The sequence below is a fragment of the Peromyscus leucopus genome, chromosome 6, assembly GCF_004664715.2.
Source record: "Peromyscus leucopus breed LL Stock chromosome 6, UCI_PerLeu_2.1, whole genome shotgun sequence".
In the NCBI taxonomy this organism is placed as follows: Eukaryota; Metazoa; Chordata; class Mammalia; order Rodentia; family Cricetidae; genus Peromyscus; species Peromyscus leucopus.
Window position 1 is genome coordinate 67,090,081 of NC_051068.1, and position 63,329 is coordinate 67,153,409.

The following is a 63,329-nucleotide window of genomic DNA, read 5'->3' on the forward strand; positions in this document are numbered from 1 at the left end:
CGAGACAAGGTTTCTCTGTGTAGCTTTGCGCCTTTCCTGGAACTCACTTGGTAGCCCAGACTGGCCTCGAACTCACAGAGATCCGCCTGGCTCTGCATCCCGAGTGCTGGGATTAAAGGCGTGCGCCACCACCGCCCGGCTCTTTCTTTTTTTAAAATTACCTTATTCCCAACCCCTTCTCTTGTGTGTGTGTGTGTGTGTGTGTGTGTGTGTGTGTGTGTGTTTACCACAATCATGTCTATGTGGAGGTCAGAGGACAATTTACACTAGTCTTTTCTCATCTTCCATCACTAAAGGTCAGTAGGCTTGGCCATCTTGACCCTCTGAACCATCTCCTGGGGATGTGACTCAGTGGTGACAGGTTTAAAAGATCTGGAGTTGGCCAGACGGTGGTGTGTAACACGAATTCCAATAGGTCAGAGAGACAAAGAAACAGACCACAGCCACGTCTTACCTCTAGGACTCCTCAGCCTGAAAAAGCTTCAGTTCTTGTCTCCTCATGCCTTTTATATCTTTCTCTGCCCAGCCATCACTTCCTTCTTAGTGCTAGGATTAAAGGTGTGTGCCACCACTGCCTGACCTCTATGCTTGATCTAGTGGCTTGTTCTGTCCTCTGATCTTCAGGCAGATTTTATTAGGGTACACAATATATCACCACAGTGGTGTCACATGTCTTTAATCCCAGCACTCGGGACGCAGAGGCAGGCGGACCTCTGTGTGTTTGAGGACAGCCAGAGCTATACAAAGAAATCCTTTCTGGGAAAAAAAACCCAAAAAAAAAAAACAACAACAACAAAAACCTGAATAAATAAATAACTCTGGAGTTGGAGAATTTGATTAGTGGTTAAGAACTCTAGTTGCTCTTCCAGAGGATCTGAGTTCAATTCCAGCACTCACAAGGCAGCTCACAACTGTCAGTAACTCCAGCTCCAGGAGATCTGATGCCCTTTTCTGGTCTTTGCAGGCTCCTGCGTGTTCGTGGTGCACACACATAAATACAGGCAAACACACACACAATAAATCCTTTTTTTTAAATTATTTTAAGCCTAGGGATGTAGTTCAGTGTTGGAGTGTCTGTCAAGCATTTGAGGCCCCAGGTCAATCCCTCGTGAAGCAAATAAAAACCACTCCCATCTTTTTTTTTAAACTATTATTATTATTATTATTATTGTTATTATATTGACAGAGACTCTCTACATAGGCATGACTGTCCTAGAACTCACTGTGTAGACCAGACTGGGCTCAAACATACAGAGATCTGTCTATTTCTGCCTCACTAGTGCTGAGATTCAAAGTGCGAGCCACCATACCCAGCTTTAAGATGTTTTTGTTTTGTTTTTTTTTTTGAGACAGGGTTTCTTGTTTGGCCTTGCTGTCGTGGACTGGACTCTCTCTCTGCAGACCAGGCTGGCCTTGAAGTCTCAGAGATCTGCTTGCCTCTACCTCCCGGTGTGGGTGGGTTGGGATTAAAGTTGTGCACCACCAACACCCAGCTAAGATGTATTTTTATTATGTGTATATTCACTTGAGTCCTGGTATCCCCTGGAGTCAGAGTTATAGGTGGTTGTGAGACACTGAATGTCGATAATACAAACTCTACCAGGTCCTCTAGAAGAGCAAGGAGTACTCTCAACCACTGAACCATCTCTCCCGAACTAGCTTTTTTTTTAAATACAGTGTCTCATACCATAGAACATAAGCTCCAGATCAGGGATTTGCTCACTGAACCTAACACAGTGTATCTATCTTCAACTAACGCTAGTATACCCGTCATGGTGGCTCACACCTGTAATCTCACAGCACCTGAGAGGCTGAAGCAGGAGGACTGACGCGGGTTCAAGGCTAGGATAGGTACCCCCCACCCACCCACCCCCAAAAAACCCGTTCATTATCAAAGTGCCAGCGAAAGGACAATGTAAACAGTTTTAGGCTCCTACCACTGTAGGAGCAACGAGATGCCCTCCAGGAATGGGGAAAGGAAGCGGCTCTGCCCAGAGATGGCGTCAGGCTGCAAGGCCTCTTGAATAATTCACTATCATAACAGTGTAGCCTCAGGAAGGGTTGGGATGCAGCCAGGACAACAAAAAGAAGTGGGAGGTGAAGCGTGCCCCACAGGGCAGTTTTTGGAGACTAGATATTTCCTATGCCAAGGCTCTTTAAGGAGTAGATTCAGGAATCTTGATCCGCTTCCCTGGGATGCGCTCAATGACCCAATCGCCCCCCCCCCCGACGGCCCACTGCAACGTATTAGCAGTTTGCGGCCATGCAGACACGGCGGCGCATGCGCCACCCTCGCCTCACCGCACGATCCTTGCTGCAGTGCACAGAGTCTACACGGTAGACCAAGATCATATTTAGGCTTCACGTGGGCTACGCACGTCAGACAGACAACTCTGCCCTAGGAGGACCAATGAAAACGAAGAGAGAGCCTGGGACCCCACCTTCGGACAAACCTCAACCTCCTGCTCCAGACCGAAGCCATCGCCTTGAGTCTGGCGCCTGCGCATTTTGGCACTGCAGCTCTTCCCGCGCAGGCTCTGCGGGGCACACCCCTCGCGCCCCGCCCCGCCCACGCCCTGCCCCCTCCTGAGGCTCCGGCCTGGCTCCGCCTCCGGTCTCCTGACTGTCCCCGCCCCACCCGTCCGTTCCCCGCCTCCTGGACGCAGGCCCTTCCCCCTGATGCCACCCCGTCCGAGTCTCGCCCCGCCCACCTCCCGCCCCGCCCCTGCCTCCCTTGCCACGCCACGCCCACTCGCCTTTTGGCTGCTGGAATTTCCTTTAGCCTCCGGTTGGGGCTGCTGTTTCTCCGATTAGACCTCCGGCCGAACTGATACCGGGTTTGGTGTCTTGACTTTTCCCTTCCCTGCATTTGCACTGAACCAACCCATTATCGTTATTAGTTGCTGTGCTGGTTAGTTTTCGTCACCTTGACGCAACCTAGACACCTAGGAGAAGACACCTCCTTGAAGGACCCGTCTCCATCTGACTAGCCTGTGGAGCATTTTTTAATTGCTGGTTGATATGAGAGGGCCCAGCCCACTGGGTGGTGCTGCCCTGGACAGGTGGTCCTAGGTATATGAAAGCAGGCAGAGCAAGCTCTGGGGAACAGCCATCATTCCTCCACGGCCTCTGATTAGGTTTCTGCCTTAAGCTCCTGTCCTGACTCCCCTCGGTGATGGATGGTGTCTGGGAGTTGTAAAATGAAATGAACCCTTCCTTCCCCAAGTTGTTTTAGTTCTGGTGTGTGTTACAGAAGCAAAGTAGAACAGTTGCAAAGATACTCGTGTTTTACTAATAGAGAAAAGATAAGATCTCAGTGAGTACACTGTTGTAGAGTAGCCAGACAACTTGTCTGGTCCCTGGAGTCCATAGGATGGAAAGGAGAGAACCTACTCCCTCATGTTCTCCGAAATCCACACGGTGCACCCTGGCAATGGCACACACATATATAATAAATGAGTAAGTACAACAAAGTAAGTTTAATTTTTAAAAAAGGAGGTAGAAGATGGGCCAGATGGGTCAACCATTGCTGGAACCCATGTAACCGTGTAAACAAAACAAAACAAAAGAGCACTGGCTGCTCTTCAGGAGGGATTGGGTTCAATTCCCAGCACCCACATGGCAGCTCACAATCATCTGTAACTCTAGTTGCAGGGAATCTGACACCCTCACACAGACATACATAAAGCAAAACACCAACATACATAATTTAAAAATAAATTTTGTTTTGTTTTCCGAGACAGGGTTTCTCTGTGTAGCTTTGGAGCCTGTCCTGGATCTCGCTCTGTAGACCAGGCTGGCCTCGAACTCACAGAGCTCCGCCTGCCTCTGATTCCCGAGTGCTGGGATTATAGGCGTGCACCACTATTGTCTGGGCAATAATCAAGTTCTTATTCAAACAAAATTAAGCCCCTGGCAGAGGAAGCACACAGCTTTAATGCCAGCATTTGGGACTCAGAGCCAGGCAGATTGCTGTGAGTTTGAGGCCAGCCTGGTCGACAGATCCAGTTCCAGGACAGAAAAAAAAAGAAAAGAAAAGAAATCAGTTCTGGCTGGAGATGATAGAGTGCTTGCTTGCTGAGGCCACAAGCACAAAACTATGGAACTGTGGATGAATGAACTAGGGGGAGTCAGGCCCCAAGGAGAACAACAGGTCCTGACAACACTTTCTGGAATTCAGGGAGTCTAAAAAGGGTGGGTACAGACAGCCATAGCCATACGGTAGTTCAGGAAATATGACAATTTGCCACCTATCCCTGTGACATGGTAGAAACCACAAAGGCTATGAGGCCGTGTAGAGCAAGTAAAAACATCCTTAATCATCAGAGAAATGCAAATCAAAACGACTCTGAGATACCACCTTACACCTGTTAGAATGGCTAAGATCAAAAACACCAATGACAGTCAATGTTGGAGAGGATGTGGAGCAAAGGGAACACTCCTCCACTGTTGGTGGGAATGTAAACTTGTACAACCACTGTGGAAATCAGTATGGCGGTTTCTCAGAAAATTAGGAATCGAACTACCTCAAGACCCAGCCATCCCACTCTTGGGCATATACCCAAAGAATGCTGATTCATACCATAAAGATACATGCTCAACTATATTCATAGCAGCACTATTTGTAATAGCCAGAACCTGGAAACAGCCTAGATGCTCATCAACGGAAGAATGGATGAAAAAAATGTGGTACATATACACAATGGAGTACTACTCAGCAGAGAAAAACAATGATAGCATGAAATTTGCAGGCAAAGGATGGAACTAGAAAAAATCATCCTGAGTGAGGTAACCCAAACCCAGAAAGACAGTTATGGTATGTACTCACTCATTGGTGGATTCTAGATATAAAATGAACAATCAGACCACAACCCATAGAACCATAGAGGCTATATATATAGCATGGAGGTCCCTAGGACGACTGTGGCATATAATAAATTTCAGTTTTACTCAATTATTGAAAAAAAATAGCCAAATGAATGGAAACACATGAACTATGAACCAAAGGCTGAGGGCTCCCAGCTGGATCAGGCCCTCTGAATAGGTGAGACAGTTGATTGGCTTGATCTGCTTGGGAGGCATCTAGGCAGTGGGACCAAGTCCTGTGCTCATTGCATGAGTTGGCTGTTTGAAACCCGGGGCTTATGCAGGGACACTTGGCTTAGTCTGGGAGGAAGGGACTGGACCTCCCTGGACTGAGTCTACCAAGTTGATCACAGTCCTCGGGGGAGGACTTGTCCTGGAGGAGGTGGGAATGGAGGGTGGGCTGGGGGTAAGGGGAGGGCGTGGGAGGGGGGAGAATAGGGGAACCCATGGCTGATATGTAGAACTGAATGGTATTGTAAAATAAAAATATATATCACAAAAAAAAAAAAAAAAAACATTTCCTTGAAGGTTCTCCACATACACACAGGCCTGATTAGTTGCAACATCCAGTGTGAAGCACTGTTCTCCACATACTCATCTCAAAATAGCCCCAGGAGGTGGCATAGATAAGAAGCAAGTTTAGAGGAATTTATTTACTGATCTTAGCATGATAATCCAACAACAAATGACTGTGAGTTGCCAGGATTCAAACACCATGTTTCTCCCAGAAACTATACTTAAATACTGTCAGAATCTAAGATAAGGAATCAATTTTTTAGAGGGTATGTGGCAAAGACTTCACTGTCATAATCATAAAAACATAAAAGACTCAGTCAACAAGCATAAAGCTCCTGATGCCTATTAAGTGCCGCACTTGGCTTATCTTACCGACTCCTGCAATGCCTCTGTGAGATTGTGCTATTGTCTCTGATTTGCAGGTGAGGAAACAGGCTTAGAGACCTGGAATTAGTCAGATCAGAGCGTATGCGTCACTGCCAATAAATCTTACTTGACGTGGTTCACAAAGAGACCTCGTGGACAACCCTCTTCTCGTGTCCACGGAAGATATGACTTTGTACAGCACTGTCCAGTCCGGAGCTACGTCAGCAGCCTCCCAGGCTCGGGAGGAGAGACAATGGCTTTCCAGCCGGCATCTGATGATGAGACGGGGAATCCAGGAAGGGCATGACTTCCTCCCCAAGTCCCGCCACCCAGAGCCGGACTGTGACTCCCTCCACCTTCTCCTCCGTGAAGCCTCCGTGGAGAGAGAAGTCCTCAGTCACAGAGTCCTTCTTCCTCTCAGGAAGTCCTTCAAGCATACCTGTCAACATTTCTTTCCATCTCATCAGGAACTCTGTGTAACTGCCTGACTCTTGTGCCTCACTAGTCTCTTGAGGGCAAAGATTGTGAGTGGGGGGGCGGGGGTGTCTTTCTCTTTCTTTCTCTCTCTCTTTCTTTCTCTCTCTCTCTCTTTCTTTCTTTAATTATGTTATGTATATCTATGTGTGGGTATGTGCATGTGAGTGCAGGGGCCCTTGGAGCCTACAAGTCCCCTCTGTCTTGGAAATAGAAGCCTCTACTCAGCTCTCCACACAAATCCTTGTTCCAGCCTCTTCCTAAAGCTGCCAACCCCATAAGCCTCCCAGAGCGTCACAGGGTATGTAATGAAATGAACAGCCCTGGAAGAACCCAGCTGCCCATTACAAACATGGCTCCGATTGCTTCACTTCCTGTGTCACGTGACTGTCTTAGTCATCACATGACTTTGCCCTCCCCTTTAAGCCGGAATTAACTTGCTGTGCTAGTCTGGTTCCTATAGCTATGGTACCTGTCTACATCCCTGTTTTTATTCCTAGTCTCCTCATTCATCGACCCTGAGGCGCTCAAGTCTTCAAGACCTTCTGATAAGGTAAGCAGGCAGGGTTGCAATTTGCCATGTCAACCTTGCTTCTGGAAATCTCCTCATCCAGACTACAGAATTCAACCAATGGCAGATTTTTTTTTTTTTTTTTTTTAAATCCAGGCCATCATGGCTTTTTGAGTAAGGCATAGATAGAGAAGGGGCTGAAGGTTGAAATCGGTGGGGGAAAGGGTGAAGAGAGTCCTCTTTGGGAAGGGCAGAAAACTCCCCAGCAGTGGCTGCAGAGGAACACATGCAGTATCTATGGGCATTGTCTGGTCACTGAGAAAGACGGGAGACTGTGCTGTGGGCATCCCAGGCGGCTGAAGCCTGGCCTGGAGAGTGGTTACAGGGGAGAGAGGGGCTTACCTTCTAATCATTCCTCCTTCTGTTCTCAGGAGCGTCTCAGACACCTGGGCGGGGTAGGTGTCATGGCTGCCTGGCTCACAGGCTTCTTCCTACTTCAGGCAGTATCGTGGGCATATGGTAAGTGAGTCGAGGAGGGGATGGCAGCATGGACATTTCCTCTGTCCCACAGTCCTTTGGAAACCTTCCACTCTGGTGGTGCACTTTCAGTAGAGGCTCTGTAACTCCTTTAGAGTGCCTGAGACACTGTGGGCTGGGAGCACAGAGAGGTTTTTTGTTTTGTTTTGTTTTGTTTTTAAGGTATTCACTCTCTTAACTGGCATACCCACGCCCCTCGACCACCCAATTTGATGCTTGCCTCTGTTTGTGCCCCTGCCTTCTAGGTGCCCGACCCTGCATCCCTAAAAGTTTTGGCTACAGCTCGGTGGTCTGTGTCTGCAACGCCACATACTGTGATTCTCTTGACCCCCTGACCTTACCTGCTGCGGGTACCTTCAGCCGCTATGAGAGCACTCGAAGCGGACGTCGGATGGAGCAGAGTGTCGGGTCCATCCAGGCCAATCGCACCGGCACAGGTAACCACGTTATCTCTGACTCTAAGCCTCGCTGGGTTCCCTGGCTCAAAGTCACACCAGTTATCATATGTTCTCCTCTGTATACCGATTACTCTCTTTATTTCCCCCACGGTGTTCCCAGGGCTACTACTGACCTTGCAGCCAGAAGAGAAGTTCCAGAAAGTGAAAGGATTTGGAGGAGCGATGACGGATGCCACTGCCCTCAACATCCTTGCCTTGTCACCTTCCACGCAGGACCTGCTTCTCAAATCGTACTTCTCTAGTGAAGGTGAGGAAGGGCAGGGCGAGAATACACAGTATAACTGATACCTTTTTTATTCCCTGGCTTCAGGGTATAAATTTTAATTTATATTCCACTTTATTATTTATTGTGTGTGCTGTGTGGGGGTGTTGAGGTCAGAGAAGAGTTTCCCGGTGTCTCCTTCCGCCAGGTGGATCATGGGGATTGAGTCAGGTCCTCGGGCTTTACCACTGAGCTATCCTGCCAGCCTTTTCACTCTGACCTTCATGTTCTTCCCTGACATTTGCCTGCTCCCTTCTTTCTCTTCTCCCCTCCCCTCTCTAGCCCTCTCCGAGCCGGTCTCATGTATTCCAGATTCAAAATCACTAGGTAGTCAGTGATGACTCTGAACTTCTGACCCTCCTGCCTCTGTCTCCTGAGTGCTGGACTACAGATGTGTGTCATCACACCGTTTACTCAGTGCTGGAGCTCAAACTTGGAGCTTCATGTGTTCTTGGCAAGCTCTTTCCACCTGAGCTGGATCCCATCCTGCTTCTCTCTCTCTTTCCTCTTCCTCTCTGTCCCTTCCCTCCGTTTCTTTCTGTAGATCAGGCTTGTCTAGAACAGTCTATGTAGGCATGACTGGCCTCAAACTCTCCTGACTTGGTGTCTCAAGCACTGGGATTACAAGCACCCCCCCACACACATACACACAAGTGTTCCTGCCTCACCTTTTCAGTATTCTGTTAAGTGCCTATGGAAACTACTCAGAAGGGGCTTGCTTTTCTTTCTTTCTTTCTTTCTTTTTTTATTTTTGGTTTTTCCAGACAGGGTTTCTCTGTGTAGCTTTGCACCTTTCCTGGAACTCGCTTTGGAGACCAGGCTGGCTCGAACTCACAGAGCTCCACCTGCCTCTGACTCCCGAGTGCTGGGATTAAAGGTGTGCGCCACCACCGCCTGGCGGGGCTTGTTTTTCATTCAGCTTCTGGTTTCCACAATTCTGCACCTAGACCCTGGGTTCCCTTTGGAGAAGGGACCCTATTGAATGAGACATGGGGTCCAACATGTGGAGGACTAACACGTGATTAAAGCCAATTTCCATACTTGCTTGCTTTTTTTTTTTTTTTGACGCAGGGTCTTACTTTTAGCCCTGGCTGGACCTGCTCACATGGATCTGGCAGGCTCTGCCTGCAGAGGGATGGGATTACAGTCATGGTACCACCAGACTCAGCTCCATACTCTGTTGACTCAGATGTCCCTGTCCTGGCCTCCTTCCCTGCAGGAATTGAATATAACATCATCCGGGTACCCATGGCCAGCTGTGACTTCTCCATCCGTATCTACACCTATGCTGACACCCCTAACGACTTCCAGCTGTCCAACTTCAGCCTCCCGGAGGAAGACACCAAGCTCAAGGTGGGCATTGGTGTTGCCGTCTGAGGGCCGGGAAGGTCCAGGTTAGAGCTCTCTGCCCATCCTGTGGAACCTTCTCCTGCAGCCTGTTTGACCTGGGGGTAGGAGGGTGGGGGCTGGTGCTTGGACCTGATGCACTGGTTGGGCTGGTTTGTGTTCCAATTCTGGGTGTCTCTCTCTTCACGACTTCTGTCTCCAGATACCCCTGATTCACCGAGCTCTGAAGATGTCCCCACGCCCCATCTCACTCTTTGCCAGTCCCTGGACATCACCCACTTGGCTCAAGACAAACGGAGCAGTGAATGGAAAAGGGTCACTCAAGGGTCAGCCGGGCGATATCTATCACTGGACCTGGGCCAATTACTTTGTCAAGTAAGGGATCATTGGGGCATGGGTTCGGTACCAACCTCCCTTCTGGACACCTTGGTCTATATCCTACCCCTTGGCCCGCTCCACGTCTGGATTTGCATCTCAGCTCATCTTTCTCCGTTGGGCAGCTTTCACGTTGTCGGTTTCACCTGTTCCCAAGGTCTTGGTCTGCTTTCTTGGCCTTGATCACACACTCCCTTTCTCTCTTCCCAGGTTTCTGGATGCTTATGCTAGGTACAAGATAAAATTCTGGGCAGTGACAGTGGAGAATGAGCCTACTGCAGGGCTCATAACTGGGTACCCCTTCCAGTGCCTGGGCTTCACTGCTGAGCATCAGAGAGACTTCATTGCCCGGGACCTAGGGCCGGCGCTCACCAACAGTTCTCATGACGTCAAGCTACTCATGCTGGATGATCAGCGCTTACTGCTGCCCCGCTGGGCACAGGTGGTAAGGTCCAGAACTTCCCAGGGTGCCCCAGGGGACCCCAAGTTACCATCCAAAATGACTGGCTACAATTTTAGGATACCTTACCTGTCCCGGGGTTGAGATAGGGTCTTGCTATATACGCCAGGCAGACCTTGAAGTTGTGGTCATCCTCCTGCCCCTTACATGCTGGGATTATAGGCATGTGCCACCACCACCTGGCTTTTTTGTTTTGTTTTGTTTTAATTATTTATTTTGAGACAGGATGTCACTATTTAGCTCTAGTTGGCCTGGAACTCTAAACAAAGTGGCCTTGAACTCATAGAGATCTACTTGCCTCTGTCTCCCGAGTGCTGGGATGAAAGGCACATACCACTCTACCTGGCCTCTCAATCCTTTTTTATGTACTTGTAGGGGTAGATGTGAGCCTTCAATGACAATTCACCAAGAGCAGCTGAGTTTGGTGTGTTCTTTGCTTTTGTTTTGGTTTTTGAGACTAAGTCTCTCGTCAGTTAGGCAGGTTTGCCAGCCCCTCAGCTCCAGGGATCCACCTGTTCCTACCTACCCAGTCCTAGGTTCGCAGGGCCTTGCGTGGATGTGGTGCTGGAGATCCAACACAGGTCCTCAGCTGCATGGCAAGTACTTTACCAGCTCCAAAGACTCCTGGAACAGCCCGGGCTGGATCTGGCTGCCCAGGCACTGCTGTCCCTGGACTTGCAGGTCTCTGTGAATCCCTGATTGTCATTTTGACTTCCAGTTCTTCCATCCCACCACTTCTCAGGACACATAGCTCCTGTCTGACCCGCTGCAGGGCCGGTGGCCAGGGCCCCCTTCCCATGCTTCCCCCTCCTCTCTGCAGGTGCTGTCCGACCCAGACGCAGCGAAGTATGTCCACGGCATTGCTGTACACTGGTACATGGATTTTCTGGCTCCAGCCAAAGCCACTTTAGGGGAGACACACCGCTTGTTCCCCAACACAATGCTCTTTGCTTCAGAGGCCTGTGTGGGCTCCAAGTTCTGGGAACAGAGTGTCCGGTTGGGCTCCTGGGATCGAGGGATGCAGTACAGTCACAGCATCATTACGGTACGCCGCCCGTCTCCCTTTCCCACAACAGACCACCTGAGACCCTTCTCTAATCTCATAAAAGGCAGACAGGCCTTCCTTCTCAGCTGGCTTGGCAGCTTTCTCTTTGGGGCAAGCTGTGGGATGCCATGGCTATCTTTTTTTTCATAGCTGTGTATCTGCCATTGTTCTTTCTCTTCATGTTTGGGGCCCAGGCAGTCATATCTGCCTCAGATTTCTCAGCTCCGAGACGCCTCCATCTCCGCAATCCCCGTCTCAGATACGGAGACAGAACACGCCTTCAAAGGAACAAGCCACCCCTAACCCTGAACCCCCTCGTGTGATCTTTTTGCCTTTCTTCTCTGGGGACACCCACTTCGAACGTTTACCCTTGCTTCCAGAACCTCCTCTACCACGTGGCTGGCTGGACTGACTGGAACCTTGCCCTGAACCCTGAAGGAGGGCCCAACTGGGTCCGCAACTTTGTCGATAGCCCCATCATTGTAGACATCCCGAAAGACACGTTTTACAAACAACCCATGTTCTACCATCTCGGCCACTTCAGGTGAGTCAAGGGTGGGCATCCCCATTCCACACGAGTGAGGCCTATCATCTGTATCAGGCTTACATCATCCTGTATCATGAAGGAGCAGGAAGGTGTGCAGGGTGGCAACCTAGGAGGGGCACACTCTCTATTGCACCATGGAGGCAGGAAGTGACTAGGTGGCATCAGAGCCACGATAAGCCCTGGGTGACTGATGCCAAGAGTCGTGATGCAGGAGCACAGCTGAGGCCTAGAGGTGAGACGGTCTGACTGTCGCCCAGGGAAGCCCGTCATTTCCTCTTCCCCTGTCCGGGTCTGCCACATAGCTGGGCTACAGTTGCACATCCCCAGGCAGCTTTGATAGGTCTCATGAGCAGAGAGGATGCTGGGGAAAGCTTGATGGGACAGTGCCCTTGGGGGTAGAGTCCCTGATGGTGTCTTGTCTTCACATTCAGCAAGTTCATCCCTGAGGGATCCCAGCGAGTGGGGTTGGTGGCCAGTGAGAAGAATGACTTGGAAGCGGTGGCCCTGATACGCCCTGACGGCTCTGCAGTTGTGGTCGTGTTAAACCGGTAAGCTGGGTGCAAGGGCAGGTCTGGGCCTGAGCAGCGTTGGGTGGTTGGCCACAGCAGGTTGATTCCCCGCTTTTCTTCTCTCCAGCTCCTCTAAGGACGTCCCTCTTACCATCAGTGATCCTGACCTGGGCTTCCTGGAGACCGTCTCACCTGGCTACTCCATCCACACTTACCTGTGGCGTCGCCAGTGACGGAGCAGATCCTGACAGGCCCTGGCTTAGCACGGACATTAAAGGGAGTTAGCTCACGTGTGTCTTGTGACTAGAGAAGGCACAGCAGGGCCTGGGGCCTCACAGTGACCCCGTGCAGGGGCAACTGTTGGGGGTCTTATTCTCCCTTCTAGTATGTGCTGGGGGTGGAGGCCTCGTGTCCTCACAATTTGCCATGCTTGGAAAGTGTGCACCATGTAACAGTTGCATGTGGAAACTGGGCCCAGGTCTAGGGTGAGTTCACTGTGAAACACAAGCTAGGGATGGGGATGACTTGGGAAGGTGGACCTAGCAGAGAAGCAATGGAAGTCAGCAATAGAAGGACTGAAGCAGTTCTAGAGCCCAGGTGTCAGTGCGCAGGCCTACACCTGAGCATTCTTTTTTTTTTTTGGTTTTGCAGGACAGGGTTTCTCCGTGTAGCTTTGCACCTTTCCTGGAACTCACTCTGTAGACCAGGCTGGCCTCGAACTCACAGAGATCCGCCTGCCTCTGCCTCCCAAGTGCTGGGATTAAAGACGTGTGCCACCACCACCGCCCGGCTACACCTAAGCATTCTTATTGCAGCAGCTAGGAAAATGGCAGCCCCACCAAGAAGAAAATGATCTCAGTGTGAACAGCTTTATTCTAAGGAGAGCACCCCATTTTTGGCTGCTCCAACAATGGGGCATCTGGAATGCATGACAGTAGAAAAATCAGTCCTAAGAGCATGAACCCATCATTCCTCTTCATCTTCCTCGGCCATGCCCAGGGCCCGGGTGCTCGGGGCCCGAGCAGGGGTCGCCCGCTGGATGGAAACGATGCCACTGAGCAAGGCGTAGCCCACCATGGCTGCCAGCCCTGCCAGCACAGACAGAATCTGGTTCCGGCGTCGGTAGGGCTCCTCCTCGGTCTCAGGGGCTGCTGGCGTCTGGCGTGGAGGTGGCACCTCAGCTAAGGGGCAAGCAGGGGAAGTGGGCAAGCGAGGCAGACCCCAGGCCTTGGACCCCGGCCCATCCTCCCCATGCGCTACCGACCTCCGTCGCGGGGGAAGTAGAGGTTAAGGATGTGGGTGCAGTAGACGCAGAGGTTGTGCAGCCCGTGAAGGTGGGCCTGCAACTTCCCACTGGGCAGCTTCGCCTGCAGCAGCAGGGCCAAATGGCTGAAGACAAAGGCATCCAGGGAGGCAGGGCTGCAGAGACAGGACAGGGCGGGATGCAAGTGGACAGCTGTGCAGGGCTCAGCGTGGAGCAAGAGGGGAAGTCTGCTTTGGTGGGGTGGGCTCTGGGCAGCAAGGGCTCACCGGGGGAGGGCAGGGCACCTAGCTCTGGACTGGGTAAGGGGAGTTCTCCCCAGGCGGCGCCAGCCTGGCCCTGAATGAAGCGCTCTCTATCCCAGGGCTGCATAAAGGACACATTGAGTGGCCCACAGGCCAACAGTCTCCTCCTGTGCCTGGCTGCTCTCCCATCCCACCCTCCTGTACCACCAAGGAGCTTCCAGCCCCACACACAGCCCCGTCACCAGCCTGGTGTCTGTCCTAAGAACTTCTTGTTCACACCCCAGCTCAGGCTTCGACAGCTGAACCGTGTTTTCTTCAAACATCCATTCGTTCCCCTTGAGTTAGACTCACGCATCGCCAAAGAAGAACTTCTGAGGGCCCAGCCGTTGAGAGAGAAGGGTTAGGCACTCCCGAGCCTCTTGATACAGCTGTAGGGAAGGACACAAGGAGTGTGTTTGGGGGAGCCCTGACACCTCGTGTCGTGGACACTCTCATTCTCAGCTGTCATCTTTGGGGTTCATCTCATTTGTCCCAATGCTACCTCCTTCTCTAGTTCTTCCTCGTTCTCTGGCTTGTGCTCGCCACACAGCAGCTGCAGCCGCTCCATGTACTGGCGCTGCATGCGGCCTGGCAGGAAGAAGTTGAGGGGAAAGGGCATAGCCTCTGCATACCACTTCCGGGTCACTTCCACATAGTTCTTGGCATCTATCCAGAAAGTATGTATCTGGATCGGGCAGACAGAAAGGAAGAGAAACTCTGAGCCCGTGCACCTGCCCATCCCAGGTGGGAGTCTCAGTCCCATGCAGCCCTGAGGCGTGTCTCTGCCCCCTTTCTCACAGGCTGGGAATGCCAGGCTGGGCGTACTCACTAGTACAGGGAGCAGTTTCTCCTCCAACAGAGACATGAAGGCTAGGGTATCCGCTCCTTGCCGCGCTGACAGATCATAGTCGGCATTATACTTCTGTGGGAGAAACGTTCATGAGGTGATGCTGGAGGGCTGCAGAGGCACTTCCCCCGCCCCCCCCCTCCAGCACCAGCCTCTGAGCGGAGTGGAGGTAGACTAGGGAGCTTTTCCTCGTGAGGCCTCCTTGCCTCAGCCCAGCCAGCAGCCTGTTGCTGTTGGCAGAAAGCCTAGGCTTTGGAGCCCACTGGCTGTCAAGGTCCTGCACCCACTGGGGGGAGGAAAGAAGGCCTGGCCGCAAAGCGGGGGCAGCTCCCCGAGTTTCCACGGAAAGCTGGCAGGGCGCCCGCTGTCAGCAACTTTCTGACGGTGACTTCCAGACACCACAGAGCCGGCAAAGCGGAGCTCCACTGCGGGCTGGCCTCAGCCCGAGACTCAGAAACTAGGGGGCACCCTCCTTACCCGCCTTGAACCCAGGAAATGTATGCCCAGCCACCCCGCCTCCAGCTTGTCTCTCATGAGCAAGCTCTTGGCGATTTCTTCTACTTCACTTCAAAGCCTGTGTGTCGTCACTGCACAGATATCCCACCAGTGTTCTCATCTCTTCCTGTGGCCTAGCTTTCCAGGCCTCAGTCTGTTCCTTAGGATCTCCCTCCATGTGCTAAGAAAGCTTTGTCCCCACATAACCTCTGCAGCATGATTCTTAAACTTCCCCGAACCTCAGTTTCTCCTTTATGGAATGAGATAGTAATTTTTTTTCTCTCGATGTGGCTGGCTTTGGCAATAATTTAGGAAAAAACACTTTGGAAACTGAAAAGGCTGTGTTTATATGCAAGGAATCAAGGCAGTAACCCAGGTCTTGCCAGGAACTTTGGCTTTGATCTGGATTCTATTTCTCCAGGCCTCAAAGCTTCCATTACTCTCCCAGCTCCCTGGAAAGTAGGAATGAGAAAAAGGATCCCATTTCTGACCGTGTGTTCCCTCTTGGGACAACACCATGGATTCCAGACCTCTTAAAGCATGCTGGCTAAGCCCCCTAGTTTCACGAGTCAAGAGTTTTGGTGGTGAGATGGTTCAGCAGGTAAATGTACGTACTATCAAACTTGATGACATGAGTCCCATCCCAAGAGCCCATATAGTGGAGGGACAGAATTTATTCCAGCAAGCTGTCCTGACCTCCCCAAGTATGCCATGGCATGTGTGCACATCCACCACCCCCCCACAAGATAAATAAATGTTTAAAAACATAAACAAGTTTATTGTCTGTCTTGTTTGTTTTGAGACAGGGCTTATCTGTGTAGCTCTGATTGTCCTGCAGCTCGATCTGTAGACCAGGCTCGTCTTGAACTCACAGAGATCCTCCTGTCTCTGCCTCCCGAGTGCTGGGATTAAAGGTGTGCACCACCACCACCACCACCACCACCACCACCACCACCACCACCGCCCTGAAAGTTTATTGCTTTGAAAAGTTAAATTATTTGTCCTACATCACAATCAATGTCAGAAGAACAGAACTAAGGCCTCCCAGTCTCTTGTAATTCTCTTTCAAATTACAGCCTAGCACTGAGCTTTGTCTCCCCTGAATCCTCCAGCCAGCACAACTTGCCCCTGAAATAAGATACAATTGTTAGGGGTCTGGAGAGATGGCTCAGAGGTTAAGAGCACTGGCTGCTCTTCTAAAGGTTCTGAGTTCAATTCCCAGCACCCACAAGGTGGCTCACAACCATCTATAATTGCCCTCTTCTGGCCTGCAGCCATACATGCAGGCAGAACATTGTATACATAATAAATAAATTTAAAAAAAAGATACAATCCTTGGAAATCCCTTCTTTCCTTTCTCTCTCTCCCTTCCCTGACCCTTACCTTTTCTTTCTTTCACAGGGTCTCACTATCTAGCCCTGGCTGGCCTGGAACTCATTATATAGTTCAGGCTGACCCTCAATGCACAGAGATTTGCCTGCCTCTGTCTTCCAAGTGCTGGGATTAAAGGTGTTCACTGTCATACCTGACTTTTTTCTCTTTTTGAGACGAGGTCTCATGTGTCCCAGGTTGCCCTCAAACACATTATATAGCCAAGGATGATTTTAAATTTCTGATCATGCTGGGTGGCGGGCGGCGGCGGCGGCGGCGGCGGCGGCAGCAGCAGCAGCAGCAGCACACGCCTTTAATCCCAGCATTGGGGAGGCAGAGCCAGGCGGATCTCTGTGAGTTCGAGGCCAGCCTGGTATACAGAGCGAGATCCAGGACAGGCACCAAAATTACACAGAGAAACCCTGTCTCGAAACAACAACCACAACAAAAAATTTCTGATCATCCTGCCTCTACCAGCTGCTGGGATTATACGCATGTACTTCCAAGCCTATTTTTATAGACGTTCCTTTCCAGCTCCACTTGTCAGGGCCTCCCCAAAGCTGACTGCTACTCTCCACTCTTCTCCATTCTCCATGAGTCATCAGCCTCTTTCTCTCCCTCCCTGCCCAGCATTCACAAGAAATTGGATTTGTACATCTGCCCAGCCCTCAAGGTTTAGTCTCTGGCCAATGGCGTACGACGGCCACACTGTCTTCTTCATTCTGTTCCTTGGTGCTCTGGATCATCTTGCTTGCCCTGTGTGTGTGTGTGTGGTGTTTGGTAAACACTGCACTGAATGGGCTGGATTTCCCTCCTTGTCAGCCCCCTCTCGGGCCACCTACCTCTTTACGAAGGTGGGTGATGATCTTCTGTGGTGATGAGATGACCTCTCCACTACTGGTTCGAAGGGCAGGCAGAGTTCCTGATATGGAGAAAGAAGCATGTCCACAAGCTCCTCGCTTGCCTACTCACGCTTATCTGCGTCCCACCCCCGCCTCCTGCTCCTCCCCTTTCTCACAGGGACACTGTATACCTGAAGGGCTCTGCCAAGGGTTGCTGATCTTATGTACCTTCAGCGGAGCACCTGTGAATCTGGTATAGGTCTGCAGGGAAGGAAGCAGAAGGTAGAGAGGTCAGGACATGGCTTCACAGCGTACATTAAGTGCCACGAGCTACACTTAGCACTTCTCTACCAAGAGGAGGGGTGGAAGGAGGGAGCCATTCCCATTTACCAATGGACAAACGGGACTCAGAGATTCGGGAAGTGTTCACCTGTCCATAGCCACGGTCACAGTTAGGACAGCCTACCTCCTCCTGCCATCTACATGGTAAACCCTATTCTTAAAAGCTTTTGCCGATCTCCCTCCTCCTGGAAGTGCTGACTTAACTCTGGCAGTCTCTGTGCTCTGTTCCTACTTCTCCATCATATTCCTGAGCATTTTATTATCTGCTTACGTGTCTGCCTTTCTGTAAACAACTTCGACGTGTGGGGGGGGGGGGCTCAAAATCTTACTGCAAGGCAATGTTTGACATCTGTAAGAAGCATGATAAATGCTTTTATAATCCCGAAGGATCCCGAGCGAAGTGAAGCAAATCTGTCTAGTTCCAAAGCTTTCCCTACAGTCCGGCTGTGGGCTGCCTGGTCTACGAAAACTAGACTCAAAAAAAAACTCTTAGTGAGACGGAGGGTGAAGGGGGCTGAGAGGGCAGAAATGCCAAGTCCAAGAAGACGACCGAGATGGTCCACAATACCCCCAAGGTCACCCAGCTAATAAATGGATAAGCAAGGTCTAAAACCCATCTTCTAAAACCCCGATCAGACCCAACTTCCAGTGCTACCACGAAACCCGTCCTAGGAAATCATAGCTTAAGCCACTGAGCCCTTGGCGGCCTTGGACTGCCTCAGTTTCCTCTCAGCGCGCTCGTGCTTGGGCTGCCGGCAAAGTTCGGGCCCCCTCCCCGGGCCGCCGGGGCGTAGCAGAGCTCGTCGGCGTCACCGCTCACCAGCACGGCCAGACTGTCCAGGTCCACCGACGGGAGCCCCCAGCCCCCCGACCAGCAGAAGAGCTCCATGGGCGCCGCCATCTTGCACACCCTCTGACCCGGAAGCGCCTCCCCATAAGTGCCCGCCTTCCCTAGCCGGGGGCCGCCCCGGCCGCCGCCTCTTGGGCCGCGGGGGGTTGGGGTCTGGGGGCGGCCCCCGGGGAGGCGCTGGGTTTCGCGGCCTGCGCGGCCGCGGCGCTGGCGGAGGTGGGGCCCCGGGCTTCGGAGGCGCGCGGCCGCGGGCTCATCCGGAGGCGGCCCCGGCCCGGGGACAGGGCTGCCATCCAGGCGCGCCTGGGAGCGTCGCGGCGCCAGTGCCGGGCGCAGCCGCGAACCGCCGTCGACGCGGAGGGCTTGGGCGAGGGGCATCTGGTGCGGCTCGTCTGGCCCAGGGGGCCCTTGTCAAACTTCACGTGGCCCCGGCAGCCCCGGGCCCCCTCGGGTCTCTGCCCCGAGCGGAGGTTGCGGGGGGGTCCCCCGAGCCGCATGTTTTCCACTGCGCGTTATGTTTGGAGCGGACCTCGCGCCGCCTGTCGCCATGGAAACAAAACAGGGGCGGTGGCGGCGCCGGAGCGGAGGCCCGGCTGGGGCCCGAGTGGGGGCAGGGGAGGTGCGGCTCGCGGGCTGTGGCCTGCGGGGCGAGAAGTCCGGCTTCGTCCCGAAGCTCCCCGCCGGGTCACCCCGGGCGAGGCCTTTTCCCGCGGTACCCAGGGCTCACCGACTCCCATCCTCGCCCCTGCCCTCCCGTTTTCGGCCCCGGCCCCCCCGGTGCGGTTTTCCCTTTTTCCTGATTCCTTCATTTCGACCTCACTGACCAGTTCCCGACGGACGCCCCCATTGCTCCCAAGAATTAGAGACAATGGAGGAATGGGCACATGTCAGGGACCCAGCACACCGTAATAAAAAGTATTTGCTGTGCCACAGCAGTAAGCCTCATGTCATGGGCATCCTCTTGGGTGCTGCAGCAAGCCAGAGTCCGCCAAGTCCCTTGCTCGCTCTCCTTTTCCCGTCAACTGCCTAGAAAGCCCAGGGCAGGGGTTTCTGCCTTCTCCGAGCGCGGCTTCCAGAGAACAGTAGCATTTGGTAGCGCTTTAGGTTAAAAGCCCGCAAGAACCAGATGTCAGAGTCAAGGGAGGCATCTGGGAGAGAGGACAATTATGGAGGAGCAGGAGGCAAGGAAGGCTCCAGGACTCCCAGTTGACCCTGGTTTCTGGAGCTGGTGATGCCTCAGAAGTGATTGGCAGCTCTTTGTTTCAGCCCCCCCTTACCCGCCTGCTGCCCCCCCCAGCTCGCTCCTCAGTCCCTCCGCCCCCCTCCCGCTCCTGCTCTCCGCCTAGTCTTTTTCCCTCCCAGTCGCCTGGCTGCCAGGGGTAGTGAACCGGCTAAGCGGCATGGAGAAGCCGGAACTTTGGGGGGCCCTGGCTCTTCTCCTCTGCTCTTACGCATGTGCCAGTCAGGACCTTCAGGGTAAGCCTGCATCCATCCTCTCTGACATCTCTTTGTCTCCTTTCTTTTGCCCCCCAGCCAAAATAGCAGACAGACCACATGTGGGTTTGAGGAGAGAGGGAGGAGGAGTCCTGAAATTGAGTTGGAGAGAAAAGTTTCGCTCGGAGGAGTCAAGAGTTGGTGATAATGTGGGAGGGGTGGGTGCGTGCAGACTGACCCCGTGTCAGGCGTTGAGACCAGGGTGGACTCAGGATCTGGATGCCAGGCAGGACTGCCTGACGAAGTGTCAGTGCATCAGCAGGACAGTGTGGGGACGCAGCCTGATGGACGGTGGTTGCACCATGTGGGACCCTGGGCTTGCTCTCCCCTTTATCCTGGCGCTTGGCTACTAAAAGATAGGGTGGGGGTGGGGATTGAGCGGCTGGAGCTCTCCCGGAGGTCTGGTGGTGGGATGGGCCCCTGGGTGGTGGAGCAGAGGTAGCTGGAGGAGATGACACAAAGATTCTTTACTGGCTGGAGGGGAAACCACAGATTGGCCAGGACACAGGAGGCAGAGGCAGAGGCTCTGGGTCCTACATTCCCAGGAGAGGTGTTGGGGGGGGCGGGCTAAACAGGGGTGGGAGGGTCAGGGCCCTTTGCGGACAGCTGTTCTTATCTTGACACATGTGATGAGCCCCTGGGAGGGGAGGATGGGCACCACGGGTGGAAGTGAGCTAAACCCAGCCGTGGAGACCAGCCACCTCTGGTTTCTGAGCTGTGGGCACCAGGTGCCACTCCAGTCTCCGCTCAGCAATGTCTCCCTTGCGCCACCTGGTGGGACATCCGAAGTTTGTGGGGTAGCTTTGGCATTTCTAAGTGGGCTCTAAGCCTATAGGTCCCAAGTCTTGGAAAGCAGCGGAAAGTGCTGGGAGGGGGGAATTGCCTCTGTTCCCCGATAGCAAAAAGGGTTGATGTTTTTGTTTTTATGGATGGGGTCTTGTAGCCTGCTCCCTGGCTGCCAGCTTGAGGCAGTCCTCTCGGCCTCTCAGATTACAGGCACGTACCACCCCCCCTAGTGAGTATTGAGGAGGCGATTTAGGCTGTCCCAGGGCAGGTGGATAAACTGGGATGGATGCCTCACCCCCGAGGGCTCAAGAAGGAGGGCAGGCCTTCACACTAACTCCCTTCTTTGATTTTGATAATCCCTACCTGGCTAGTAATTGACCTGCTGACCATGGGCGAGTCCCGGCAGATGACAGCCGTGGCAGAGAAGATCCGGACAGCCTTACTCACTGCTGGGGACATCTACCTCTTGTCCACATTCCGCCTCCCCCCAAAGCAAGGCGGCGTCCTCTTTGGTGTCTACTCTCGGCAGGACAACACACGCTGGCTGGAGGCCTCGGTGGTGGGCAAGAGTAACAAAGGTGACTGGTGGGCACCTCCTCTCCCGAGTCAGTGGCCCCTGAGCAGTCCCCCCCCCCGCCCCACTCCCAGGTGCCTCTCTGTTCTTGACTTCTACTAGGGACACCTGGGACGGAGGTACCCACACAGCTGGGTAAGGCCTGGTGTTTGTAGGGACGGGTGGCTGGTTGTATGTTGGTACACTCACAGGGAGAGTGAGCCATCTCTGCGTCCAACAGAACTGGAGCCACTCAGATTTTTGTTAGCGTTCAGTGGGTACAGATCTAGCTGTCACCTTGGGAGAGGACAGTTACCTGAGGCATTGAGAATAAGGTCCTCATCTAAGGCCAATTTGAAAGCATTTATTGTGCACCTGTTACATACAGGGTGTTGAGAAATACATATACAACTTAGGGGTTAGCCTTAAGAGATGTGGTATCAGCCAGGCGTTGGTGGCGCATGCCTTTAATTCTAGCACTCAGGAGGCAGAGGGAGGTGGATCTCTGTGAGTTCGAGGCCAGCCTGATCTACAGAGCAAGTTCCAGGACAGCCAGAGCTATACAGAGAAACCCTGCCTCAAGAAGGAAAAAGGGAGAGAGAGAGATGTGGTATCTAGCTGAGCGGTGGTGGCACACGCCTTTAGTTCCAGCACTCAGGAGGCAGAGGCAGGTGGATCTCTGAGTGCAAGGCCACCCTGGGGTAAAGAGTGAGTTCCAGGGCTACACAAAGAAACTGTCGCGGGTGGTGGCGCACGCTTTAATCAGCACTCGGAGGCAGAGCGATTCTGTGAGTCAGGCCAGCCTGGTCTCAAAGCGAGTTCCAGAAAGGCAAAGCTACACAGAGAAACCCTGTCTCGAAAAAAAAAAAAAAAAAAAAAAAAAAAAAAAAAAAAAAAAAAAAAAAAAAAAAAAAAAAAAAAAAAAAAACAGACAAACAACAGAGCAGAGACAGACGGCCAGCGGGTGGGGGAGGTGGTATCTAGAAACGATCCAAGTCAACTGGGACGTGGGACGGGGGGCTGGCGCCCACACTGACCTCCACTCCTGGGCAGTACTGGTGCGGTACCAGCGGGAAGATGGCAAAGTCCACGCAGTGAACCTACAGCAAGCAGGCCTGGCTGACGGGCGCACAGCACACGGCTCTCCTGCGGCTCCGAGGACCGTCCCGGCCCAGCCCCGGCCTGCAGCTGTATGTGGACTGTAAACTGGGCGACCAACACGCTGGCCTCCCCGCACTGGCCCCAATCCCTCCAGCGGAGGTCAGCGGCCTGGAGATTAGAACTGGACAGAAGGCTTATCTGCGGCTGCAGGTGAGGGGCGGAGCCTCTGGTCTGGGGAAGATGGTCTGTAACCGGGAGCTGCTAGACACCCCCTCCCTACTTGCTGACCCTTAGGGCTTTGTGGAGTCGATGAAAATTATTGTCGGTGGATCCATGGCCCGGGTAGGAGCCCTGAGTGAGTGCCCATTCCAAGGAGACGAGTCCATTCACAGTGCAGGTAACGGACCCCTACCCGTTCTCCCTCTGCCCACGCAATCCCATTCCTGTATCTTGCCCGTTCCTGAGGCGTTTGACCCTGTAACTCCAAATCTTTCACCCCCGACTTCATGCCCTCATGTGGAGGAGGTGTGGATCAGAAAAATAAAACCATCTAGCAGGCCCGTGACTCTGAGGAACTCTGGGGTGAGGGAGTAACGTCTCAAGGTGTTTGTAGTCCCTCTTGGCCCGTCACCTACCCGTGGGCAGCACCTCCAGCCAGGCGAGGCCTCTCACCCTCTTCCCTGACAAGGATGCTCAGAGGCTCTTACCTGAGCAAACACCCACTTCTCCCAGAGGCTTCCAAGGGTTCTTCAAGTGCGAGCTTGGGAAAGGGGTTGGAAATGGAATGTGCTAGGGCCCTGGCCCTGCCTCGGATGGCTTCTCACTTGGAGTCCTCCTGCTACGACCATGCCTGGGATCCAGGATTGGGGTTTTCAACTCCCTGTGAGGCAATGCCTAGATGGCCTTTAGCCCAGCGGAAAGGGCTGTGCTCGCTGAGTATAGGGCCGTGGGAAGAGTGCCCTCCCCCCGTCCCCCCCCGTCCCGTCCCCCCCCCCCCCCCCCGGTCTCAGCAGCCCACCCGACTGCTGTCCCTTCTCCTCTAGTGACGAGTGCGCTGCAATCCATTTTAGGTGAGTAAGCCACGGACAGGTGGTTGAGGCGAGGGTGGTCCTCTGTCCTGGGTGGGGTTTAAAAGGTGTGGTGTGGACTTTGGGGGCAAGAGCTGGCTTACAGTCCAAAGAGGGCCCAGAGTGGCTCCCCCGTTCTGAGTCTCTCCATCACCCTGGACCTTGACAGGGGAGCAGACCAAGGCACTGGTCACCCAGCTCACCCTCTTCAACCAGATCCTCGTGGAGCTCCGGGATGACATCCGAGACCAGGTTTGGGTGGGGCCAGCCAAGGAAGCTCCTGACCCTGGGGTGGGATGGCAGGTGCGGAGAGCTGACTGCTGCTCATTCATCCATCAGGTGAAGGAAATGTCCCTCATCCGGAACACCATCATGGAGTGTCAGGTGTGCGGTGAGTGGGAGAGCGGAGGGGGGCTGCCGACGGCCCTGCTGTGCTCCCCGGTCCGCGGCTTCGGCTTCTCCCTCCTGGCGAGCTGAGCAGGGACCCTAGAGGGTGGCTCTGACTGTCTCCGCCTCCCAGGTTTCCACGAGCAGCGTTCCCACTGCAGCCCCAACCCCTGCTTCAGAGGTGTGGACTGCATGGAGGTGTACGAGTACCCAGGCTACCGCTGCGGGCCCTGCCCGCCGGGCCTGCAGGGCAACGGCACCCACTGCGAGGACATCAACGAGGTGAGGGGTGAGGAGCCCCTCGGGGTACAAAGAGTCAGGTGGAAAGTCGTGCAGAGGGGTTCAGGGGCGGTCGAGACCAGCCACGCCAGGCTGGAGGAAGAGGGCACAGGCTAGACGGGAAGGGGACAGAGCGAAGGGGCCGCCGGAGAGGTAGGGACGCTTGAGATGGCCAGCCGGGGGAAAAGGAGCACCGCGAGGTTGGGCTGGGAGAGCTGCAGAAGGGATCACACACGGGCGGTTGCCTCACTTTCCCGGGACGACGCCTGACTCCTGCCTTCTCTTTCGGTCCCCAGTGTGCTCACTCTGACCCCTGTTTCCCGGGCTCCAGCTGCATCAACACCATGCCTGGCTTCCACTGCGAGGCCTGCCCTCGGGGGTACAAGGGCACCCGAGTGTCTGGTGTGGGCATCGACTATGCTCGGGCCAGTAAACAGGTCAGATCGGGTCGCCTGTGTGGCTTTGTGACCAATGAGATGAGGCTGTCCCCACATCGGCTCTGGCTCTGGGTCTAAACTCGCCAGTCAAACCCACGGAGCCCCATCGTACTGCCGTCCGTGTCGGTGAGACCCGCCTCAACCATCCTTTTAGGTCTGCAGTGACATTGACGAATGTAACGATGGTAACAATGGAGGCTGTGACCCAAATTCCATCTGCACCAACACGGTGGTGAGCCGGACGCCCTGCCTGCCCTGCCATGGTTGGGGAAGGGGAACCATGTAACCCGCCCTCCACATTTCCTGTTTCTTCCTGCTCTGCTTGGGCGCTACTCCAGTGTTCCCGTGAACCTGGCGGGGATTTCCAGGGTCTGCCTTTTACTAGATGTGGCCTTTAGCAAGTTATTTAATCTTTCTGAACCTCGGCTTTCTCTGAAAGCGGGGCTGTTACCTGCCTTGAAAGAGAACCTAAGGGAGAGATATATACCTGATGTGGTTCTAAGTGCCTGTCTTATGCTCCACGGGCAGAATGAGGTTAGTCCAGGGCTCAGGGTGCGTTCGTCCTTTCCTCCTAACTCTACCTCCCTACTCTTAGGGGTCCTTCAAATGTGGTCCCTGCCGCCTGGGTTTCCTGGGAAACCAGAGCCAGGGCTGCCTCCCGGCGAGGACCTGCCACAGCCCAGCCCACAGCCCCTGCCATACCCATGCTCACTGTCTCTTTGAACGCAATGGGGCAGTGTCTTGCCAGGTAATGTAGACCTAGAGCGGGAGGCAAAAGGAAAGGCTCTGGAGGAATGGGTAATGCAATGAAAATATGCCGGGACTGACCCGAATGCCTTCAGAGGAGAAAGGGAGAAGCCTGTGCCTGGGAACTTAACCAGTGGAGAGAACAGAGCCCAGAGCAGGGGGAGCCGTGCGCAGGGCACAGCCACGCCAAGCCAGGCTGCTGACGCCTCCTGCGTGCTTCCCCCTAGTGTAACGTGGGCTGGGCAGGGAACGGGAACGTGTGTGGACCCGACACGGACATCGACGGCTATCCGGACCAGGCGCTCCCCTGCATGGATAACAACAAACACTGCAAGCAGGTGCAGGGCCAAAGGCCAGCTGGGGGGTGGGGGGTGCAGGTTGGCTCACACCAGAACCCACCCACCCTTTTCCTCCCTCTGAACCTCAGGACAATTGCCTTTTGACACCCAACTCTGGGCAAGAAGATGCGGACAACGACGGTGTAGGGGACCAGTGTGACGATGATGCCGATGGGGACGGCATTAAGAACGTTGAGGTATGGGGGATGGACAGGTGGCTCAGTGGTTAGAAGCACGGGTGCCTCCTGCAGGATCCCCGGGATCCGGTCCCAGCACCCCCGTGATGGCTCACAACCATCTGTAGCTCCAGTTCCACGTCTGGCCTCCATAGGCACTGCATGAATGTGATGCACAGGCATGCACTCAGGTAAAACACCCATACACAGAACATAAAAATGAATATTTAAAAAAAAAGAACTTTGAGGTCGAGTTGCCACGGTGGCATGTGCCTGTAATCCCAGCACTTAGGAGATGGAGGCAGGGGGATCACTGCAAGATGGAGGTCAGCCTGGGCTACAGAATGAGACCCTGTCTCTCAGAACAGGTAAAGGCACCTGCCACCAAGCCTGGTGACCTGAGTTTGATCCCTGGAACCCACAGAGTGGGAAGAGAGAATTTTTTGCTACACATGTCCTCTGACTTCCATATGGGCACAGTGGTACTTGTGCACCCACAGCCATACACTAAATAAATAAGTACACGTAAGAAAAAAGGAAGAGGCGAGTGAAAACGAAATAGGACCCAGGCCAGGCACGGTGGCGCACACCTTTAATCCCAGTACTCAAGAGGTAGAGGCAGGTGGGCACCTGTGAGTTCAAGGCCAGTCTGGTCTACATAGGTGAGTTCCAGGCCAATAAAGGCTACATAGTGAGGCCTTGTCTCAAAACACACTAACAACAGAACAACCAAAACAACAACCTCTCAAGCCAAAGGATGCCCGGCCTCTCTCAGTCCTGTGCTCTCTCCACGTTATAGACTCTGTTGCTGATTAAATTCCCCAGGAAAGTCTCTACAACATGCATTGTGGAGCCCTGTACCTGGTGTCTAGATGAGATGGACCGTATGGAGGTTGGAGGGGTGGGGGGACAGAGACCGGGACAAAGGAAGTGTGGGGATTTCTGACCCTTCTCCTCCTCCTCTTTGCCCAGGACAATTGCCGACTGTTCCCCAACAAGGACCAGCAGAATTCCGACACGGATTCATTTGGAGATGCCTGTGACAACTGTCCCAACGTCCCCAACAATGACCAGAGGGACACAGATGGCAACGGAGAAGGGGACGCCTGTGACAACGACGTGGATGGGGACGGTGCAGGCCCGGGGCCGAGGGGACGGCTGGGAGACCCATAGGGATGAGGCGAGGAGGCCGGAAGTCAGAGGCAGTTGGGGAGTCGGCTTGCAGACCCTGGGCTAAGAACTTGAGGTGGTTAGACAAGACGTAAGCGAGCCACACGGGTACAGGCGGGTCTCCTGATCAAGCTCAGGCTCCCGCCAGCAGAGAAGAGCGCTGCAGGGTTCATAACCGCCCCGTCTCTCTGTCTGCTAGGCATCCCCAATGGACTGGACAACTGCCCTAAAGTACCCAACCCGCTGCAGACAGACCGGGACGAAGATGGAGTGGGAGACGCGTGTGACAGCTGCCCGGAAATGAGCAATCCCACCCAGGTACAGGGGGGTGTCGGGGGTGAGGGAGGGCGGGGGTTCGGGGGGTGAGGGAGGGTGGGGGTGTCGGGGGTGAGGCCTTAAATAAGAGGTGAGATCACCCTCCCCAGAGTTCTCGGGAGATGGTGAGATCAGACCCCTCTCTCAGACAGATGCAGACAGCGACCTGGTGGGGGACGTCTGTGACACCAATGAGGACAGGTAGGGTCCGGGCCAGGAGAGCCAAGGTCTCCTCTGTGACGCAGCCTTCATTCACAGCCCCCGCTAAGCAGGAGGTCATCCTCACAGTCCACCCTCCACTCCTGCCGCTGGATTCGCATCTCTGGATAGTGGCGAGGGGACAGGGTTGGAGGGTGGGCAGGCCCCAGAAAGCCCACAGAAGATAAGGCAAAGACGGAACCTACATTTTCAGTTGTATGTGTCGCCTTTTCTTCTGGGCAGCGATGGAGACGGGCACCAGGACACCAAGGACAACTGTCCCCAGCTGCCAAACAGCTCCCAGCTGGACTCAGACAACGACGGACTCGGAGACGAGTGTGACGGGGACGACGACAATGACGGTGTCCCAGACTATGTGCCTCCTGGGCCTGACAACTGTCGTCTGGTGCCCAACCCTAATCAGAAGGACTCAGACGGTAAGGCTGGGGTCCTGGAGAGGGTTAAGCTGAAGGGGGTGAGGGACAGGAGGGCGGGGAGGGGCCAGGAGTGGGGACAGTGGGCGGGGCCTGAGCACCCAGCCTCACTCCCCCCAGGGAACGGTGTTGGTGACGTGTGTGAAGAAGACTTTGACAATGACTCGGTGGTTGACCCTCTGGATGTGTGTCCGGAAAGTGCAGAAGTGACCCTCACAGATTTCCGGGCCTATCAGACTGTGGTTCTGGATCCTGAGGGCGATGCTCAGATTGATCCAAACTGGGTAGTGCTCAATCAGGTATGCAGGGCAGTGGGCTGGGCAGGTGCTGTGGGACCAGACCACCTATTGGTGCTCGGGTGGCATTGTGCACCTGGATCAGGGTTTTTTTTTTTTTTTTTCTCTCCTTAACAACCCCAGGGCATGGAAATTGTTCAGACTATGAACAGTGACCCAGGTCTTGCAGTTGGTATGTAAGGGACACCCAACCCAGTCATCTCCAAAGGGAGGGCTCCTATGGAGTGTAGGGAAAGAACCAGATGGGGAGGATGGGCGGGGCCTTACGGCAAGACTCTGGCCCTACATCCAATAGGCGTCTCTGCCCCCAATACTCACCCCACCATGGGCTACCAAGTAGCTTTAAATGGCCCTAACATTTATCCCGCCGCCACCCCAGGATACACGGCCTTCAACGGCGTGGACTTTGAAGGCACTTTCCACGTGAACACGGTCACTGACGATGACTACGCAGGCTTCCTCTTCAGTTACCAGGACAGCGGCCGCTTCTATGTGGTCATGTGGAAACAGACAGAGCAGACCTACTGGCAGGCCACCCCTTTCCGAGCAGTGGCCCAGCCAGGGCTGCAGCTCAAGGTATCCCAGCTGCCCAACTCCCCCGACCCACTGACTTTGCCAAAGCTGTTTCTGTCCAACCGTCGGGGCCCCACTGCCTGACTAGGAAATTTCTTACCCAGACACGGTGTCTGGACATCAGCTGTATGGGATTCCAGAGAATTCTCCGCATCCCTTTGACCCCCTTCCTCACCAGCTCTTACCATCTTTTGTCTCCCTTCCCCCTGGTCCTGTGGTTGACACACTCTCTTTGTCACTAACTCCCAGGCAGTGACATCAATATCTGGCCCAGGTGAGCACCTCCGAAATGCCCTGTGGCATACCGGCCACACCCCTGATCAGGTACGACTGCTGTGGACTGATCCAAGAAACGTGGGCTGGCGTGACAAGACATCTTACAGATGGCAGCTACTCCACCGGCCCCAAGTTGGCTACATTCGGTATGAAAAGGCTTTGAGCCCCGGGGGAGGAGGGGAGGCGAGACTCAACCTCCTCTGCCCTCTCGCTAGCAGGGAGGGACTCGGTCACTGTGACCTTCGCTCTGCTGAATGTCTTGGTGCCACGGGTAGGATTTGCAGACAGTTCCCTCCATTTCCCATCTCAGCACAGAGGTGGTGGTGCTGGGCACACCGTTCCTTTGCACCAAATTTCCCCCCTAAGTCCAGGTGTTGGGCCAGATGCCTTTCGTTCTCTGGGAGCCTCTAGGCCCCAGGCAGTCTGGGGAAGAGCGCAGGGCTTCCAGCCCCTCAAGCGTGCCGAACCTGCTCCAGCAGCATCTGACTTTGGAAAGGGACCATGGCTTACAGAAGAGCAGATTGAGGCCCGCAGTTCACGGGCCTCTCAGTTTGGCGTTTTGTTCACAACCCTGATCTTCCTTCCCCTCCTACAAGTGTCCCTAGTTGGTGAGAATGGCCTGAGAAGGGAAGGGACAGGGATCTGCCTAGGAGCTGGACTTCCTGTGGCCAAGAGCCTGGGGGCTGAGTTGGTTTCTCTTTAAGGTAGCTAGAGCGGTGGGGCGCCAGGGCAGAGGATAAAGGGGGGGTGTGGACTGGAGCCTGGGAAGCGGGTGACTTCACCCCCAGCCCTTTGTGCTCATTGTCATAGCAACCCAATCCTTGCTAGGAATGTGCTGGTGCTTTGAGATGCAAAAGGGGCTGGACAAAGAGCTAGGGGCCCAAGGCCTGAGAAAAAGCACCCCTCCCTCCCCTCGGCCTCCCTCCCCTCCCTCAGGACTAGTGTGCACAGGGTGGGGGGAGCCCACGAAACCCCAGGACATGGTGGCACCAGGCCCACCAACGACACCTCTATCCTGGACAGGGTGAAGCTCTATGAGGGTCCCCAGCTAGTGGCGGATTCTGGGGTGATTATTGACACGTCCATGCGAGGGGGGCGCCTCGGTGTGTTCTGCTTCTCCCAAGAAAACATCATTTGGTCCAATCTCCAGTATCGATGCAACGGTGAGGCTTTAGGCTGAGCGCAGCTCGACCCGTGCCCTGGGAACCCCTCACCCTCTGACGTGACTTATTTCCCCTCTTCAGACACAGTGCCTGAGGACTTTGAGCCATTCCGGAGGCAACTGCTCCAAGGAAGGGTGTGAGGAGGCGCCACCGGATTCAGAATCCTGACTGGAGACCTTTGACCTTGGGCTCTGTTCTGGAGACCCTGGGGTCTAACCCACAGCCCCCTCAGCCTCACAGATGGTTCTCTGGTACCCATCAGGGAGCTCAGCCCCGGAGGGGTAGTGACCCCCTTGTGCAGGGGTTGGGGGACTTTCAAGGGGTATTACTCAGGTACTAACCCCAGGAGAGACACCAGCACGTTGCCATAAAGTTTCAGTTATTTTCTAAGTCAGTGCAATTACTTATTTTAGGCCTTTTCTAGGACAGAAAGGAACCTGAGTGGTGAGAAAGGCTGGGGGCTGTAGGTTAGAGAGCTAGGGAGAGGTTGACTGAGTTGAGGTGTGGGTGGGAAAAATACCGAGTGGAGGACGAGGTTCCTGGAGGATGGCTAAAGTCCGTCCAGCCCCGCTTACTCACCGTGGCAGCGGCGACACTTCAGTCTAAGCTCCGCAGGGATCGAAAGCCCAGGGCCAGGGCTGCCCCGCTCTGGGTGAGGGGCGCCGGGGGGGCCGAGGGGGCCGGAGGCCGGGACGAGTGCAATATTGGTAGGGCAAAGAACAACACTGCACCGCGTCCCGTCCCTCCCGCCCGCCCGGGGCCCCGGAATCCCGCTCCCTACCACCTGGGCCTTTGGAGCCCAGGAACTGGGGGCGCTCTGGGGAGCTGGGGTCACCTTAGAGGTACACCAGAGCCTGGGCGCGCCCGGGAGGGTGAAGAGAGAAGGGGAGCCCCCGTGCCCGGGGAAGGCCACTTTCCGACGCCGAAGCAGTGCGCGCGCTTGCTCTTTAAATACTCAGACTGAGAGGCGCGGAGCTATTACCATGGTGACCCGTGTCCCAGCAACCGAACTGAATGGCGGTTGCCTAGCAATCCCAGGAGTTGGGGTTTGGTGCCGCCCACCTAAATACTTGTGGGCAGGCTGACGCAGGGCGTCCCCACTCCGCCCGGAGCCGGCCCCACTAAGTCGTTCAGAGGCGCGACACACGGCGGGAGCGTGGGTTCCACGCCTCCCTCCATGCACCTCTGAAATGTTTCTAAAGTATTAGCTTCCGGTTTGCATTCGTTGGGACTAAGAACTATTTGTCCACTATAGTTGTAACTGCTCCTGCGGGTTGACTCTGCAACCTACACCTGCAGGATCTGGCCTGGTACCCTCACCTCAGTCCGAATGCCGCTGTGAACTCAAAGCCCTCCCGGTCCCCAGCAGTTTCTGCCCTTCAGAATATCTCTCGGTTCTCCTTAAATATACACACATGGGTTTGCCCTGCACCACGTGCCTGTCCGCCCCAAATATCGTTCCTCTCCCAAATACAGCTCTGTGCTCCCAATAGTCGCCCCAACCTACTCTCTGCCTCCTAAATACCTAGCTGACTGTACATAACCTGTCATCCCCCTCCCTCGACATTCCGATGTCCTCACACAATTTAATGCCCCCTTCCACGAACCTTGGGGCCCCGCCCACTTAGCATTATTCACCCCCCCCCCCCAGACACCATCCCCAGAAGTCTGAGTAACCCAAGTACTACTGATCCTTGCTCCTCCACCGCACTGTGCATTCCTTCCTATCTGTCCTAGGCATTGATTCCTTTCGTCAAGGCCCAACCAACTTCCTAAGATCTCAGTCTCAACTTGGACTGTGCGATCGAACCTCCCCGCAGGGTCTCAACTCCTCGGCCACTGGGCCGTGTGGGTCGGCCGCGCGACGCCCCCGGTGACCACTAGAGGGCAGGCGTTCCTGGCCAGAAGGACCGGCCAGCCTGCCACTCAAAGTGGAAAGTGGGGTAGAAGGACCTTAGGCTTCGGTAGAGCCCAAGTTTCGTCCTTTTTAAGTGGAAATTTCCCCCACCGCCTTTCTCGGGAGCAAGCCAAAGAGGGACCCAGGCTACTGGAAAGTCTGGCAGGGGCGGAGACTGTGGTTTTCAGAGTACAGGGAGCGGTTAGAAGGGTGGGGCTATTCCGGGAAGTGGGGGCGGGGGAGCCTCCAACTAGTGACCTGTCCACTATTATCCAGCCCCCTTGTGTCCTCTCAACCTATGGAAAGCGGTTTCAAGGACCTTCAGAGAGAATAGGGAAAGGGACTGGGGCATCTAGGGATGGGCTTTCCTGAGCTCGCTGTCCAGGGCCTTTCTGCGCTCCACTTCCTCGCCTTGGCTGTTGCTCTGGGGCTAAAACCAGAGCCAGGGGGGCCCCAGGTTTCCTTCACGTACACGCCTGGGGAAGTCAAGGAGTGGTTGGTGAAAGGGGGAGGCCAGTTGGAGAATAAACAGGTTGTCATAAGGTTGAGTGACTGGAGCCCAAGGTCCCTACCCAGGAATGGCTGGGGAGGAGGAGGAAAAGCTAGGGGAGGGGGCGGGGTTTTGCTACCTGTCACCTGCTCTAGCTGTGCCTAGGGCGGGAGGGGTACTGGTATAAAGCAGCAGGCACCAGCGCTCCACGCGCACACGCAGCACCCGAGTCCGTTTCTGCCCCTTTCCCGCCCGTTCACTGCCACCATGACTCCAGGCATCCGGGCTCCTTTCTTCCTGATGCTGCTTCTAGCAATTGTACCAGGTGAGGGGCACCCGGTGGGGGGGGGGGCTGCACTGTTCAGGTGGGACGCCTCACCCTTCGGGGGCTTTGGCTTACTGGTAGATGGCACTACAAGAGCCATAAGTGGCAGACGAGGGTGAGCCAGTGGGTGCCAGAGCGTAAGAGGCGAAGGACGGAAGCTGAGAAGAGCTGACCCCCAGGAGAGTGGGCACCACAGTAGGCGAATGTTCTGATGCTTGTGGGGAGTCGAGAGGGTGGGCTGAGTCAGGAGAGGTAACTCGGTAGTGGAAGAACGGGGCCATGTGCAGTGGTTAGGTCAAGGCCAGCCTGGGCTACGGTGTGAGTCCTTGTCTCAAAAATAAGAAGTGGAGGAATGGGTGACCCAGAAGCCGAGGTGAGTCTCTCAGGGAGGGAGTAGCGACGGAGGTTGTCAGCAAGGAAGAAGGTAGACCAGGGGCTGCCTGACGCTAAGCTGACCCCCCTTCCTTCTGGGGTTACTTTGGTTTCGGAGTTTATATTTTTCTCCTTGTTCTGATTCTATTCACCAACACAGAGTTTTTACAATTTCTGGCTCTAGCCAGAGCCAAAAAATCATACAGGTTACCCAAAGCAACCTAGTGTCCACCTCTGTTGAGAGATGTGGGAGCATAAAAGGTCTACTCCCCACCTTCAACTCTGGTTCAGGCTTTCTTGCCCTTCCAGATAAACACAGAGTCGCCTTATCTCTGGACAACAAGAGTTTCCCAACCTCGACGACCATGCCAGCCTCTGCCACAGCCACCAGCTCTACAGTGGACTCGGCCACCACGCTGGTCCACACTGGTTCCTCAGCCCCGGCCACTAGCTCTACAGTGGACTCGGCCACCACGCTGGTCCACACTGGTTCCTCAGCCCCGGCCACCAGCTCTACGGTGGAGTCATCCACCACTCTGGTCCACCCTGGTGCCTCTGCCCCAGCCACCAGCTCTACAGTGGAGTCATCCACCACTCCGGTCCACACTGGTGCCTCTGCCCCAGCCACCAGCTCTACGGTGAACTCTGCCACCACGCTGGTCCACACTGGTGCCTCTGCCCCAGCCACCAGCTCTACAGTGGACTCGGCCACTCCTCCAGTCCACACTGGTGCCTCTGCCCCAGCCACCAGCTCTACAGTGGACTCTGCCACCCCTCCGGTCCACACTGGTGCCTCTGCCCCAGCCACCAGCTCTACAGTGGACTCTGCCACCCCTCCGGTCCACACTGGTGCCTCTGCCCCAGCCACCAGCTCTACGGTGGACTCTGCCACCCCTCCGGTCCACACTGGTGCCTCAGCCCTGGCCACCAGCTCTACAGTGGACTCGGCCACCACTCCCATTCACACTGGTGCCTCAGCCCCGGCCACCAGCTCTACAGTGGACTCGGCCACCACTCCCGTCCACACTGTTTCATCCATCCAAACCACCAAGACTATATCAGGCTCAGCTACCACTCCAATCCACAATGACTCCTTGGTCCCAACGACCAGCTCTACATTGGGCTCAGTCACCAGTCCAGCCCACAGTAGTGCCTCCTCTACGACTAATAGCTCTGAATCAGACTCGGCCACCACTCCAGTGTACAGTGGCACCTCTGTCTCTACTACCAAGGCTACTTCAGTCCACATCACCCCAGTCCACAATGGCTCCTCGGTGCCAACTACCAGCTCTGTGTTGGGTTCACTCACCACTCCAATCCACAATAACATCTCTACAATGGCTACTACAACTCCAGGTGGCAATGGTACTCAATCTTCAGGCCCAAGTCAGCCCCCCGTTACCCTCACCACCCTCGCCACCTCCAGGAACGGCACTATTACCTATAGTACTTACTACAGCACGGTACTTTTCCCTACCTCCTCCAGTGATAGTTCTCCCCAGGTGTCTGTTGGGGTCTCTTTCTTCTTCCTGTCTTTCCACATTTGGAACCAACAGTTTAATTCCTCCCTGGAAGATCCCAGCTCCAGCTACTACCAAGAACTGAAGAGGAACATTTCTGGATTGGTGGGTATCAGCCTGGCCTCTGCCATGCTCTTCTGAAGGCGCTCTTCAGGACGGCATGAATGTTTGGCATCAAACCTGAGTCTTCTCCTCTTACCCCAGTTTCTGCAGATTTTTAACCAAGATTTTCTGGGGATCTCTACCATCCAGTTCAGGTACAGTCTGGCTGTGACTCAGGGTGGGATGGACACTCGTGACTTTGCAATGTGGGGGGAGATGCTGAGCCATAAGCAGATAACCTCTGGCTGAGCTGCCCATTTCCTGTGACCAGATCAGGCTCGGTGGCGGTAGAATCGACTGTGATTTTCCGGGAGGGTGCTGTCAGTGCCTCTGAGGTGAAGTCGCAGCTTTTACAGCATGAAAAGGAGGCAGGAGACTATAATCTGGCTATTTCAAAGTCAATGGTGAGACGATATCCCCAGCTCCAGCGCCTGCCAACCTGTGGTGCTGGCAGGGTCGATCCCTCCTCCTTTGGGGGACTTCCCTGACCACTGTTGTTCCTTTCAGTGAATGAGATGCAGTTCCCGCCTTCTGCCCAGTCTTGGCCCGGCGTACCAGGCTGGGGTATTGCCCTGCTGGTGCTGGTCTGTATCTTGGTTGCTCTGGCCATTATCTATCTCATTGCACTGGTAAGTCTCAGGCCTTCACCAGTGTGCCCCGGTCGGTGGGAACCCATGGGCCAGCGTAACCTCCTGTCTCCTCAGGCAGTGTGTCAGTGCCGCCGAAAGAACTATGGGCATCTGGACATCTTTCCCACCCAGGACACCTACCATCCTATGAGTGAATATCCCACCTACCACACTCATGGACGCTATGTACCGCCTGGCAGTACCAAACGTAACCCCTACGAGGAGGTAAATCTGGGGCCCACAGGTTGGGGGCAAGGGCCCTGGCTGGGTGAGGGTTTCTGGAGAGGTCCTTGGGAAACCCAAGGTACTTGAGAGAGGTGAGCAGGGAAGGGCCTGGCGAGGTGGGGGAGGGAGGTAGAGCTCCGGGGGTCAGATCTTAGGGGACTACAGAAGAAAGGAAGCGTCCATACTACCAAAGCCGTGCCGTCTACTGCTGCAGACTCAACTCTGAACTGTACCAGAGTGTGCTCATTAGGATGCCCCGAGGTGAAGTGAGGGGATAGATACTGTGTCCAGGGGAGCCCTGCCTGAAGGAGGAGTGAGCGCCCACGTCCCGCTCACCTCCTAGGGGTTGGGAGTCAGGTACAGGACAGCTGCACTGGGGTGGGAGAGCTCTGGGGGAAGAGAAGTCTCCTCTAGAGAGAGGAGAGTGCAGAGGGCTCCTGGGAGTTTTAGGAGAGCAAGGGCCCCTCCCTCTTCCTCACTCGGTCTCTACAGGATCTAGTAAATAATTACTGTGGCCACCTGAGCCTGAAAGGCCAGAGGGTGGGAAAGAGACAAGAGCTTCCTTTTCTTGCCTCACTTTCCACCTCCTAGGGATCTACACACACACACACACACACACACACACACACACACACAGAGAGAGAGAGAGAGAGAGAGAGAGAGAGAGAGAGAGAGAGAGAGAGAGAGAGAGTCCTTTGGGCCAGAGGGTACAAAGATAAAAGGAGAAAAGGACAGGAGGGGCCTACAAGAGGAGCCGAGGGGAGGGAGCGAGCAGTGGAGTTGTGTGTTTACAGTCACCTGGCTGCGCTGAGGCCCAGCAGCTGCACACTCTGAATTAACTCCTTGAGAGCTTGCCAGGCCCATAGCCTGGGGTGCCCTCCGGGGGTTCTGCCTGATAGACTCTTTCACCCTGAATTTGTTTTCCCTCCACTCAGGTTTCTGCAGGTAATGGGGGGACCAGCCTATCTTACAGCAACCCGGCAGTGGCAACCACATCCGCCAACTTGTAGGGGCAAGTCACCAGCTCAGGGGGCGGCTGTGGCAGCCATCTGCTCCCCGTTTTCACTGCCAGACCCCCCTGCGCTCTGATCTGGGCTGGTGAGCCAGAGTTCTGGTGGGCAGCTCACAGCCTTCCTGAGACTCGGTCGAGTGTCTCAACCATCTCAGTCTGGTGAAGCCCAGCCCTGCCCCGGGGGGATACCAGCGGTGGGTCTCAGAAGGACTGGCCTAGAAACCCTGGAGATGGGGACGGAAACCCAAGCATGGCTGAATAAAAGGTGGCACCCAGTTAGTTCTGCCAACTGTGATTCTTCATCCGCAGCTCATGATCAGAGGGGCCAGGACATGTCTGTGAGGGGCCTGGTAGGGATCTTTGGATGAAGACTCCTGAAGGCGAGGAGGCAGGGAGGGGTGGGTACACTTGAAGAAAAAAAGGTGGGGGATACGAGGAGGAAGAGGCGACCCGGAGACAGAGGCGGCCTGAGAAAGAACCCAGAAATCACCTCCCTCCCATGCCCGCCGGCCCTGAAGGAAGGAGGAAACGAAACCTAGGCAGGCTCCAGCGGACCTGCCCCTGACCTGGCCTCAGCCCGCACCAGAGACTGTCTCTTCTGGACCAGCCCATGCCCCTCTCCGGCTGGCACGGTGCCTCTAAGGCAGCTCTATTCTTAGTTGTCCAGGTGTGAAGCAAATCCTTGGGCTACAGATAACAGTGGAAGAGTCAACACAGCCATGATAAGCCAGGGCTGGGACAGATCCGGGTGCCACTGGCACCAGGCCCTGGCCTTCTGCCATCCCGCCCGCCGCCCCCGCCTCTGGGTGGGCTCTCTGGCACCCTGGGAATGAGGAAGTGGTTCCAGTCCCCTGGCCCCTTTGAGCCCAGACGCCATGCCGTGCCCTCAGCCACATCCCAGCAGGGGCCATAGCTGTGGTCCGGATGCCCAAGTTGGGCGTGACACTGGCAGTCAGTGCTGTACCTCCCTGGCGGTGAGGGTCAGCTGGGGGCCTGGGTCCTAGGTGTAGCAGGAGGCTGTGCCCACCTAACATAGGGACCTCCATCCTGTGGGTGCCACTATCACGCCGACCGGACCGGAAACGACCAGGAATGGTCACACTCCGGGAAAACAGCAATGTGCCTGGTGTCACAGTTTATTGTTTATAAACCATGAAAAGTACAGCTGTTACTCAGCACAGGCCTAGCCATGCCCACTGCAAGGAGGCAGCAGCAGGCACCAGAGGCCTAGCTTGGCCCAACCCAGTAGGGACACCAGCCTCAGCCGGGTTCCCAAGGGAGACTTGGCACATTGGCATGGGTGCAGGATAGGTAAAGCATGCGAGACGAGAAGAGAGACACAAGGGGCATGCGGCTGGGGGGGTATAGGGACCCAAATAAAATGGTGGGTTCTCCTCCCTCTCACTGGGGAGGCTCAGAGCCTGGCTGCCAAGGCATCAATGGAGCAGGGAGCTTGGCAAGGCAAAGGGCAGAGCTGTCAATCACACCCACTGTTCCAGGCGCCCTCCCTCCCAATAAGCCTCGGGAGCACAGGACAGGGATGGGAGAGGGGCTTTCTATGCCTTGGTTAAGATGCCAAGGGCAGGGCCTGGGGCAGAGACTTGGTGGGCCTGGGGGCCTAGGCCAAGAGGTAACACAGAGAATGGAGGACACCCAGAAGGAAGCGGGACGGGACGGGAGGGGGGGGGGGAGCCTTAGTCAAGGGAAGCCCTGGGAAGACATGGCTGGCGGGTACGAAGGAAGGACCACAGTTAGGAAAAGTCTGGGGGAGAAGCTGCTGCGTGAGCAACCCGCTGCCTGGAGGCCTGGGGAGCAGAGCGTAGGTCTGGAGAGGGGGCCCAGCGAGCTCAGTCCAGCTTGGCGAAGCCCCCGATGGTGACTTTCCTCTCAGGCTTGGTGCCCACGGGCTCTTGCAGCTGTACAGCGCCACCACCAATGAAGCAGAAGGCAGGGCACACGGGCCCCGAGCAGTCCAGCGGGCACTCGAGGAGCCCACGGAAGGACACGGCATCCAGGAAGGAAACTCGCCCCCGCTCATAGTCCAAGCAGATGCCCAGGCGGGGCGGCAGGGGCACTGTGCAGCTGGCTGCCGGGCCGTCCCGCCCTGTCAGCCCTGCATTTGAACTTGCTCCGGAACCCAGCAGGATCTTGCCCATGCCAATGGTGAGGAAAGCAAAGGGTGGCAACGCTTCCACTGTGGCATCTTCAGCACCGCTGTCGTGCCCGCTGTCTGGGTCGTATCTGCAGGGGTGGGAATCGGGAAGGAGGATGTTGGGAGGCAGAGAAAGGGAATGGGGGGAGGGATCGGGGAGCTGAAATGTCGGAAGGATGGAATGTCGGCGAACAAGAGGTTGCAGGTATTAAGGTGAACACATGTTGAGGAGGCGAGGGTTACAGTGTAAGGCTCGAGGCTTCAGTGTGTGTAAGAAAGAAGTAAGGAGCCGGGCGGCGGCGGCGCACGCCTTTAATCCCAGCACTCGGGAGGCAGAGACAGGCGGATCTCTGTGAGTTCAAGGCCAGCCTGGGCTACAGAGTGAGATCCAGGACAGGCTCCAAAACTACACAGAGAAACCCTGTCTCAAAAAAACCAAAACCAAACAAACAAAGAAGTCAGGGAAGGAAAGTACGTGAGAAAGGTGTTATGGGGAAGGAGAGATGGGCGACATTGAACTGTGGGGCTTGTCAGGATGGAAGGTGCTGAGAGATACGGTGCCGGGGAATCAGTGTTGACAGGTGGGGATGCTGGAAGGATGGCAGCACAGAGGTTAAGATGTGGGGCGGGGGCGGCGGGCAGGCGGGGTAAAGCAAGGGCGTTGGGAAGATGGCGTTGGCAGAGAGATGAAGATGGATCAGTGTCAGGAAGCTAGAGGGACACAGGAACCGGGACAACAGAACTCCAAAGGGAATTCGTGCTGGGGAGAAGGCATTTTGAAGAAATGGGATGTTGAAGGAGGGAGGACTCGGGAGAGGGGGTTCAGGAGGGAAACGTGGGAAGATATATTAATGAGGCAACGGAGGTAAAGAGGGCTGTGGGGGTATGTTTAGGGGAAGAACTTGGAGAGGTTGAGAAAGAGGGAGGGGAAGGAGGTCTGGGAGAGACCACTTTCCATGGAGATAAAGTGCTGGGGGAAAGGACCTGGGCGCTTAGGAGGTATATGGTCCTGAGTGACAGACAGAAGAGGTGATGATGGGCTCTGCCTTCTCTCAACGCTTTCCCCAACCATACACTCTCAAAACCTGTCCTCACAGACCCTTCTGCGGAGCCCACATCTCTCCCATCCAAAAGCCTCCCCCACCTCAGCACGTCTGTGTTCCCTACACCACCCCTGCCAACCCCAGTTCCTTCCCCAGGGCTTCATCCCCCGCCGCCCCCCCCCCCCCCGCCCCGCGCCCGCCCCTTGCAGAAGGGCCTGACCTGGGGCTGATCACATCCGGGGCACCCTGGAAGCTTTCCTGAAGCTTGCTCTCCAGCCCGACGCCCACCTTGACCAAGTAGGAGGCAGGGTCTACTGCGCAGGCCCAGTAGCTGCGGCCCTGCGTCACAGCCACGTCCCCCAGGACCACGTCCACACTCAGGTGGCAGCCTGTGAGCAGGCGCTCGGCAGCCAGCAGCAAGGGAAGCCCCGGGATGCTCCGCACCGCTCGCTGGTCCTTGCTGATAGCTAGCCGCTCTCGGCTCGCACCCCAGCGGCCATCAAGGAAGAAGTGCAGGACTAGAAGCGGGAGGAGGTTAAGACAGAAGGAAGGGTTTTAGGGACACACATTGGCGCGCCGGGGTCGTGGGGTGTCAGCACAAACACCGGGAACAAGTTGTCAAGTCACCGGGAACTGGGAGGGGCCCAAAGGAACAGGACGTAGGAAACTGAAGTAGGGACACAGGGAAGAAAGGGGCGTCCCAAGCAGGCATGGGACCCCAGGGATGGCCAGTGGGCAGAGAAAAGACTGTCCCATCTCCAGCTGACTCGGTGTTTCCACAAGCCATTTTCCATGGTCGGCCCCGCGGACCATCTCCACTGTCGTCCTGTTCCATCTGGTCACATTCCCAACACCACTGACCTGGACCTCCCCTCCCACGCTCTGGTACTCAGACCTGACCCCTGTGCCCAACCTTGCCTCTTCTGGCCTCTACCAAGTGGTGAGCACACTCGGCAAGCCACTTCTCACACTGACTGAGCCCTTACGACGAGTCAGACGCTAACTCTGTACAGGTGCTATCTTATACTGTGCTAATTAGCAAGCCACTCTAGTAAGTATCATTATTATTATTGATATTTTGGTTTTTCGAGACAGGGTTTCTCTGTGTAGCTTTGGAGCCTGTCCTGGAACTCACTCTGTAGCCTAGGCTGGCCTCGAACTCACAGAGATCCACCTGCCTCTGCCTCCCGAGTGCTGGGATCAAAGGCGTGTGCCACCACTGCCCGGCTATTAAGTATTATTATTATTACCTCTGTGGAAGAGGATTCTGAAGTTCAGAGAAGGAAAAAAGTCGTGACTAAGGACACACAGGAGCCAAGGGGCCCAGGTGGGCTTTGAACCCAGGCAATTTAGCTAGCTCCAGAGGAAATGAGTGTAACCTATGCGTTAAACTGTACAAATTATATAAATCAAATTCCATGCACTTGCTTTTCCTGTGCCCATTGGGAATCAGCTGAGCACCTGGGCCATCCCGGACCCTCCACATGAACATCTAAGTTCGCCACATGAAGCCCCCCCCCCCGTCCGTCCGTCTACTCACCGGGGGCCGGAGGTGTGTGCAGGTGCACATCTTCACTGTACTCTCCGTAGCCCGCCTTGTTGCAGCCCCGGACACGCAGCACGTACACAGAGCCGGTGTCAGGGTTCTCGAGGAGGGCGCTGGTGCCCCTCACCTCCTCCCGCCGCTGCCAGCGTGCAGGGCCTGGCTGGGCAGGGACATCTGTGCGCCGGAACTCAACAGTGTAATGCCAGGCGGGTGGTGAGTGGGGCGGCAGCCGCCAGCACAGGAAGATCTGGTCATAGGCGAAGGTGCGCTGGGTGTCGATGACGGGAGCCTCGGGCACTGTTGGGAGAGAGAGAAGGGTCAGTCGGGGTCTGGCCGTCGGCCTGGCGCGGAGAGTGGGGCAGGCAGGAGAGAGGAAGCAGCGGGAGCCGGGGGGTGAGTGTAGGTGAGGGAGCTGGGTGGGCAGGACAGGACCCAGAGGAGAAAGAAGTGGGCGGGTGCTGGACGGGGCGGGGGCAGGCGCCCGGACTCTGGTTCTAGTTTGCCACCAGCCTACTTTGGCCTGCAGTCAGCCCCTCTCCCTCTCTGGGCTTCAGGTTTCTCTTGGGTCAAAAGACAGCACCAGACCCACTGAGTTCTGGGGGGGGGGGCCCTCACGGCTTAGAGTCTTTGAGTTAAAGAGGAGCCCCAGAAGGGGGCGGGAAAGGCCACTGGAACCCAGGCAAGAGAGCCCTGAGCAGGGAGGGATGCAGAAGGGTTGCGAGGGAGGTTCCGGGGGTCAGCAAGACGGAAAATAGGAAGGCAGCAGAGGGGAGCAAGCTGGCTAGCGGGGCGGGGCATGTAGGTCAAGAGGAAGAGAGTCAAAGTCCAGAGGGCAAGGGTCAAGAGAACAAAAGGTCGGAAGGACCAGGATGATGCAATAATAGCCTGGAAAAGGCAGAAGAGACAGGGCGCTTGCCAGGTGGGAGGCCCAGGAATTCAGAGTGCATTAGGAGAGAAGGAAGCAATATGTGGGTGGCCAAGCTGTGTGGGAGCACAAGGTGGGGGTGTAGGGAGGGGGCCCGGCGGGCGGCAGGGCCCCCAGGGCAGGGCTGCTGACTTGCCTGGGGTGTTCCGGAGCACAGTCCGCGGTGGCCACAGCCTACAAAGAGAGAGGGAGAAGCAGCGCTGAGCGCGGTAGGACGGTGTGGCAGGGGGCGCTGGCCAGGCCAGGCAGGAGGCCAGGAGGTCCCTGGTGGGCACTGCCCCCCGGGTCCGCTGCTAGGGGGGTGGGGTGGGGAAGGGAAGAAGGCTCTGGTCGGACACGGGCCTGGCTAACTCCTTACCTCTCAGGAAGTTAAGCTCCGTCAGCAGCTTCATCTCGCGCCCCACGTCCAGCTGGCAATGGCGGAAGGAGGAGCTGGCAGCTGGCCGGAATGTCTGGAGGGCCTCAGTGGCTCGGGCAATCCTAGAACGGGACGCACCAGGGTCAGGCTCTGCCAGGCGGGCAGCCACCCCTCCTCGGGAATCCTGCCCTGGCTATCCCTGGGGCCCCCCGCTTTCTGCTCCAGGTCTCTACCTCGCTCTTCAGAAGAAGTTTGCATCGGCCTGACCGCGTGAAAATTCTCGGGGCTCCAGCTCCCCACCTGGGTCTTCTGGCTACCGTCCTAGGCACTAGCTGCACCCACGATGCCCACTTCCCTGGAGGCTGCGCCCCTGGGCCACTGCCCCTCGGTACCTGTGATGTAACTGTTTGGCTGCTTGCACAAAGCAAGGCTGGTCCGTTTCCTTAAGGACTTCCTGGGCATAACCCACCAAACCCGAGCCGTCCAGCAGGCTCTGGTGCTCGTGGATCTGGGCGCCGAGCCGGGATAATCGCTCCTGCTGGCACTCTTCGATGGCCTGAAGCAGAGAGGCTCGCTTCTCCTCCAGCACAGCCCCCAGGCCCCGAACCAGCTGCGACACCTCCTCCTTGGCCTGCTGACCGCTCACCTGTCCAAGGAGCGACACCCAAGCCATGAATGATTTAGCTATCTTCCTGGAGGCAGTGCTTACACCCGGGTGCCACACCGTACTACCTGAGGGAACCTGGGGGAATTTAACCTATCCATCTCGATCGGGCCAGGGTCATGGCTGGCCAGGCACCTACACCACAGATGTGGTCACCTTCTGACCATTAGTGCTAACTTTCCTGGATGCTCACATCATAATTGTAGGCTCTGGAGAGGCCCCTTCTATTTCCTAGGTTTTGGGCTTGACCTAGGAAACCAAATTAATACAGGAGAAAAGTACAAAAGTCATATTAATTTGGTACCTACTTGGGGGCCTTTTAAAAAAATATTTTTACTATTTTATGTATACAAGTGTTTTGCCTGTATGTACACCAAGTATGTGCCTGGTACCTGTGGAGACCAGAAGAGGGCATCAGATACGCTGGAACTACACATAGTTGTGAGCCACCACATCAGTGCTGGGAACTGAATCTGAGTTCTCTGGAAGAACAGCCAGTGTTCCTAACCACTGAACCGTCTTCCCAGCCTTTACTTGGAGATCTCTATAAGAGACAGGGTTTCATGTAGCCCCGGTTGACCTTGAATGTGCTGTGTACTGGAGAGAGATCCCCCTGCTTCAATTTCCCCAGTCCTGGGGTCACAGTGTAAGCCACCATGACCACCTTAATTTTTTTTTTTTTTTTTTTAAGAATAATTCATGGGGCTGGAGAGATGGCTCAATGGTTAAGAGCACTGTCTGCTCTTCCAGAGGTCTTGAGTTCAGCTCCCAGCATCCACATGGTGGCTCACAACCATCCATAATTCGATCTGGTGCCCTCCTCTGGCCTGTAAGCATTCATGTAGACAGAATACTGTATACATAATAAATAAATAAAAATATTAAAAAAAAAAAAAGAATTCATGCCATGGTGGTGGTGGTGGTGGTGGTGGTGGTGGTGGTGGTGGCGGTGGTGGCGCACACCTTTAATCCTAGTACTCAGGAGGCAGAGGCAGGCGGATCTCTGAGGCCAGGCTGGTCTACAGAGTAGTTCTAGGACAGCCAGGGCTACACAGAAAGACCCTGTCTGAAAAAAACAAAATAATAAAAATAAAAATAAATGAATTAATAAATAATATTAGTTAATAATTCAGGTGCTAGAGAGGTGGCTCAGTGGTTAGGAGCGGGTATTGCTCCTTCAGAGGACCCGGGTTCAATTCCTAGCATCTATGTAAGGTGGCTGAGCCCCCGTAACTAGAGGTCCAGGAGATCCAGTGCCTTGGACTCCATGGACACCCCACACACATGTGGCATACACTCACAGAGACACACATGATTATATTTTTTTAAATTGAAAAGAACAATGCAGTTACATTTTTAACTTAAATTTTTTAATTTAAATTTTCCAGTTTTGTGCTATGATTGTGGTGATTTGGGGCCTTCCCTGTGTATTAATGCAGCGGGTATACCCAGTCTTTCAACATAATTTTTATTAAAAAATATTTATTGTATTTATGTATGTGTGTGTGCCTGTGCAAGTTTATGTGCACCACATGTGTGCAGAAGCCCTTGAAGGCCAGAAGAAGGTATCAGATCTCCTGGAGCTGGGGTTCTAGGTTCATAAACTGCCATGTAGGTGCTGGGAACTGAACATGGGTCCTCGGCAAGAACAGTAAGTATTCTTAACTGCTGGGTTATCTCTCCAGCCCTCTTTGCCCTTTGTGATGGAGACGCACATGCCCATCACTGAACTTCACGGTCAACTCCAGAGCAATGCACTTGTGAAGAAATGATATGCTAAGTGGAGCTATGGGCTGGCTTAGTCACGTCGCTAAGAGACAAATGGGGAAAGGCTAGAAACTGGCGGAAGGTGCGAGCTGCTTTAAATAGTTGGTTATCTGGGTACTGCGGCCTCAGTACCAGTGTCTGGCCTTAGTGCGTGAGGGAGATCCTTCTCTGAGGGAACCCTTCTACCTCGATGCCTGTCAGAAAATACAGCAAACAGCCCTTTCTGAGACTATAGCTCCTCCAGTGATTGAAACTCCAATTCACCATTATACGGATTGGCCATATTTTGCCTTAGCTCATTCATACTCAATCTCTTAATTCTCCATGAGTGCTCTAATGTCCACTTTGGAATTACACTAGCTATGGCACACTGGTGGCTATGCTGTCCTTATCGCCCATTCCACCTCAGCAAACTCAGACACCCCTCGCTGCAGGGTTATGTCCACACTAGGCTCAACGTCCGTGCATTTGAGCTCCTTAGTCCCCAGGGTAGCCCTCCTACTCAGCTTACAGCCTAAGCCAGGGCACTGGTGTTCTTGCCAATGAAGTTTAACCAGAGCCTCCGCCCACACACACATCCTCCTCCAGTGGGCTCTGAACTTGCAACAAGGCAATTGGAGCATGCCCGTGCAAGCGGGATCCAAGGCACACATCCACACCCTTCCTCACCTCAGTGTGCCTGATGGTCTCTTCCAGCTCACAGATCTGGGTCTGTACTGTGTCCTGGTTTCCCAGGATGTACGCCAGGCTCTTTGTCAGCTTATCCTAAGGGCAAAGAAAAGAGGTGGGCATCATCCTGACTCTGCAGAGGCAAGTGATTAGTAGGTGTGTGCTGGTGTGTGTTGGCACTGGGGCTGAGGAAGCAGGGGTCTTTACCTTGAGGGCCTGATAGGCACTGAGTACTGGAGTGATCTTGTGCCCACTGTGGGTGCGCCGTACCCTGCAGAGTTGGCACACCAGACGTTGGCATGTCTTGCAATAGTGGGTCACCTCTTCCTTGTGGTCCGGACACATGAGACCCTAGGGGTAAAAGGATAGTGGAACAGTCAGCCGATGGTGTGTGTCAGGGCTACCAGCAATCGGCTGCCCTCGAGAGGTGGGTGGAAATAGTGCTGGTGCTCCATAGTGCCATCTGGTGGTGAATACTGGCATGAACCGCTTCTGAACTGTCCAAGCAATGTCCATTTCAGAGCTTTCCTCCCGTCATCCACTTCACACAGATAAGTGTATCGTAGTAACAACAACCATGATCATTAATATAACCCTGCAGTTCATCTCTGCTCGGGGCTGTACCCAGTTTCTAGAACAGCAGCATCCTGCATATAAACAACTTTTTTTTTTTTTTTTTTTTAGACAGGGTTTCTCTGTGTAACAGTCCTGGCTATCCTGGAACTCACTCTGTAGACCAGGTTGGCCTCACATTCACAGAGCTCTGCCTGCCTCTGCCTCTCGAGTGCTGGGACTAAAGGTGTGCACCACCACTGCCTGACTATAAACAACTTTTCTGAGACAGAATTTTCCGGTGTAGCCCAGACTGGCCTTCAGTGTCCAAGTCTCTTGATTCAACCTTCCAAGTGCTGGGAACTCAGGCATGTGCCGCCATGCTTGGCCAGGTAGCACCTTTTGAGGCAACAACATCTCCTATGATCCCATCAACAGTTCTTTGGGTGTGGATATTGCAGAATGGACCCTCTCATCTCTCTGCAGCAGGTGAGATGAGAGACCCATAGATATTGAATCACTTGTTCAGTGAATGTGAGAGATGTGACGGTGCATGTCTGTAATTCTAGTACTCAGGACACTGAGGCAAGGGGATCGCCATGAGTTCAAGGCTAGCGTGGGCTATATGGCAAGGCTCTGTTTAATTTTGAACTATGTGTATGTGTGTGTGTCTATGTGTGGAAATGTGCACATGAGAGCGGGTGCCTGAAGAGGCCAGAGGTGGTGTATCCCCCGGAGCTGGAATTACAGGGGCGCAAACTGGGATTCTCTGGAAGAGCTCTTATTCACAGAGCCATCTCTCCAGCTCCAAGACCCTCTCTGTCTCTGTCACTCACACACACACACACACACACACACACTCACACATATACACATATACTACTCACACACTACTCATACACACACACACACACACACACACACACATACACATATACTACTCATACACACTCACACACACGTACACACATGCTCATACACACAGACAAAAACTCAACCTGGCCCACCACTCTTTGGAAGTCCAAATGCCAGCCACCCCCGACCCCTGGTTCAGCACCACCATGCCCCTCCCACTTCAGACCCCGCGAGAACTGGCTCACCTTGGGGCGGAACGAGAGGGTGGGCAGAGTTGGCTCATGCTGGGCCTTCTGAGTGCCCCAGGGGTGGAAGAGTTTGAAGCATTCGTTGCAGAAGGTGGCTCTGCACTCTGTGCAGCCCTTGGTGGCCTCTAGTGGCGGGGGCTTGCACAGCTGGCACAGGATGGCGCCTCCCACACTCACGCTCTGTCGATACCGCTCCACCACGCGCTCTAGGGTCAGGTTTCGGAAAAGCCCCGAAAGGCCCCGCTCCCCCAGCTCCACATCGCCCTGGCAGGCTGGGCACGGGAATATGATCGTCTGGGGGTGCAAGGCACCCCGCTTCCGCCCAGGGTATGTCCCAAAGCCTGTGGAAGGACCCAGGAGGTAGAGGTGAGAATTACAGCTGACTAGGGTGGGCGACATCTGTTCAATTAAAGAGTGGACTTGAATTGCATCAGAGCTCAGCTCTCATTAGAATCCAGGTAAGCAGTAAGCAGTTCCATCTCAGAATGACAGATGCCCCTGACCCTCTTTCAGCTTTCTGCCTTCCCACCCCACCCCACAAACCCCAGCCCCACCTGACTTAAGGAGCCGGTCCAAGCGATCTGGCTTGGGGAGCGTTCTCCGAGAGAGGCGGGGGCTGCGGGTAGAAGGGGTGGAAGCCGGAGAAGTGGGCTCCGAACTGGGGTCCCCACCATGGCCTATGTACCCCTGCTGGCCCAAAACCTCCCGGGCACAGGCCTGGCACACGTTGTGGGTACAAGGCAGCACTAGCGGCTGCTTGTACATCTCTTGGCACACTGGGCACAGCAGTTCCTTCTCCATGTTCTTCATGCTTGTCTGTGGAGGGACCAGGAGGTTGTGTGAGAGCTAGGACACTTGGGCATATCTCAGCCGCTCCCTTGGCTGTCGGGAAGGGCAGCACAAGCTACCTACTGCTCTGGCCCACACACCTTCCCAGCTCTCTGTCTCCTGCTTCTGTTCCCTCCTGGGAGAGCTTAAGGCCCAACGAGAAGGTACGGTCGGAGCTCCGGCCTCCCCCAGCATCGCGCCCCACCCCCATCACTCCCGATGCAGCAGAGCTGGCGGGCGGTCCTCCTTCCTCACCTGTCTCCATCCCTCCATCTCTGGATTATTGGCCCGCTGCTGGGATTTATTTCAAGGGCACCACCCATTCTACATTTGGGTGCTGCCCCCCGCCCCTTTTTCTAGCAACCCTCGGGCGCATGACTGCTCCCCGCGGCCAGCGTGCGCTAGCTCTCCGAACCGGCTGGGCACCGGCCCGCGGCCGCCCCAGCACCCATCCTCCATTCTTCACTTCTATTTCTTCCAGTCTCCCACATCAACCCATTCCTCTTCGCCTCCTACACCCGAGCTCTCCACGGCCCAGTCTGGTGGAGAAACTCGGCCTGCTGCTGCAAGCCTTTGCCCCATCTGGGGGGGGGGAAGGGGGAGCGCCCCGCCTACTTGCCCCCTCCCCACCGGAAGTATCCCTCCCCCTTTTGGTGAGGGGTCTTCAGGCTATTCCCCACCCCCACACCTCACCTTGGTCCCTCTCTTCGCAGCCATCCCGGTCAGGGGCGCAGCTGACACAAAGGAGGGAGCGACAGGGAGGGAGGGGGAAGGAAGTGGTGGGGGGGAGCAGGGTTGGCACCGCCTCTGGGAGAGACGGGCACGGGTTGCCATGGCAACCGCAGACTGCACGGCAGCTCGCAGGGGGTGGGGGTGGCAGGGTGGGGGGGTCGGGATGGGTCCAAATTGGGAACTGCACCTAGGGGCAGCTTTTTCATCACCCTCCCCGCCTCCAACCTGGCCTCAGTTTCTTGGAAAACATCCAAGCTCACACATGCCCCTTCTCCTAACCCTGGTGCACTGCTGGCCGCTGCCCCAAGCCTACCCGCTGGGTCCAGGGCAGTTCCTCGCAGCCTACACCCCAGCAGACGGGAGTCTTTAGGGCACTCACCACTCGGCTGTCCCCCAGATCCCTGCACGCCTGCATCTCCGCCCTTCCCGTCATTTCTGTCTTAACTAGTCCCTTCTCCACATTCCAGACTCTTCCTGGGAGCCCCACCTGTTCAAAGACCTGGCTTGCCCCGACCCCTCTACACCCCCTCCCTCCCCCTCGACCCCACCTTAACTCACACTGATGCGGACTAGTGCATCCATGATGGAAGTGAAGGTCTGCATATCCTCACCCTCAGCCATGGCCCTACCGTGCCCGCCCGCCCCCGGCTGCCCGATCCTGGCTGCTGCTGCGAACCCGGGGCTTAATGCAGGAGCCGGGGTGGGGTGTAGGGAGGGGTGGAGAGGGCGAGATATCACTGCGCATGCTCCAGGGACCTGCCTCGAACTGCGCCCGTCGAGGTAGGGGGTGGGAAATAGTTCTTCCCACGTGGTCCTCCAAAGGCGGTCTAGGGGGTGGATAACATGGAAGGGTATTTGGGAGAGGAACCATTTCCTTCTGTGTGAATCTTTCCTTGATCCCTAGTCATACTACTCCCATGAAGCAAGATTTCAGAGGACGCATGAACCCCTGGTTGAGAGCGCTACATTTTGGGTGGGGCATGTCTTCGGGAGATGTTGAGGCCATCAGAGTGGGGCAGGGAGGTCTGAGGAACTTGTACCAGAGATGACATAAATAGCAAGGAAGACATAGGTGACTCTGGGCCATGGGGTCCTGACTGAAAGCCGTGGGTGCAGCTTGCGCCGAGAGGCAGCAGATGCCCTAGGTGCAGAAGGCTGGAGACCAGGCAGGGCGGTGGCCTAGAATGCTCTTCGGAGCATGGTTTCCTCCTTGCCGCAAGAGGGCGCTGCGGCCAAGACGCCCGGAGGAAGAAGTACAGCGAGTCCACGTTGGCCCCGACGCCTGCGTACAGACACCGGCGCCGGGTTTGGCTCCCCTGCTTCCCCGCCACTGGCACGGATTGGACCCACGGGCGGGCCGTGATGGGTAACCGGACCGGCGGGGTGCCCGGGCTGCTCTAAGCAGGGGTGGGCGTTGGGGTGGCCCGCTTTTCCGCCCTCCCCCTGTGGCTCCGGTAAAGCTGACGTGTCCTGGTTTCCAGGGAGCTGGCGTTTCCTCGGCACAGGCGGGAACTCGGGTGTGCGGGGGGCCCCGGGGGTTCCTGGAGGTCACCGTGGCGTGGGAGGTGGAGGAGTGTGGCTGCAGTCCCGGGAGCGCTCGGCAGTGGTTGGCGGGCCGAACTCCGGAGCGAATCTGCCGGAAGCTTAGCCTGAATGTGTTCCCATCCCCAGTAGTCGGTACCGGAACCTCCTTGGCGCTGTCGTCCCTCCTGTCCCTGCTGCTCTTCGCGGGCATGCAGATATACAGCCGCCAGCTGGCCTCCACCGAGTGGCTCACCATCCAGGGGGGCCTGCTGGGCTCCGGCCTTTTCGTCTTCTCCCTGACTGTATCCTTCCCAAGCTGCAAAGGGGGTGGGGTGGGGACGGTGTTTGGACCGAAGATGGGTAGGGGACCGCGTGGGCTTTGCTTGTCTCCTACTCTCCAGCGCTGCCTTGTTGCAGGAGTTTCTCCTTAATTCCCTCAACCCAGGCCTTCAATAATCTGGAGAATCTGGTCTTTGGTAAAGGTTTCCAAGCCAAGATCTTCCCTGAGAGTAAGTGAAACTCGGTAGTTGACTGAACTCTTTTAAGCTCCCCCAAACATGATGCTGAATTTCCCTGTGCTTAGATGGTAAAGGAGATAGATGATTGCTAAAACTGTCTTGAAGACAGAGGACGCTTTTGGATCCAGCATCTTGTCCAGCTCCGGGCATCGGAGCTGGAAGAGAAGCACAAAAGGAAGAAAATGAAGAAAGAAAAGGGAAAACCTGACCTGCCCCCAGGAAAGGTTTCAAGCAAACAGTTAAGTTTGAGCTGATGTTTGATAGGCATCCTCAGGAGAGAAGAAAGACAGACAGGTTCACCGAGGGAGTCTGGTGTGAAATTGAGCCCGCGAGCGCGCTAGAGTTCTCTTGAGGGGATTGTAAGTCTTACTGGGATGTTACTGATAGCAGGACTCCCCACCAAAGAAGACTAGAGAATCACTTAGAGCCCTCTCTCTTTCCTCTCCCTCCCTTGGTTTCTCTCTCACTCTTTTCCTCTCCTGTCCTCTGTAGCCCAGACTGGCCTTGAACTTACTATGTAGCTGAGGATGACTTTGAACCCTTGAACTGCTGACCCTCCTGCTTCCCACCTCCCAAGTGCTGGGATTAGCACCACCTCATGTGGTTTATGTGGTACTGGTATGGAGCCCAGGGCTTCCAGCATGATAGGCAATCGCTCTACCAACTGGCCCTCATCACCAGCCCTGATGGATCAATTTTAACTCTTGTTAGATGGTTTTTTTTAGAGATCTGACGGTTTAATTATTTATGGAGAATTAAGTTCACAAAGCAAAGTCAGCATCAGGACCAATCACGTGAGGAAAGTCACATGCTCAGAAACTTGCAGCAGTTGGAGTCCTAGGAAAGCCTCACCCAGCAACCCCAAAACCTGCCATTGCCCACGCCTCCTTGCCCTCCTCTGGGTTTTCACAGCCCTGCTGCAGGGTTCCAGAACCTCTACCCAGCGCTCTCAGAACTTCAGACTCTTAAACTTTGTTGCACATGTACAGTCTTTGCTGTGTTCTGAAAGAAACCATTGTTGGGGACAAAACCCCTGTCTGTCTTTGCCTGCTCTGCTGGCTCCAGATGGACTGATGGACCCTTTTCGCCCTGCCTGCCCCTCACCCCTCTCCAGTTCTGTCAGGCCTTAGCCCTCTGCCTAAATAACGGGGAACAGCCTTGCTCTCCAAGCCCTGCTAGTACATTTTATTTTAGTTATTAATTTACTTTTGAGACAGGATCTCACTGTGTTGCCCAGGCTGGCCTTGTCTTGAATTCCTGGGTTTTAGTGGTCCTGTACCACTGCATTCAGCTGCCTTTTGGTTTGGGGTTTTTTTGTTATGTTTTTTAGTGTGTGTGTGTGTGTGTGTGTGTGTGTGTGTGTGTGTTGGGGGGGAAAGGCCAGGAAGTTGAGCAGAGCTAGTAAAACAAAAACCAAACAAAACTCCATTCCTGTCTTACCTCCGTGTTCTGAACAATGTTAAGGCCTTCTGAACCCTTGACTTTTATCAGGACATAGCTTTTATTTATTTATTTGTTTGTTTGTTTGTTTGTTTTGTTTTTTGGGACAGGTTTCTCTGTGTAGACCAGGCTGGCCTCGAACTCACAGAGATCCGCCTGCCTCTGCCTCCCCAGTGCTGGGATTAAAGGCGTGCGCCACCAGGATATACCTTTCAAGCAGTTGCCTCAGAAGGGCTCTGCATTGCCCCTGGTTGGTGTTCCTCTCTTGGACACCTGCCGACGCTCCTGTCCTGCCTCCACAGTTCTCCTGTGCTTGCTGTTGGCCCTCTTTGCATCTGGCCTCATCCACCGAGTGTGCGTCACCACCTGGTACGTATCTGACCGTTGGGCCAGGAGTGCAGTGATGCCTTGTCTTTTGGTACCAATCCCCCGGGATGGTGCCAGTCCCTTCCCTTCCCACCACGCACCTCTTCCCGTTTTCTCTTTTTTGTCCTTCCCTGAGCTCCCAAACCTAAACCAGAATTCTCTCCCCGCACCGGTGTCCGCCATCTGGCGACATGCCCGTTGATGTAATGACTTCTTTTCACCCCGCAGCTTCATCTTCTCCATGGTTGGGCTGTACTATATCAACAAGATCTCCTCCACGCTGTACCAGGCGACGGCCCCAGTCCTCACGCCAGCCAAGGTCACCGGCAAGGGCAAGAAGAGAAACTAGCCCTGAGTGACTAATAAAGTTGACTCTTTGTACTTCTGTCTGTGGGCTCTGATAAGTCGTCGTCGGCCTCACCTGTCAGGCCGGCAGTGTCCTCCGCTCACAAGAGAGTCCGTGTGGGACAGACAGACAGAGATGATTCCAGTCCTCACTGGGGGGAGAGAGGCGAAGAGTGTAACACGGGAAGGGCTGGCTTCCAGAACCAGAGGAGATTTGTTTTAAAGTATTGATTTAATTGGTGTGTGTGTGTGTGTGTGTGTGTGTGTGTGTGTGTGTGTTCACTCGTCTGTCTGCTCTACTCTAGCGTGTAGAGTGGGCAGAGTGGCTGTGTTTACAAGGCTTCGAGGCGTAATCACTAGCCCTTGCCTCTGCTCCGGTGATTTTTCCTCCCCACCCCCCACCCCCCACCATCCTGTGTCCGAGAGATTAGGAAATTCGTAAGTTTTCTCAGAGTGTGTCGAAGAACACCCAGACCGCTGGCCTCAGCCAGTCTTGATGGAAATGAGGCAAGTGGTCCCCAGATCCCGTACTGTGCTGTCGCGAGAAGCAGCTCCGTCCAGAGTGCTGGTCTTGTAGAACACAAAGTGGGTAGGGTACACACAGTCCTGGGAGAAGGCCTCCTGAGTGTCCCGAGGCTTCCAGAAGGCTGGCTCGGTGGAGCCAGGCAGACAGATCATTTCTACGGCTAGGAGAGGGAGAGGGAAACCAGAGAACAGGTGTCTTAGCAGGGCTAAGGGATCTAGGCACCTCCTTTCCTGGGGATGCTGTAGGCTTTAGGGAACACCCATTTGGGTCACTTTCCTATGCTCAAGTGGTGCCCGATAATGGAAAATAGGTTGGTTCAATGAAAGAACTTATCTTTCAACCCTTCTAGAACAAAATTCTAATCTTCAGAGGCACCTAAAACTTAAGGAATAAGGCCGAATAAAGATGAATAGGAGAGTGGAAGGAGCTGTGAGCGAGGGTTAGAGGCCACCCGACCCTATCCCACACCCTAGCTTCCCCTGGGGGAGGGAGCACCGCACAGCTTACACAATGTGCCTGCAGGGGGCGCTGTGAGCTCCTCTGTCCTGGACACTTGGACTCCTCCCTGAAGGTTGTCCCCAGAGAGCGGCTAGGGGGTGCTCTAGTTCTTTGAAAGCCTACCTGGGGAAGCCAAGGGTCCTGGGAGAGGAGAAGCCTCCCTGCCAACCCTTGGGCAGAGTTTCCAGGGGAGGTCGCAGCCTGTCTTCCTGAGGATGGAGTTCCAGGCTCCGGGTTCACCTCGTGAGATTGCAGGGAAGTCAGGGCTGTGATGTGTAGGGCCCTCTGACTTTCTCCACACCGGGAGCAGTGGTAGGGTACATACAGTCCTGGAGAAGGCTTCCTGAGTGTCCCGAGGCTTCCAGAAGGCTGTCTCGGTGGAGCCAGGCAGATAGCATCGTTTCTGTGGCTAGGGGAGTGAGGGGAAGGCCAGAGAACAGGTGTCTTTGCAGGGCTAAGGAACCTGGGCACCTGCTACCGTCTACCATGTAGGACCAGGGGCCGTGTGTAATGACCCACTCCTCAGGAATGGTGGATTTACAAGGCAGGTCGGCGCCAATAGCAGCTTTATACTCAGCCTATCTGTGGTGTCTAGTTGTAGGCTGTACAGAGCTGACCTGCCAATTAACCCTGGCGGGGATATCACAGCCTCTAATCACCATCATTAGGTAAAGGGGCCTGAGGACACGGTGGCTTCCCAGAGCTGAAGGTGAACGGGGCAAAGGAACCTGGGGCTCTTGGGACTCTGCTCTACCCGGGAGGCAGCAGACCCGAGGGAGAGGGGGGCATCCCCCTGGAGGACAGAGGGAGCCAGATGTTTCCTCCTGTTCACTCACACGTGGCGGTGACACCCGCAGGCACCCGCCGCCAACTCCGGAAACAGGAGTAAATAATACGTGGGCGGAGTCGGTGTAGCCCGGCGGGAAGCCTCTGGCCCCTGACCTGAGGTGCTCCTGGGAGTCAAAGGTGATGCCACCCTCCAAGAAGGCAGTGGGACATTGAGGCCGAGGCAAGTAGGCAGGGCTGGCCTCCCTCCCCGGGACAGGCATTGGCATGAAAGAGCGCCTGGCATTTAGGGCATACCAGTGGGACAGGGCGGGACCTGGGGGCGCCCAGGGCAGGCAGGCGGGAAGGCTAGTCTGCGCCAGGCCTTGGCTCCAGCCCTTTCCGCCCCTTATTGTCCTTGGTGAGAACCGGACACTGTCCTGTTCCCACTGCCCCCTGCCTCCACAGCTCTGCTCCCCCAGGGCCTCTGGAAGGATGCTGGGAAACAAGAGAAGGCCAGAGACCCATAGAGACAGAGATGCGGAGAGACACAGAGACAGATGCACAAGAGCTTTAAGGTTCAGTGAAAGGCTTACTCTGAAGTTCACTGTGAAGTCATCGGGTGGCAGGCTCTGTGGGAACCCTGGTAGAACGGGAAGCTGGCAGCCCTGTCTTCTTTGGGGGGGCTCCAACAGTCTACCCTGTGCAGCCTTTGACGTATGTTCCAAATACTGCTGCCTCCTAAGCAAACAATGGTCAGAGCCCCGAGGTAGAGAGCCTAGGCCCTTAACTGTTCCCTGTAGGTACATCTCTTTGCCTCCCTTCAAGGGAAATGGAAGTTTCTGGAGGCTCACGGGCCAGAGCCAGGATCTCGCTCCCCAATCCACCCCTTCCAGGGCTGAGAGCCAGTTGAACTTATAAAAACTGTACCATAAACGCTACTTGGTTGAGTTCCTGCAGAGGCAGAGAGAGAAGCTCCTAATTGGCCATAGAGTTGGGCATTCTCAATATCTATAGCAAACAGCTATAGGCCAACCACTGGTAATATAGACTTCAAAGCTTCCCCTTGGGCTCCAAGGGACAGCCACACCCAACTAGCCTCTTCAGTGAGCCTGTACAGGGTGGGAATTGTGGCCCACAGGTCTCAGCAGCTCCTTCCTGGGATTCAGATCTGTTGCCAGTTGGAGAGAGATCTAGGTCCCTATATCTATAGAGGTTCCAGCTACAGCTGGAAAAACCAGGCACGTCTCTACTTAACAAATTAATATTTTTCTTGAATGTATGGAGTGTGGTGTGCACACATGTATGCACATTCACAAATATGTGGGTGGATGGGTGTACACACGGACGCATGCAAGGTTGGAACCCCAAAGTTGAAGTGTCTTCCTCAGCCTCTCCCCACTTATTTACTGAGATAGAGTCTCTCAGTGAATCTGGAGTTCACAGATTCCGGCAAGTCAAGCTAGCCAGCTTGCCCAGGAAATCCCCTGTCTCTGTGTCCTGTGAGCTGGGATTACAGGAGGTGCTGTGCCTGCCTAGCTCTTAAATGGGTTCTTGCGATCTGAACTCTTGCCCTCACACAAGCCCTTTCTACCCTGAACCATATCCCTAGCTCAAAATGAACAATCCTTAACACAGTGTTCCAATTGTGCTACCCATGCGAGCATTACAGGATTTATGGAAATTCCCACGAGAGAAACTAAGCTCCTAATTTACCCCTTCAAGGTCTGTGGTAATGGGCACACCAGATTCACTGGGCTAGTCTGTGTTTTGTGTATATGCAAACTCAGACACAAAAGTTCAGTCAGTTTTACGGCAAATCCCTTCTTTTTGCTTTACTGGAGTGAGTAACTGTGACTTTAGCTACACTGGGAAATAACACCAGAAATCTTAGTTGGAGGCTGCTGGAAGCAATAAAGCCTGAGCCAAATGGCTTTCCTAACCTGTGAGGAGGAAGCCTCGAGGTTCCCTGAGAACTTCTCACACCTCAAGAAAGCTGGAAAAGAAAAGCCCAAGAGGTCTCCAGGGCAAGAGGCAGATGCTCCTGCATGCTCAGGAGACCTGGAGACCAGGATTATGCCCCAGATGACACGGAGAAAAGCTGTACTCTTTGTGTCTGGGTAGAGCTGCCTGGAGCACTGACCTTGAGCTATTTCGAGGGATTTCTGGGGCTGGGATGTGTGTATATGGCCTGTGTGAGGGTATTGGACCAGCAGGAGTTAGCACCGCAGGAGAGGATCCCTTCCTGCTCTGTTTCTAGACTGTGCTCCAGGCCAGTGTTAGGTCTGTGGGCAGCGTGAGGCTGGGAAAGGGATGCTTTTTGATTCTGCTGTGGCTGTTATTCAATTTCATTTAATTTTAATTTGTATGGGTGTTTGCCTGTGTATATTTATGTACGCCATGTGTGTGCCTGGTGCCTGCAGAGGTCAGAAGAGGACATTGAACCCCATGAACTGGAGTTATAGATGGTTGTGAACCACCACACAGGTGCTGGGAATCGAACCCAGGACCCCCGCAAGACCAAGCACCCTTAACCTGAGCCCTGCTACTTTTCCCAGCCCCTGTTCGTTTTTGAGACAAGGTTTCATGTATCCCAGGCTGGCCTGAATTCTTTGTGTTGCTGAGGACAATTGACTTCTGATCCTCCTACCTCCATCCCTCCAGTGCTGGGACAAGTGTGGGCCACCATGCCCACCATTATTTGGTACTGGGTGTAGAATCAGGGCCTCAAGCACAGTGGCAAGCCCTGTACCCACCGGGCTACATCTCTGGCACCAAGAGCTACATCTTGAATCAGACACCTGAGATGTAGTTTGAACTCTGACACTGAGCAGGTGAGGGATGGGGGGTAAACTGAGTGACTTCACACTTCAGACTCCTTGACTGTAAAATGAGGCTAATCACAGCTACCTGGATTATAGTGCTAAAGATTTTAATTAAATCCTGTGGGAAGCCATGTAGTTGAGAAATGGTTGTTTCTTCTGTGATGATGACAATTTTTTTTGGTGGGGGAGGGCAGTAAGGTCTCACGTGATAGACAGGTACTTTAACAGTGAGTTACAGACCCATCAGGAATGTGTTTTAAATGAGATTAACTTACCTTAAAAAAAAAAAAAAAAGAGAGGGGTGGTGCCAGAGACAGCTCAGTGGCTGACGTGCTTGCACTCAGGGTGAAAGACAGGGTTCAGATCCTTAGAACCCACAAAAAATGCCAGGTGGGTGCAGTAGCCTGTGAGTGATTTCAGTCTTAGCGGATGGAGACAGGGGATCCCCAGAGCAAACTGGATAGCAAGACTAGCCATGTAAGGGAACTCTGGGTTTGAATGAGCAATGCTGCTCCAAGAAGAGATGGGAGAGCAGTCAAGGGTTCCTGACATCACCACACACACACACACACACACACACACACACACACACACACACACACACACAGCCTTCACACTTGAACTGAAATCCTGGATCTCTCCTGGTCTTCAGCCTCAGGCTCTGGACTTGGTTGGCTGCTTCCATGGTTGCTGAGCCAATTCTTTAAGGTCAGTCTGTCAGTCTCTCTGCCCTGCGTCTGTTTTGTGGGAGAACCCTGACTCATGCACTGTTTTCACAAAAGGCAGGAAGGGCTGAAGTTATCTGCTCAAGACTACACAATCTTGGACTGGCAGGGCAGCGGACTGTCAACACTCACACTTGCTGTTCCCATGGCCAGGGCTCCCCGCCCCCAGCTTAAACATTTTTTTTTTAATTTTAAATTAAATTCATTTATTTTTATTTTATGTGCATTGGTGTTTTGCCTACATGTATGCTTGTGTGAGGGTGTCAGATCTTGGAGTTACGGACAGTTGTGAGCTATCACGTGGGTGCTGGGAATTGAACCAGGGTCCTCTAGAAGAACGGCACGTGCTCTTAACCATTGAGCCATCTCTCCAGCCCCCTAAACATTTTTTTTTAATCGCTTTTATTTATTTGTGTGTGCTATGGCATGCCTGTGGAGAACAGAGGACTAACAGGGAATTGGCTCTCTCCTTCCACCACGTGGTCCCAGGGATAGAACTCAGGTCCTCAGGCTTGGGGACAAGTACCTTTACTTCGGAACTGTCTCGCCAGCCCTTTCCCAGCTTTCCTGAGACAGAGTTGTGCTATCTAGTGCTAGCTGGCTTGATGCTTGCTGTGTAGCCAGGATGGTCTCAGACATGTGGCAACCCCTCAGCCTCAGCCTGCTAGGGGATGGCTAGATTCCAGCTCACCTGGCTTCCCTCTACTTGATACAGTAGATACTTGTTTGCTTCTCGTCTCTGTCCCTACCACCACCCACTCCATGGAATGGAAGGGACTGGTCTGTTTAATAGTAAGTCCTCAGTCATCTTTTTTCTCTTTTGCAGAAGTGAGGGGTCAAACCCAGATCCTTGTGCACACTAAGCAAGTGCTCCGCCACTAACCTATACCTCTGCTCAAAGGTCTTTGCCTTTTACGGCAGAGTCTCGCTGTGTTGTCTAGGCCGCTGTTAAACCCAAGCTCATGCCAGCCTCTTGCTTCTGCTTCCTAACTGTCGGAGACTAAGTGACACCATTGCATCGCCTAACAGGTGATTGTAGCCAGCATGGGGTCCTGGTGCTCACAGATAGGCACTAGGGAAACCAGGAATGTCAAACACGCAGAGCTGTCTCCTCAATGGGGGAGATGGGTACCCGTTTTCCACACAGAGGCCAGGAGTGGACGTGGTTAATAGCCTGGGGATCTGTGCAAACTGTAGGGCCAGTGTACACCCAAATCCCCAACACGATCCCAGACTCTCCCTCCCTAGACCTTTATCATCTGCTTCTCAGTCGATGGAACCCATCCTTAGGGGAGATGTCACATGTGCTTTATAGCTTGGTGACTTCTTTGTTATCTGTATGACAGGACCACACCGGCTCCTAGGCCCTTAAGCTAGAGAATGCACCTTTATGGAAAAGGTCACATGTACTTTGCAAAAGAGTTTCGATGTAGTCACACTTTGAGTTTTATTGTACACATGGGATTGAGATAATTGTTACCAGGAATCTTCCCCAAATTACACTGTACTTATATATGTCTAAAATAAACTGCCCCGAGTCAGACTCTAGAAGTTTGAATCAGCACCAGCTAACTAAGTCGAGTTGAGCCTGATTTCCTTCTTGCCTTACGCAGATCTTTAATCTGTGGTGTGGCATTTGCAGAGACCCCCACAGGTGTTTATTGGACAATCAAGACAGCCACCAGTACATACCATGGCACACTGGGCTTTGTTGAAACTCAGCTTCTGCCTTGAGTCAACTTGAAAACACTGAACTCAGTCGAGGCAGATGCCTCTGCCAACTGCCCAGGTCTGTCTCTGGGTCCTTTCTCCCTAAGGCTGTCATCTTTTCCTGTCTGGGTGCTTTAGGTTAAGTTCCCTGGAAGCCCTGACTCACCTGAGCTCTTTCCCCAATCAGCACTACATCTTTGATATCACTTCCCCGTAAAGCCTGTCTGTAATCTTCCCAGTGTGTGTTTTTATTGATTATATGTATGACTGTTCTGTTGCCCCTAGGAAACTGTGGGTACCTTGAGGGCAAGGATGGACACAATCTGACTACCTGGAGCCCTCCTGAGGGGCTCAGTAATCTCCGTGGCACCTGTGGGTACTTGTATGCAGGTCATAGAGCAAACCACTGACTAAGCCCTAACCAACATAAACACATTTTTTTCTCCAAGCGACTGGAGATTACCCAAGGGCCTTGTGCATGCTAGGCAAGCTCTCTATGACTGAGCAGATACCCAAGCCCCAGATACAAATACTTTTTGAAAGATTTATGTATTTTTATGTCTATCATGTGCCTGCCTGTATGCGTGTGTACCATGTGTGTGCCTAGTACCTACAGAGGATAAAAGAAGGCTCCAGATCCCCTAGAGTTACAGATGGTTGTGAGCCACCATGCAGGTAATGGGAACTAAACTTGGGCCCTCTGCAAGAGTAAGTGCTCTTGACCACTGAGCCATCCCTCCAGCTCCATGAATACTTCAAAATAATTTTTTAAAAAACAGTTTATTTTTGTTAAGCCGGATGTGATAACACACACCTTTAATCCTAGCACTCAGGAGACAAAGGCAGGCAGATCTCCATGAGTTCGAGGCCATCCTGGTCTACATAGAGAGCTTCAAGACAGCCAAGACTATATATAGAGAGACTCTGTTTCAAAAAACCAGGAAAAAAAAAAAGATTTCTTTTTATGATGTGTGGTATGTACACAGGTGTTGGGAGATCAGAAGAGACTGTCGATCACATGGGCTGGAGTCATAAGCAATAATGAGCTGGCCGATGGAATGCTGGGAACTGAACCCAGATCCTCTGTAAGCCAGTATGTGCTCTTAACCACTGAGCCATCTCTCCAGCCCCTAACACAACACAAACACTTCTCAGAGGTCTCTAATCACCTGATCCAGGGCCAGTTTTCCCAGGCTTGTCTCCTGCTATTTCCACCCAGGAAGCATTCTTTGTCCTGGAGACAGCCACAGAGAGTTACTCAGCGTGAACCGTCATACCTGTCTCTGTTCAGGCTCTTCTTTGGCTTTGTGCCTCTTACTCATCTTTCCACAGTCAGGTCAGGCTCCTGGGCCTCCATGAAGTCCTCCTCTGAGGCGATCAAGCCGTCCTCCATGTTCTTTTTAATAGTGCACATTCCTCACTCTTCAAGTGACTAGAAGAAGGAGCCCCCCAGTTTAGAATTTGTTTCCTTTTTAAAACCTAAGCCAGAAAGGTAGACAGTGCCAACAGCCAGGTTGGTGCTTAGCCGTGCAGAAGTAACTCCCCTCACACAGTTTTGAATGGTAATGGGGGAGGGAGTAGTGTGAGTTCAGGGTGAGTCTTTAGCAGGTTTCATCTTTATGTGTAAGGGTGTTTTGTCTGCGTGCATGTCTGTGTACTGTGGGCATGCCTGGTGCCCTCTGAGGCCAGGGGTCAAAGCCCCTGGAACTGGAGTTACTGATGGTTGTGAGTCACCCTGTGAGCACTGGGAGTTAAATCCAAGACCTCTGGAAGAACAACCAGTGCTCTTAACCACTGAACTATCTCTCCAGCCTCCACGTAACTATTCTTAATAAGAAACATTAACCCCTGTTGTATGCCTTCTGGATGCCACTTGTTTGTTTGTTTGTTTTTTGATACAAGATGTCTCTGTGTAACAGCCCTGGCTGTCCTGGAATTCTCTCTGTAGACCAGGCTGCCTTGAATTCAGAGATTGCCTGCCTCTGCCTCCTGAGTGCTGGGATTAAAGGTGTGTGCCACCACTGCCTGGTTCTTGATGCCACTTTAAAAAAAATGTATTTTTGTTTATTTTTTGTCAGACAAGACCTCCAAGCTTGCCTCAGACATAGTCTGTAGTTCAGGCTGGCCTTGACTTTACGGCAATCCTCTTGCTTCAGATTGCAAGCCTGAGTCATCATATCTGGTTCCTGTATTGACTTAAAATGTAGTAAGGTTTTTGCTTGTTTGTTTGAGACAAGCCATGGCTGTCCTGGAACTCACTCTGTAGACCAGGCTGGCCTCAAACTCACAGAGATTCACCTGCCTCTGCCTCCTGAGTGCTAGGATTAAAGGCATGCGCCACCACCTCCTGGCTAGATATATTTTTTAAAGGTTTTATTTGTGTTTGTGTGTATGTTTTTGCCATGTATAATGTACAGGTGCTCTCTGAGACCAGAGGAAGATATGGAATCTCCTGGAACTGAAGTGATAGGTTGTGAAACTTCCAGACCTAGGAACGGAACTGAATTAGGTCTTCTAGAAGAGCAGCAAGTGCTCTTACCTGCTGAGCTGTCTTTCCAGGCCATGTACTAGATATTTTGGTATAAAACATGAGATTGAGACTTAAGTTTCTTTTTTAAATAGGAAACTAGTTGCAGATGTATTTGTTTTGGGCGCCACCTGCCTACAAGTGCCTCCAGAAGAGGGCATTGGATCCTCCGGAACTGCAGTTACAGTTGTTAGTCACTATGTGGTGCTGGGAACGGAACCCTGGTCCTCCACAAGAGCATAAGTGCTCTTAACTACGGAGCCATCTCTCCAGTCCTCCTCCTCCTCCTCCTCC

General features: G+C 54.3%; 6 protein-coding genes across 11 annotated transcripts; 4 read left to right on the top strand and 2 right to left on the bottom strand.

Moving 5' to 3' along the window:
• Window positions 1-6,620: 6,620 nt before the first annotated feature.
• Gba (glucosylceramidase beta) lies at window positions 6,621-12,562 on the top strand. Its single transcript, XM_028890845.2, has 11 exons — window positions 6,621-6,775; window positions 7,165-7,252; window positions 7,516-7,707; window positions 7,829-7,975; window positions 9,210-9,343; window positions 9,540-9,712; window positions 9,923-10,157; window positions 10,993-11,217; window positions 11,598-11,761; window positions 12,196-12,312; window positions 12,401-12,562. Exons 2-11 carry the CDS (start codon window positions 7,198-7,200, stop codon window positions 12,504-12,506), a joined length of 1,548 nt encoding a protein of 515 aa, XP_028746678.1. The 5' UTR covers window positions 6,621-6,775; window positions 7,165-7,197; the 3' UTR covers window positions 12,507-12,562.
• A 566-nt stretch (window positions 12,563-13,128) lies between these two features.
• Mtx1 (metaxin 1) lies at window positions 13,129-19,093 on the bottom strand. Its single transcript, XM_028890793.2, is given in 9 exon segments — window positions 13,129-13,454; window positions 13,538-13,692; window positions 14,131-14,207; window positions 14,321-14,503; window positions 14,648-14,740; window positions 17,374-17,453; window positions 17,565-17,634; window positions 18,536-18,684; window positions 18,687-19,093. Coding segments are annotated over 9 exon segments (1,398 nt in total). The 5' UTR covers window positions 19,063-19,093; the 3' UTR covers window positions 13,129-13,239.
• Window positions 19,094-19,218: 125 nt separating this feature from the next.
• Window positions 19,219-30,745, top strand: Thbs3 (thrombospondin 3). The gene is given in 24 exon segments (XM_028890790.2): window positions 19,219-20,041; window positions 21,217-21,423; window positions 22,452-22,531; window positions 22,533-22,709; window positions 22,794-22,896; window positions 23,543-23,569; window positions 23,736-23,818; window positions 23,906-23,957; window positions 24,087-24,235; window positions 24,529-24,669; window positions 24,824-24,901; window positions 25,265-25,417; window positions 25,644-25,754; window positions 25,844-25,951; window positions 26,903-27,062; window positions 27,300-27,418; window positions 27,564-27,616; window positions 27,857-28,050; window positions 28,168-28,346; window positions 28,467-28,515; window positions 28,723-28,919; window positions 29,166-29,338; window positions 30,216-30,355; window positions 30,437-30,745. Coding segments are annotated over 24 exon segments (2,868 nt in total). The 5' UTR covers window positions 19,219-19,965; the 3' UTR covers window positions 30,496-30,745.
• A 100-nt stretch (window positions 30,746-30,845) lies between these two features.
• Window positions 30,846-37,206, top strand: Muc1 (mucin 1, cell surface associated). 2 transcript variants are annotated; one of them, XM_028890792.2, is made up of 7 exons: window positions 30,846-33,067; window positions 33,749-35,064; window positions 35,164-35,216; window positions 35,333-35,459; window positions 35,562-35,690; window positions 35,766-35,915; window positions 36,851-37,206. In XM_028890792.2, the coding sequence occupies exons 1-7, from the start codon at window positions 33,010-33,012 to the stop codon at window positions 36,923-36,925; spliced, it is 1,908 nt and encodes a 635-aa protein (XP_028746625.1). In that variant the 5' UTR covers window positions 30,846-33,009; the 3' UTR covers window positions 36,926-37,206. The 2 variants fall into 2 exon arrangements, with proteins under 2 accessions (XP_028746625.1, XP_028746624.1); XM_028890791.2 differs by lacking the exons at window positions 35,766-35,915; window positions 36,851-37,206 and having other exon boundaries at window positions 35,333-35,465; window positions 35,569-35,660.
• Window positions 37,207-38,029: 823 nt separating this feature from the next.
• Window positions 38,030-50,371, bottom strand: Trim46 (tripartite motif containing 46). 3 transcript variants are annotated; one of them, XM_028890821.2, is made up of 10 exons: window positions 49,825-50,371; window positions 48,261-48,522; window positions 47,704-48,047; window positions 46,259-46,402; window positions 46,052-46,147; window positions 43,344-43,597; window positions 42,952-43,073; window positions 41,663-41,965; window positions 40,343-40,640; window positions 38,030-39,168 (listed from the first exon to the last, which is right to left on the bottom strand). In XM_028890821.2, the coding sequence occupies exons 1-10, from the start codon at window positions 49,885-49,887 to the stop codon at window positions 38,775-38,777; spliced, it is 2,280 nt and encodes a 759-aa protein (XP_028746654.1). In that variant the 5' UTR covers window positions 49,888-50,371; the 3' UTR covers window positions 38,030-38,774. The 3 variants fall into 3 exon arrangements, with proteins under 3 accessions (XP_028746654.1, XP_028746655.2, XP_028746656.1); XM_028890822.2 differs by lacking the exon at window positions 49,825-50,371 and adding an exon at window positions 49,228-49,783; XM_028890823.2 differs by lacking the exon at window positions 49,825-50,371 and adding an exon at window positions 48,790-49,161.
• An 86-nt stretch (window positions 50,372-50,457) lies between these two features.
• On the top strand, window positions 50,458-53,495 carry Krtcap2 (keratinocyte associated protein 2). 3 transcript variants are annotated; one of them, XM_028890825.2, is made up of 5 exons: window positions 50,458-50,632; window positions 50,938-51,092; window positions 51,236-51,299; window positions 53,051-53,117; window positions 53,343-53,495. In XM_028890825.2, exons 1-5 carry the CDS (start codon window positions 50,629-50,631, stop codon window positions 53,461-53,463), a joined length of 411 nt encoding a protein of 136 aa, XP_028746658.1. In that variant the 5' UTR covers window positions 50,458-50,628; the 3' UTR covers window positions 53,464-53,495. The 3 variants fall into 3 exon arrangements, with proteins under 3 accessions (XP_028746658.1, XP_028746657.1, XP_028746659.1); XM_028890824.2 differs by having other exon boundaries at window positions 50,547-50,632; window positions 50,941-51,092; XM_028890826.2 differs by lacking the exon at window positions 50,458-50,632 and adding an exon at window positions 50,668-50,783.
• The last annotated feature ends 9,834 nt before the right edge of the window (window positions 53,496-63,329 follow it).

Bases quoted from the DNA above. Each gene is read 5' to 3' on its own strand.
- Muc1 (XM_028890792.2), top strand. From the start codon at position 33,010: ATGACTCCAGGCATCCGGGCTCCTTTCTTCCTGATGCTGCTTCTAGCA. The intron at 33,068-33,748 runs GTGAGGGGCACC...TTGCCCTTCCAG, and splicing joins GCTTCTAGCAATTGTACCAG to ATAAACACAGAGTCGCCTTA. The intron at 35,916-36,850 runs GTAAATCTGGGG...CCCTCCACTCAG, and splicing joins AACGTAACCCCTACGAGGAG to GTTTCTGCAGGTAATGGGGG.
- Trim46 (XM_028890822.2), bottom strand. From the start codon at position 49,368: ATGGCAACCCGTGCCCGTCTCTCCCAGAGGCGGTGCCAACCCTGCTCC. The intron at 43,598-46,051 runs GTGAGGAAGGGT...CTCCTTGGACAG, and splicing joins AGACCATCAGGCACACTGAG to GTGAGCGGTCAGCAGGCCAA. The intron at 40,641-41,662 runs GTGAGTAGACGG...TCCCGCTTCTAG, and splicing joins GCACACACCTCCGGCCCCCG to TCCTGCACTTCTTCCTTGAT.
- Krtcap2 (XM_028890825.2), top strand. The intron at 51,093-51,235 runs GTATCCTTCCCA...CCCTCAACCCAG, and splicing joins TTTTCGTCTTCTCCCTGACT to GCCTTCAATAATCTGGAGAA. The intron at 51,300-53,050 runs GTAAGTGAAACT...CTGCCTCCACAG, and splicing joins AGCCAAGATCTTCCCTGAGA to TTCTCCTGTGCTTGCTGTTG.
- Gba (XM_028890845.2), top strand. From the start codon at position 7,198: ATGGCTGCCTGGCTCACAGGCTTCTTCCTACTTCAGGCAGTATCGTGG. The intron at 7,253-7,515 runs GTAAGTGAGTCG...CCTGCCTTCTAG, and splicing joins GGCAGTATCGTGGGCATATG to GTGCCCGACCCTGCATCCCT. The intron at 12,313-12,400 runs GTAAGCTGGGTG...TCTTCTCTCCAG, and splicing joins GTTGTGGTCGTGTTAAACCG to CTCCTCTAAGGACGTCCCTC.